Genomic DNA, 72,089 nt, shown 5'->3' on the forward strand with positions numbered 1-72,089 from the left:
ACTATGAGTTATTTTTTATGTCCAAGTTTTGCCTAGAATCCTTGTTACATAATCCTCTGATGTATTTTTTATGATGTACGTGCTTTTGATACATCTCAAACCCTTACATTCCTTGAACATGTGTGCAAAAATTGCAATCGGTATGAACCAGCTTAGATGTACATTCTTTGAGTTGGCTCTTGGCTTCATAGAATTCAATATGTCTGCTAAAATTTTTGTGCTACACATGTGCAAAATGTTGCTACTACACAATGGCCATTCTATGCTATTGAGATTTGATATGTGCATATACTCAAGGGTTCCATATTCTCGACTCCCCTTGGGTAATATGTACTTGGAGTCATAGAAAAAAACAAGGTCCTCTGCGAGTTGCTTAGTTGTACGCACCTCAAATAGCAATCTACCAATTTCGAGGTGGTAACACTTAAAAGAACCAGTGAAACTCTCAACATTTTGCCACTCACAGCAATCCGAAGGGTATACTTCTATAAATACAAGACAAGTTGTTACATAGGTATCATGAAAGTTATCATTCTCAATGAGTTGCAAATACTTACTGTTTGCAATGTTTCGTTGAAAGGGCACAGTGGGCACAATGTGTATTTATTTTTGCATGAATATATGTTGTATAAATGCCTCTATTACAAGGTGAGAGTCAACATTCCTTTGTTTGAGAGCTAAAATTTTACCCTTCCAGTGCTTTGATACAGCTGCAATTGCAGATGCTTTCACCTTGAAAGCTCCCTTCATACTTGGACGCATATGTACCCAAGACAAGCAATGATACGTATCAGTGATCCAATTTCCTTCTTCATCTTTTCTGTTACGTACATCTATCGAGAGAATGCTTGTTCTTCTCTCATGCATTATAACCTACGCATTAGATGTAAATAAGTATGTATTAACCCCTAAATAATAAGCATTTTAAGTCTGTCCAGTAATCACCAATATGCCATACAAATCAATATGGCATTAAGAGATGTTTGCACTTTTGTAAACAGATATAAACATCGATATCGAAACACATGTGGATGTATAAATCAATACAAAGTACAAGTTTTAATTTCAAGACATCACTTTAATCATACCATTTACATGAAACATAATGAAAAGAATAGCACAAGAATACTTAGAGAATTTTGCCAAAATAAATTTTATTATAATGAAGAGGAGTCTGATTTGACTCAATACATTGTATAAAATGTGGGTATTATAGAGTAGTTGTTACAAGGATAGCAGCCACATGGCATGCAAATCTTAATAGGCACATTGGATTGACACCTGAGATATTCTAAGACTCAACACATTGTATGTTATATGAATGATATGATACAAGAGTTTCATGGATCATTGCCAATTGGCATGGAGATCCAAATGGACACATAGGACCAATAAAGCAGAGGATTTTTGAACCATCAACTTCCAACAGATCCATATCATCCAACACAAAGGAATCATTCGCCACATCAAAATAGTTGATGGACAATTATATGCTTCACCTAAACCTTGTACAATACCTGCATGTACAAAAAAACACCTGCATGAATCCCTTTTAACAAAAACACTTGCATGAATCCCTTTTAGCAAAAAATATCTAGATAACTACATGAATAGAAGCAATACAAAATAGGGCCAATTTACCTATAAGCTGATTTGCTGAAGATAAGATTGAATCATTGCTAATCAAAACCCATTGCAAATGATAGACATAAGAAAACATCAATCCCATCAAATATAAAAGTCACTAATTAAATGAATAAATTTTGGCACCACAAAATATGGTAGATTTACCTGTAAATTGAGCTACAGAATCTCTGCTCTACCTTGTGTTAAGTGATGCAACAACAATTGATCCTTAAGTTAGAACTAGCATCAAACCCTATTGTAAAGATAGTAGAAAATGGATAATGCAGAGAGGAAGAAAGAGAGAGTTTGTGTGAGTATGCGGGAGAGAGAAAGAAATGAGCACCTATCCAATCTTGCCCAAATTGATCTCTGCAAAAGACAATTTTGCAAGAGTTAGTATTTACATGAAGGTATACTAAAAAAACAATAGAAAAGAGGAAACATAGACAGAGAAAGAGAGAGAGAGAGAGATAAGCACTTATGAAATGTCACCCAAAAAGATATCTGCAACAAAAAAACAAAACAACAACAAGGGTTAAAACCAAACAGAGAGAGAGATTAAGACCTTTGCCTCTTGCTCCAAATAAACCCTGCAAGAAAACAATAATTAGAACCAACATCAAATTCTATTGAAAATCCAACATAAAAGAGAAACAACACATAGAGAGAGGGGGGAAAGAAAGGAGAGAGAGATGAGCACCTCTGTCTCCTGCCCCAAACAACCTCTACAATAAAACAACAACAACAGAAAGAAACGTCATCAAATCCTATTGAAAAAATAGCAAACAAGAGAAAATGCAAAGAGAGATGGGCACCTGTGTTTTGCCCAAAATCTAGAGTTGCGTGGAGAAGAAAGTATAGAGATAAGTAGAATGCTCAAAACCCTAATTACTCTCAGTAGGGAGCTTCAATGGAGATGAAAATTCACGAGTATAGAGAAGAGAGGGAAAGTGGTATGTTGCTCAACTTTTGGGTCAAACTGATTTTGTGCGAGGGAAAAAAACCGAAATTGAAAATTCTCCAAAAAAAAGGGGAGAAATACGAGGTGAGAGAAACTCAAATTTTGTGTACTATTCATTCTCCCTTTTTTTAATCCCCCACTACCCCTTTTTTTAATAGAAAACCCAAGATTTGGAAAGAGAAGATTCACCCTCCATGGATGTCAACATCTAGCCTTCCTATTGGACAATCCAAAAAGCCCACATCTTAAACTATATTATTTTTAAGGGCCCATTTATGAGTTCATTTTTTTCCTAATGGAAGAGCTTCTTATGGCCATTCTAGATGGTTTCGTCCCCCATTCTAAGTCTTTTCCCTTTTTCCTTAAGCCGTTAATGATACATGTATATGTCAAGGTTACTTTCTTTTTGTTTGTTGGGGACCAACAATCACAGCATGAAGTCCCAGGTATAGGTTAGTATGTCTGTGGGAGGTCTAAGTAGTCATTGCCTCTTGAAAAGGCATTTTCAAGCACTAAAAGACCTGTTTTAGATGGGAGCTCTAGTGGCCCTGTTCTACTAACCTACTAGGTGGCCACTCTAGGAGTTCCTATTAGTGTGAGGCAGTTAGAGAAGCTTGCCCTTGAATATCAAGAGAAGAACAAGTTTTGAATTTATCTAACAATACATATAAAGAGGTGTGTAAAAAGGGGTTCTTACCCCTGTAAAAAAAAGGAAAGGAAAGAAAGAAAAATTCATAAGTTGTTGTCCATCGCCTTGCAAAGGCCTGGTAGATTCCTGGTGCCGAGTCAGACACGGGGCCAATGCCTTGTCTTCCTAGAGGTGGCAACTAGCTGAAAAGCAAAGAACATTAAGGAAAGTTGGAGTGAAAATAAAAGTGAGCATCAAAAAATGATAAAGTGTCACCTCGCGAGGGCTTCGTGGGTTCTTGGGTACCGAGACAAGACCTGAGGCCGATGCCGTGTTCTCCTTGGGTCATTACTCAGCTCTCTCCTTTTTACATGCCCCGAGTATGGAAAATAAAGGCCTAAAAGGAAAAATGTGCTAAAAGAAAACATTTCTTGATCACGCTTTAGGAGTCCTCACCTAGGAGGAGCTCTTGGTTGAGTTGTCCCCAGTTAGGAAGGTAGTTCAGACCACCACTAAGGGTGACCTCTTTGATAGTTCTTTTTAGCTTGGCTGTGTTGGAACAGTTTGTTAGTGACTAGATTTGGGCTTTTTGTCAGCTTATGCTGGGCCTACTCCTTATGGATCTCATGCCTTGGTTTTGATAGGGGGTAGGGTGAGAGCTGTGATGTGTTTTGTTGAGTATTTTCTGTACCAGCTTGATGCTCTTTGTGGTTGTATTGATGTGCAGATTTGTTCGTGGGATTTGACGAGCTGAGTCGCCCTATCTCGTGATTGCCAATGCGCGGTGATTTTTGATTCCTTGAAGTGCTTAAAATTTACCAAAACATACGCACTTTAGGGAAAAATAAACTTCGTCGAAGGTGGCATAGGCAATTGGGTCGATTTTAAGCAGCAATCAGCCATCAGATTCTTAAAGTGCTTTTCATAAATTTTTCGACTACCAAATTGGATCCTGAGAAGTGCCAAGTAGAGCGAGACCTCAAGATGGTCCAGCAAGAATTTACAGTGATTTTTGACTCCATGAAGTGCTTAAAATTTGCCAAAACATCCGCATTTCAAGGGAAAAATAAACTTGGTCGAAGGCAGCATAGGCAATTAGGTCGATTTTAAGTAGCAAGCAGCTGTCAGGTTCCTAAAGTGATTTAAAGATACACCAATTGAGAGGTATGGATTTTTCATAATTTTTTCGATTGACAGATTGGATCCCAAGAAGTGCTAGGTAGTGCAGGACCTCAAGATAGTCGAGGAAAAATTTACAGATCCAAAATCAAACGCCGGACACAAGAGATAGGCCGAAAAAGAGGACCAAGATCAAAAGGCCAAGTCTAAAAAGACTTAAGAGGTAAGAAAGGGTGTGACCCTTGGGGCCCCCCAAAAATTTGACGAATGGGAGGGGGGACTGTTTTTTTATTGGCATGGAGGAAAAATGGCGACGTCCTACTGTAGGCGACGAGTTTTGGAGAAGGGGGGGTATGCCACCTCAATATACCCATACCATCTAATATTGGTAGCAAAATATTGAAGTTTTTGCTCTCCATCACCATCCTTTTCTCCTCCAATGACTGCCTCGATTGATAGAACTAGATCTAGTCTTTCTCTCTCCTCCCTCTCTCTCTTCTCAAGAGGTTGTTCATGCGTATGAAATCAAGAAGAATAAGGGCTGAAGGATGCTTGTCCGGAAATGATCGGATTGCTCCAAGATCAAGAGGAGGCTGAGGGAAGGTGTTCATCACTAAATAATGATCATTGGATAGTCCATTGGCAGTCCATATCAATTATTAAAAAACTTGCAACATGCGCATAAGTAGTGTGCCTCATTTTTACAAAGGAAATTTACTTCTTTTTTATGTTTGATGTTCTAAATGAAATTCATATGGAAAAAAAAATGATTTGAATCTTTTTTGCATTATCATTGAGGGTTATGTATAAAAGAAATGTACAACCCTAATAATAAATAGTCGCAATAATTAAATTATAATCCGAAAAGCGCCTTTTTAGAGAAAAAATGAAGAGTTTGTTGGTTTCGGGTGGGGAAAGAGATGCGCATAGGATAAATTCTGATAAAAACCATTTCTTAGCTATCATCATCAGTCACTAATCATAGATAAAAAAATAACCTATTTCTATGTATAAATAAATAGTGAAAAATAGCAAAAATTGAGAAAAATAGGGTTTTGTGCTTTAAAAATTAAGGAAAAATATGATTAATGTTCGTGTATGTTTGGCAAGGTTAAGGCAAAAGGTTAAGCCTCAGCTTGCCCTTGTTTCTATGTTTTAGTGTGTCTTTTTTGCTTTTTTATATCAAAAAAGACAAAAAAAACAAAACCCTACACCTATGCAATGCACCACAACCTAAACGTTAGAGGGAAAGGGTGATGTTAAGAGATTAAGAGGGTTGAGAAGGTTTGAATCTTTGAAATATTTGAGTGTGCATTTCACTTATAATTGCGATGTTTTAGCTTAAGGGGCTAGTAGCACGAGAAATCGATGCTACTCTCCATACATCGAAGCATACGTTTAGTGAAGATCATGAAAGGGTTGTTTTTCCACATCACAAAATGCTGCTTCGATAAATATTGTTTGTGCACTAGGATCATATGCACTATGCATGAAGCATGCCATGGAATCACTCCTGGAATGCATAGCAATTCTCTTTCTAGGACATGACTTATATGTAGAGTGGAAAGGAGCCTAAGCTATAGGTTAGTTGTATGGTTTCCTTGGGACTATATACTCCTCGATTGTACAAAACAAGAAAAGAGTAGACTATGAATCGTGTGTTTTATATGTTCAGTAGCTCTTGGGGCCAATCCCCTTGATGTAGGAGAGCTGCAGTGGAGCCACGACAGTCAGCCGAGAGGTGCTTCCCTACATTTGTGCTACAAGGTATTATATTTATATGTTATGATATGTCCCTTTGGGGAGAAGGGAAGGTAAACGTTGGACTGTGTCCTATTACAAACGGAAAACCGATATTAGATTTTAGTGTAGTGTGAGTCGTAGATGCTTTGCGAGGCCGTGTGGAGTGTCTTGTGTGTCTTAGAGGTCTGGCTAGTGCAAAAGAACCAGTGTCAAGCCCATTTTAGGTCCCGACAATTATATCAATTAATATAAGCAATTCTGACACTTCTAGACATATGCTTTAGAGCATACACTATCCTAAGAATAAAAGTGGTTTGATTAAAATTACTATAATAGTGCAAAAATAGTACCACATAACTATGCTTTTACCCTTCTATTATCTTGCCTCCATGGTTGAGAGTGAATGAGAGAGAGTGAGTGAGAGATGTGTTGAGGGAGGGACTAATTGAAGCTAAAGCTCTTCGTCACCTTCTTTCTCTTCTTCTCCTTCTCTACTAGCTTCTCGACTTGTTGGTGTGATTGGTGATGAAAGTAAAAGAGTGATGGCATTGGATCGTATTCATCATGGTCATGAAACCATCTTTGAGTCTTCAAGCTTTTGAACTATAACACTAGAAGGTAAGTTGGTGAGTTCACTACATCTCAAAGCTAGTATTATATTCTTGCTTTCTTGATTTGAAGACAATGATGCATAGTAAGTTAGAGTGGATTGTTGAGACACAAGGTGAGAGATTGTCACCAAAGTGAGTTATAACTTCTAGAATAATAAAAGTCCATGTAAAATCCCAATTGTTGGTGCATTTGGCTCAACATTGATCAACTCCTTCTTTAGACCAACCAAAGCAATAGATCAATATCACCATCTAGTGATACCATTACCAACACCATAGTTGTCCCTCCTAATCCTATTTCTATATCTGTAGGGATGGCACAACCAGCCTTAATACCCCCTCAAGCAATACAAATCCTAGTAGCCATGCCAACTCTACTCACTTTAGGGTATTGGTTGCCTATCTTTAGTGGAAGTCGAAACAAAGATATAGAATTACATATCAAAGATTTCCCAAAACTTATATTTAACTATCAAGTCAATGAGGAAGCACATCATTTGATGTTCTTCAACATGACTATGAAGGAAAATGTAGCCTAGTAGTACTATGGACTTGCGGTACGTTTGATTGCTATTAGGCAAGCATTCTACATTGCATTTCATAGAGAGTTGTCTCTTGAAAAGGGGAGCCAATATTGGCTATATGTCTTAAATGAGACTTAATAATAATTCAATGAAAGTATAAAGACATATGCTCAAAAGCAATGTGACGTATTTTGGTGTTTGGGTAATACTATGCAATTAACCCGTGCCGCTTAGTTGCAAATTGTCTTAAGAGGGTTGGATTTCAAGATCCAACTGCACTTGAGTAACTTGAAACTAAATGATTTAGATGTATCTATAATAATAGTAGACGGAGTCAAGTCAAGGATTCAAGATACCTATGCAGCAAGAGATCAAGCCCTCTCAATGACAAGATGGTGCCAAATGCAATACTAACACGATATTACTCAATACTTGCACCATCCAATAATATCATGGGTCAAACTCAAGGGACTTCAAATAAATGGTTACATCAATCACTAGCATCTATAGGAATGTTTCCCAACCAAGTCCCATGATGTCTATGAGCAACAGGCAAGGTCCCACTGTAAACCAAGGGTCTATGCAACCACCAACCCATTTATAGATCATAAAGCCTAATGTGGAGATGAATCCTCTACATCAAATATTGTTGAGGAAGTTAAGGATATAATGAAACATAACATTGATGTGATTATTGAAAAATATCAATAGATCGCTATGGATGTTAATTTCCTAAAGTGGCAACAAAATCTGATGGACACTAGGAAGCCTGATGATGTAGATCCATCAAGAGTTAGCTGTAGGTTATGTGGTGGTCAACACTTCCCTTGAAACTATCCAAATATTAAATGCGACATATGTGGGAAGTCTACCACTTAACCAACACTTGCTACAGGAAGTTTAGTACCCTTCATCAAGGAAGTAGACAACCAGGTCCTATTAATCGCCAAGAATAAGAAACAAATCTTCAACAAGATGAGGGACCAAAGCAAATTTTGCAAAGAGAAAATGCTATTATGAAAGAATTTCCTAGTGGTAGTGGTGTAATTTTGATTGAAGCAGCACTAATTCTTCTAATTTATGAGCAATTATGAGAGGTCAGAAGGTCAAAGAGGGAGATAAAGATAATGTAAAACCTATTAAGGAAACCCCTAAATAAGATTATAAAGGCAAGAAAATTCTTAGAACTGATATATAAGGTGGTCCTTTGAAGGCTGATAATGGTAGGGTAGACCTAAATAAGGAGCCGACGAAGAAGAAAGTGAAGGCCAAGAAAGAGGAACACAAGCCTAGGAAGCGACCAAGAGAGCAAATGGTTTGAGGAGAGAAGAGAGATATTTTTAACTTTCAAGAATTTGATCTAGCAAGTTCTCTTTGTGAGGTCAAGCTTGATATTAATCTCCTATAGCTAATTAAACTATCATTGGGAGTGCATAAAGAGTTCAGAAGATCCTTTGCATTGGATATATTATCAAACCTAGGTATAGACCGTATTAGTGATGGCTAGTTTGAGCATGCTGAAAAACATTGCCCAAAGGTACTAGCTTATGTTAACGGTGTCAAGCATTTTCACATAAACTAAAAATCCCTAAGATATATCTTGTTGATAGGATTTTTTGTGCTTGATTGTTTGTGTGACAAATTGACTTGATGTTTTTTGGCTGAATTTTTTGTGTTTGTCTAGAGTAGAAATTATTAGTGTCATTATTTTGAATCTCTTGTGCTTGAGAACTTGATTGTTTTGGTCAAGATTGGTTTTTTTTTTGGACAAATTGGAGAAAGATTTTAGCTGTTGGATATCTTGAATCAGATATACTTTCTTGCAAATATATTTGCACATCACAAGGATTATGGACTCATGAGCATTGTTGGATACACTGCACTCAAGGATTATCTCTTGATTTTTTCAATTACTTTCAAACCATGGGTTGGGTTAGTGCACTTATTACACCAATCTTGAGCACTAGCATGGCATGATACGCACTATAGCTATATGCAATAAAACTTAGATACATGTGCACTTGAGAGAGCACCTTCCATTGTGCACACATTGTTCTTTGTAGGCACAAGAGTTGGGATTTTCATCACCAAATTAGGAACCATTGGATGAGTGGAAAAGGTGGTTGGGTGAGTTTGAGGGTCTTGAAGAAATCCTTAAATTGAGAGATGGATTGTTTATTTGGTCAACATCATGAGGACCACTATTTTCCTAAGTGATTGTGAGATTTGGGTGGGTGGAGCAAAGTGAAACATTTCTTCATTTTGTTGAGTGATGAGAGGTGAGGTTAAGGATTGTAAATTAATCAAGGAATTGTGTTTGTATTTTGCATCATGGACAAGCACTTGTAGATAAGCTAGGTCCTAATTCTTTAGTGCATTGATATCTTTCTATAATGGATTGACTGTGTGATTACATGACATGGATTTCACCTTTACACTTCTTTTCAAATCATTTGTGATTGAGCATGGAGTCTATTTTCAAGAGCATAATTTTACTAGGACACATTGCATGGAACTAAGAGCAAGAAAACAAAAGGAGAACATCACCAAAAGAGAAATTGTACATGCTATCATGAAAGCAATCAATGACAAGTTTGGAGCTATATGGAGGCCTTAGGAAGCATCAAAGTGATTATTATTACTTGAGGATAATTCTTCTCTACTGCCAGTATTCTTGAAAAAGAAAGAAGACTTATAGTACTTTGAAGCATCATTTGTGAGAGGCTTTTATCTTAGAGATCGGGATGGTCTTATTAAGAATGTCATGAAGCTTATTGGATATTGCATGTATGGAAACAAGCTTTGAAATATTTGGATGACTTGAAGACTTTTTCAAAGGTGGAAGGTGCACCTAAAGGTGAAAATATGTGCCTTTAGGATGTGGGCTACGAGAAGCAAAATACAAAAAATAATGAGAAAGAGCTAAGAGCATATTTCTCACTATCATGAGTAATTTATAACCTCTTTTGGCTTGAAAAAAGGTTTTCTATATTTTTCATAAAGGCCATCAATGGTCTTGCAACTGTTTGGCATTCAGATGTCAAATTCTTTTTTTAGGATCAAGGATTCAGCTAGAGAGAAAATTGCCTTAGATCCTTATTTAGGGCTTGTTGAAAAGAGAGGTGGTGCTTGGATGAATGAAGTCCTAGGAAGCAATCGATTAGCAATTCCCAAAGATAGTCATGCATGGCTTAGTGTGCATGGAGTGGGTGGTTGTTTTGGCCTATTGGACCCTATGCAGTAGGTTGTTAGTTGAGGGGATTATGAGAGGAGGATAAGACCTTCTCCTAGTGATTTTTTTAAAAGATTGTCATCATGTTTTGGAGGGTGTATTACTTCATGTCATGCATATGATCGTGATCAAGATTTATAGGGTGGTAGCCTAATCATGTATGGATGAAAGAGCTAGTTTATGCTATCGGCTAGCTTTACCATGATATTGTCATGATTTGTGGTTTGCAGTTGTTGTTGGAGAGTTGGCTTGATTTGCAAGGACTTGTCACTATGATTGTTAGGGTAACAATCTATTAGAAGAGGATCTTGAGCTGCTTGCTACATGATCTTATAGGTACATTTCCTGTAAGGTTGCTTGATGTATTAAAGTCTAGGGAACATTGCAAGTTAGAAGGAGGACTAAAGTATGTAATGTCATGGACTGAATAACTGACAGGGGGCAAAATGTTATTGTAGAGGAAATGGAAGGTTCATGCTACAACAATAATCCATAGTCAGTATCAATGGCAATGTTGCTACTATCCTCCTATTCATCTCCATCACACAGGCTGGGAGCATTAGGTCATCAACCATTGCATATTGTAAGCCCTTCCTGACTGCACCAATGTTATTTAAAAAGGCTAATTTTGATCATGCTAATCATGTTGATGCTGACTTTGATGTTATTGTTTGATTGAGAGAGAAGAAACATGCAGACAAAGGAATATCTAGTGCATTATTAATAAGGGAAAAGAAGCTAATATTGATCATGAAGAGTAAGTAATGATGTCGCACGGAATTTGTGCGGGGGTTCTGAAAGTCACTTGCCAGAGGGATACTTTCAGATGCGAATAATGAGACTGATGAAGAGTACTCAATTCAGGTTAAATATTTGAAGTAAAAAGAATAGCTAGAATTCACATTTTATTGAATACAAATGAGGGCATGATAAGGTGAAAAGGGAAACAAGAATTTTCATATTCACAATATATAATAATACATGTTCTCATACATAGTTTTCTTGATTGATGCATGCAAAGGATAGAATAGAAGAAGTTCAATGAATCAATTCATAAGAGAACTTCAAAGTTTGGTCACAAGAGAGAATCATATATAATGGATATGCATGAAAAGAGAAGCGAATTGAAAGTGTATTTGTCAATGTTGATGGAGCCCCAAGAGGAACACCAAGGAAAAGGGGATTCTACTGCAAGAAAAACTATCTTGTAACATCAACAAGCTTTTATTTCATTCTTTTGATGACCAAAACGAAGAAAACAACAAATCTTCATGCAGCACAAATTTGATAAAATCAACCATAATCTTCAACATCTTCATAGAATCCATCAATAGAACAAATAATATAAAAGAATACACCATTTTTTAATGGAAATCAATCACATAGTATTCATATTCAATGTCTTCATAGTTTTCTCTTTCAATCTCTCATAGAAAGATACACAGTTTTGATAGAATTGGCTATCTTTGGCTCTCTCTCTCTCTCTCTCTCAATAATACATCATCTCCTCACTACAATACTCAATAATGACCCTCAATAATCCTTCTTAGGTCGTGGATACACCTCCCAAGAGGTATGTCTGTGTCGAAGAGGCACCAAAGAGACTACAGTATCTCTTCATATCTCGCTCCTGTCTCTCTGTCACTTCAATATGCTCTTCAGTCTTCAGCAGCTGCTTTTTCTATTTGTTTTAGCTCTTTTGAACTTAGATTCATCCTTTCCAAAAGTTAGAAAACTTTTCCAAAGTCACACATACATTCTACAGAACACTTACAAAAGATCCACAGAACAGAATAAAATAGGAACATAGCAGAGATGAACAGAGATAGAGGCTCTACAGAAGATTTACAGAGGGTTATAGAAGGTCATCAGAAAACAGCATATCCTCATAACTCATACTAAAACCATTCCAAACTATCAAAAACTATTCAATAAACTTCCAAAAGATTTCAAACTCCATCAATCATCAATCCATGCTTCATACAGAAGAAAATTAGAACAAAACAGAAGCTATACAGAAGGTATCAGAACCAATTAGAACCTCAACAGAACCTATCGGAACATCACTGAGCTTCATGTTTCTACTAAGAATCATCATGGACTTCCAAAACATAATCAATATCATCCAAAACACTCTCAAACACGTCCATTAACAACCATACATCACTCTATGTCCATAAAAAATCAACCATTCAGACCTCAAAAACCATAAAAATCAGTCAAAAATTTAGTCTTTTTCCACTCTCAACATATCCCCATACTTAGAAAGGAAGTGTCCTTGCGACCTAAGGAAAAAAGAATGTAAGTTCAATAAGGAACTCAATTTGATCTTCTTTAGTATCTTCAATAATAACCCCAAACCACGACCCCAACTTATCACTTGTATCTAGAAAAGAATACTACAACAAAAGAAAAACACCTTTTGGATATTATCTCTATTTTTAGAAAATTTTATTAGCAACACAAAGTCATAAATGATATAAGAGTTTTCTTTGAATCAGCATCATCTTTTGCTAGCTGGTAGTCCAACATCTTCTTCATCAATCCATCTTCAACTTCAGCTCCATCCAACAAAGATAAACAATATATACATATCACATATACAACTCACACAGACACGACGCCATGTAATCTGAATGGCACATGCCCTAAAAAAATGGAGGACATAGAAAAAGATTTCCATTAAAGAAAAAAAATTGATACATCCAAAAAGAACTCCACTGCTAAGTAGGATGCAGACACTTCTTCTTAAACTGAAGCTAGACTTGAGACGATTCAGAGTTTTACTCTCATCTACAAAATGCAAAGGCACATTCTGAAGGAACTCTCTACAACACATCCGTTCCAGCAAAATAAGAAACATGGTAGGGAAATCTTGTGTGAAGTAATACAGAATATCCATCTGAGAAATAGTCACATCCACATTCGGATTGATGATCAAAGGGGGGATACACTTATGAGTGTTTAGATTAGACTGCTGATGCATAAAAGCAAGGTCCCAGAAAAAATGAGTTGCAAGACGTACAGAGGTATCCTCAGAATGAGCATGCACCCGAGCAAAATGAAGGTAAGAGTTTAAACATGCTGCAGAGGTATCCCAGGACCTTGGAATGAAAGGCCACTTAAACACCAATCCTGTTACAGAATCATACAGTGTCCATTGCCGTGGACGAAGTATGTCACTATCATACCTTGGTGTATCCATCACCGATTGAGGAGGAAGGTTAATAAAATCGAAAGGAGACGGGAATGGAATAAGAGGAGAGCATTGTAAAGGAGGATAGGATAGATCATAAAAAGAAGGGAAATGACGAGATAAGGAAGATGAAAAAGATGGAAAATTCAGCAAAAACTTATGAAGGGAATCTGCTGAGAAAACAGAAGGAACAGGAGGAACTACAGGAAGAGGTTCAGAAGGGGTAGGCGATAATGTCAGATCGGCAATTAAAGGACAAAAAGCAAAAACAGTAATGTGAGGGGAATTAGGAGTAAAAGACAACAGAGGAATAGTGTGTCAGGGTTGGAAGTGAGGAGGGAAATATACAACGGAAAACGATAGGACATAAGAGAATAAGACAAAAGATAAATGGGATCTAATTGATAAAAAGAGCAATGATAAGCAAGATCTTGGAAAAAAGAATCAGTGAATAATGGATGATCAGCAATATGACGCAACAATTGAGTTTGTAAAGGCTGGATATCAGATTTGTGGAATACACCCCTGAGATGATGAGGTTCCAAAGCAACATCTTCCAAAGGTAGATGCCAAGCATGTCCTCTACACCAAGACATTTGCTCATGATAATGCTTCAAGCTATCTGCAAGCAGGAGCTCAATTGAGTGCACATACATCACTGCTTATAAGATCACATCTCCCACATACAAATTCAAATCCTCCTCATTAGGAATCTGCAAATGCCCCGTAAGATACATGAAAGATAGCAACTGTACTTCATGCGAAATCAGCTCATCAACAAATATGTCAAACACAGACTTCAGCAAATCTGCAGACCACAAATTCTACCACCCATCCTCTGGAGGTTTTAAATCCACATTGCTCAAAGAGATATACAAGGCAAAATGTTACTGATTATACTTGATCCAGAAAGACGGTGGGGGTGACACTAGCTCAACATAACTAGTAAAATCATCCTGCACACAATTCATTCGTTGTTGTAGGCGTTCTACCTTAGTAGAAAAACCATTACAAAACTTCGCCTTCTGCTGTAACTAGTCAAGCTCCTCGTTGGAAGATGCTACAAAAGAAACCACAGGAGGTGGAGGAATAGAAAGAGTAACAATCTTTTGATTAAGCTCTGCAATCATCTTCTTTTGTGAATCAATAGTTTCCTGAGAAGACTGTAGCTGACCCTCACAAGTACCCAGCCTACTAGCTAAGTCAATCATCTCCTCAAGGGCAAAATTCTTCTCTTTAGTCAAATAATACGCATTCTCTGCTTCCAAGGTAACTACTTGAGCTTCTAACTTCTGAATGGTGGCCTTATGGGAATCCATCAGGGTAGTAGCTTCAGTCATTTGTTTGTGAATATCCATTAGGGCGGCTTTCGCAGATGTTAGATCCTCCAAAGCCTTACTCAATTGACTAGTCAGGGAATCAACTTTGTCCTGCAAGGAAGTATACACCCCTATTTAAATGGACAAAAGACAAGTCATCAGTGAAGTTTCCAATGTAGCCTGGACACCAGAAACTAGCTGAGGAAGCAAAGGTCCAGCTAACATTGTTTGTAAAGAAGTAGGGATTTGTTTATCCAATTGCCCATCCCTTTGTGCTACAAATAGATTAGGACATGACAAGAATGAAGGAAGGGAGCTGGTAGAAATAGGAGGAATGGAGTCATGTGCAGGAGAATCAGAAACTGAAATAGAAATAGGACTAAGGTGCCCTTTAGTACGTATTCTTTTACTACGAGAGAATCTGGCAGGGGGCTCATCCTCTGAATCAGAATTGGGCTGAAATGGAGGAGGAGTTAGAACAGAAGGTGGAGGCTGCTTCGAAAGAGGAGCAGGATCAAGAACTGGGACACCACCAGGAGGAGGTGCAAGGGAGATAATCTTTTGAAGAAAAACACTATAGGAGACATTACTGCCCTAACCTTTCCGAACTCTCTGAAAATGATGATCCATCTTCGCGAGCATGAATGCTCCCCAATTGAACTTGGCTCCCTCCAGGATCCTAAACAGAAGCAGTGAATAGCTCCTTGGAGATACATTTGGAAGCAGGCTTCCCTAACATGAACCTGTTTTGCAGAAACTAGCAAAGTTGTTTCCATACCGGGGAGGACATGTGAGCTACAGAAACCCCAGAACCGGTGATAACTTTGCTGAAGACCAAAGGAGTAGAGCTTTCTTTCTGTAGGAGAGAAAGGATCTCTTCAGCTGTTAATAATCGATTTTCACTAGGGACGAAAGACACTGAAAGAGGCAAACACAACGCATCACTGATATTGGCTATGGATAAGCAAAAGCGTCGGTTATAAACCAAGCCTGACTGGTTCTTGTAGGATGCCAGGAAGGAGTAGCAAATCGTGTTGTCCATTGGCGGAAACTTCAAAGCCACAAAAGGATGAAGACCAGCACGACGAATGCAATCCGCCTCTAGGAGAAGAGCATAGTCATGCACCGGCAACGGCACATGCTGGATGAGAATAGGAGGAATAGAGGTAGGTGCCATTTAGACTACAACAAAAAACCCACACACACAAATAAGGAAAAAGACAAAAATTTTCTTGCAAAACCTAGACAAATCAACATTGAGAAGAATATCAAAACAAAAGACAAAAGACCAGACTAGACTGAACCAGACTTCCCCAAACAATCCACATCCTACAGAAAAATTTTGATATGACCTATGCACTCGTGCAACCAAAAGCTTCATGCTATATGCAATAAGAAGGTACCCTGATCCCGCGTAATCAAGCAATCAAAAATAAAAACTCAAACACATCATACCCCAGACAATAACCAGACTAAAAAAGAATCCAAGACTTGGACCAACAAAATAAAGAGAGATGAATAAGACCGACATCTTGGACTTAACAAATCCCAACCCTCGTAAACGCATTGTGTAAACCTATGGTGCAGTGAACGTGGATGGGTGAATACTATTGAATTCATTTTAACCATGTACAAATTAGATTGCAATTCGTTATTAATTAACCATTAATGCATAGTGATTCGATTCCGCAATCCAACCCCCACTTAGACAACTGACTTGACTGACTGGGGTCTCTAAAAATGCAATTCATTGTTACAACTTACGTGATATGTGGCGCAAAACGCATGCATGCATGACGGCGAGGGTTCATTTTAATTACAAATAAATTATGTCTGTAGTGCGTGTGCGTGTGCACTGTGGATTTATTTTAGAAAATTATGTGGATTATTATGCCATGTGCTCGTGCAAGCAACGGCAGGGTTCCTTTTACAATTAACAGTTGGGTTTCTTTTAAATTAAAAATTAATGAAGTGCATTCTATTTATTTGGTGGGTGCAACAGTCGGTTGATTTTATTAGAATTACATGTGTGTTACGGTGTAACCTGAGAGAGGGAAAAAGAAAAAAAACCTGGCAATGTGTGGGGCTGTCTACAAAGTCTGATACCACCTCCTCAAAAAAAGGAAGGGTGCAATCCACAAATATTCCACACAACGGACAAAAGATCGACTAAAACTAGTCGTCCTATCGTACAGAAAAACGAAAAAAAAAAACTAACACATTGACCAAAAATAATAAAACCAATGATACGTATGACCAAAGCAAAAAGATGGATATGTTGGGATGTTGAATTGATTGGGATTAATATTATGATTTTTATTTTTTAGTTTGTTTTTTTTTCAATAATAGGTTTTGTTTTGTTTTGTTTTGTTTTTTTGTTAAAGGAGGTGAATATGAAATTTCAACAACCAATCATGAGCATCAAGTGTTAAAAAGGTAATCAGATTTAATTTACATTTTTCAATTAATTTTTGAGATTTAAAATGAATTTTACATGAATTGGGGCATCAAAATCAGGGTTTTGTCTCCAAATAATACTTTGGGCAATTAGCAAAGCATTTTCAATTGAGAAATGATTGACAAAAGGGACAAGGAAGTTTGTAGAATTTTTTAAAAATATTTGAAATTATGTCGGTATTTATATCAAATTTTAATGAATTTTTGACCAATTTTTTAATATTTTTGAAAATAATTTTTAATTTTTGATTTTTTTACAAAATTTTTCTAAGATTTCCAGTTTGAAAAATATTTCAATTATTTGTATAAATATTTGAGATTTTTCAAGATTTTTTCTGTAATTTCTTTATTTTAATTGAATTGTAATGAATATTTGAATTTTTAAATGTGTTTTTAGAGATTTCGGGATTTAAAGTACCCGTGACTGCATATGAACGGCTGCTGATGACTGTGACTGCATACGAATGGCTGCAAGACCCTACCGCACGAACAAGGCGGACACGCATCCTCGCGGGCGTGAACGCACGCGAATATCCACCGACACCAAAAGGGTGACCGCAGCACGCGCAGAGGGGTGAACAAAGGGGGAGAGGCAAAGGATAGAGGGAGGGGGGTGGGAAAGGGGGTGGGGGTGGAGGAGAAAGAGGAGGTGGAAGAGGAGGAAGGGGCGGGAGGGGCGGTGAGCAGCGCACAAGCGACGACGGTGGCGGGCGCGCTGGCGGGTGGCAACAGGCGTACTGGCGACGGTGGCAGGCATATAGGTGGGTGGCAATGAGCGTATGGGTGGGCGGCGATGGGCACATTGGTGGGTGGCAATGGGTGTACAGGCGAGCGACGACAGGCGCATTGGCGGGCGGCAGGGGAGAGCCAGGCGGCGAGAGGGAGAGTAAGGGGAGGAGGAAGGGAAGAGAAGGAGGAGGAGGAGAAGAGAAGGAGGAGGGGAAGAGAAGGAGGAGGGGAAGAGAAGAAGAAGAGAAGAGGAGGAGGAGAGAAGGAGGAGGAGGAAAAGAGAGAAGGAAAGGAGGAGAAGAGGAGGAGGAGGGGGGGAAGGGGCGGGAAGAAGCAGAAGGGGAAGAAGAAGAAGAAGCAAAGAGAGAGGAGAGAGGGGTCGGGGAGAGAGAAGAAAAAGAAGAGAGGGAGAAAGAAAAGGAGAGAGAGAGGAGAGAGGGGAGGGGTGGAAAACCATCAGGGAGGGGGGTTTTTTTAAACAATGAATTAATTTATTAAAAATAAATAAATAAATTAAGAAACATAAGGAAAAGAAGCCCACCCCCTCATCCCGCACATAAGCACGGGGCGAGGGCAAAAAAAAAAATTGTAGTGGTGGGAAGCAACGGGGCAGGATGGCGGCACGGGTGCGGGAGGACACAACGGACACATCATCATGATTAAAAATCGAAAAACAGGTGGTCGCGCGCGACGCGAGAGGCAAGATAGATGCAAATGATCCGAAATTTTTATAAAACCCAAACCGTGCACTGGAACGAAAGGCAGGAAAAAAGAAAAATGTGCAAAAAGGCATGTTGGACAGGCCTATCATGTTAGAACAGAGTTTCGATGAAGATAAGATCCGTTCACGTGGAAAAAACCCAAAAATCAAACTCGAAAAGGAAATAAACCTAGTCGCGATGATGTGCGGCAATCGTTCTTGTCAGAATTGAGTAGAGGATGCGATTGGTGACTTCAACTTGGTTGTTAGCTCTAGGGTAGTAAGAAGTGGACTTACGATGGCAGATCTTATACAGCTCAGTCAGCTCCTCCATGATTTTGTTAAGGAAATGAGTACCTCTCTCACTCACCAGGTCGAGGGGACTGCCAAAACGGGTGATAATATTCTCGCACATGAACAGCGCTACGCTGTTACCATCGTCCCGCTTCAGTGCTTTAGCTTCACACCACTTTGTGACATAATTCATATATACTAAGATGTATCTGTTCTGCTTCCGTCTGGTGGGTGGATCAATGGGACCCACGAAATCAATCCCCCACTTCTCAAATGACTTTAGGGGAAGAATGGGTTGCAGTGGCATGGCACTTGTTTTGGTGGGTTTTCCCATTCGTTGATAAGCATCACATCTCCTACAGTAATCATATGCATCCTTGTGGAGGGTCGGCCACCAGTATCATGCTAACAGAGCCTTCGTGGCTATCGCTTCTCCTGCAAAGTGTCCACCACATGGTTCGTCATGGCATGCTTTCAATACTATGCCGATTTCATCCCCTGCAATATATCTTTGCAGCACTTCATCTTTGCCTTTCTTGTATAGTGCACTGCCTAGCAAAGTGTAGGGGGTTGATTCTAATAGAAGCTTCTTCTTCTCACGGCTTGAGATGCCAGGAGGATACTGTTGAGTTGCCAAGAGGTTGGCTATGTCTACATACCAGGGAGTAACTATTTCAACTAGAAACAAGGAAGCATCAGGAAGGTCTAGATCATCCTATTCCTCTTCTTTTGGTTGAGGGATCCGTGATAGATGATTGGCTAGGACATGGGAATGGCCAGGCTTAGTGACTACTTCAAAGTCAAACTCCTGGAATAGGAGTAACCATCTCATCAGTCGTCCTTTAACATCTGCTTTGTTAATCAGGAAGGATAGGGCTTCATGATCCACATAGAACTTGAAATGCATTGACAATAGATAATGTCGAAACTTCTCCTGTGCAAACATCATTGCTAAGCACTCAAGCTCTATCACTGTATAGTTCCGTTCCCTATCAGTGACCTTTTGGCTTGTATAATATATTGGTTGATCTAATTTAGAGGGGCCCTTTTGACATAGGACAGCACCTAGCCCTTCAACTGATGCATCGATGTGCACATGGAACTCCTTCGTCCAATCAGGAGATTGTAAAATAGGTGCTTGGATAAGGCACTGTTTTAGGGTATTAAAGGCCTCTTCATATTCATCAGTCCAAAAGAAATCCGCCTCTGTCCTTAGGAGCTTATGCAAAGAGACTGCCTTCGTTGCAAAATGTGCAATAAATCTTCTATAATAGCCCACATGTCCAAGAAATCCTCTTAATTGCTTGAGGTTTGTTGGTGCTGTTAAGGCGGCAATCTTTTCAATCTTTGCCGGGTCTGTTGCAATCCCTTGCACAGAGACAATATGGCCCAGAAGAACTCCCAAGGAGATGCCAAAGACACATTTGTCGGGGTTGAGAGAAATCCCATACTCTCGGCATCTGTCAAAAAATTGCTCTAGGTGTCCCCAGTGCTCTCGGATCAAACTATAGATACAAAAGTCATCAAGATACACCTCAATAAAATCATGCAAATGATTCTGGAAGGCAGCCATCATTACTCGTTGGAAGGTGGCAGGAGCATTACAGAGCCCAAATGGCATCACTCTATAGGCATAGGTCCCCCATTCTGTGGTGAAGGTTGTTTTGGATTGGTCCTCTTCTACAATTTGGACTTGGTTATATCCGCTGAATCCATCCAAGAGGGAATACAGCTCATGGCCTGCCACTATGTCCAACAATTGGTCTGTAAAAGGGATGGGAAAATGATCCTTCTTCGTCTTTGAATTGAGCTTTCGGAAGTCGACACATATTCGAAGTTTCCCGTTCTTCTTGGGTACTACCACAATGGGCGAAACCCATTCACTGTTAGCCACAGGATAAATGAACTCTGCTTCAAGAAGTTTCAATAATTTGGCCTTCACCAGAGTAGAATAATTAGGATTCATACGCCTTTGTCTTTGCCTTACAGGTTTGGCATCAGGCTCTAGGTCAATGTGATATTGGCATACTGTGGGATCAATCCCCTTTAGGTCTTTGTATGACCAAGCAAACACATCTAAGTTTTCTTTGAGTAGGTATCGCAGGATCACTAGTTCTTCTTTTGGAAGATTGAGACCCACTTTCAAATGACGTTCGGTACCATCATTATCCAAGAACGTTACTTGCCTTTCACCTTCCACCTCGCAGATAAATGTCCCACGGATTGCTTTTGGGTAGAGGTCTGACTCTTTCAAGAGAGTAGTATCTTCGTCTGATATTCCACTAGAACTAGTGTCCTTCTTCTGAACAGATGATTCATTTATCTGTTAAGGTTTCTAAAAGGGTATCAGAGCTTTGTCTACTTCTGTGTGAGTGGTGATTTCTTCTATACTTAGGTATTCATCTTCTGAGGATGCGTCCAGGAATGTCACATAGCACGGACTTACTAGAGGCTGGGGCTCTGAGGGCTGTGGCTTCTATTGGCAGGGGGCATCATCATCATCATTTCTTTGGACTGAACGGTCAGGGTGACAAGAGCCACTGGTGAACTTAATTTTTATGCTTTTAATCCATTGCTTATACAGATTCTGCATACTTTGTGGTCCATTGATCAACCCAAACGGAACCATAGTCATTCCATCCATCAATCAGAGATCTTCGGTCTCTGAGGTCTCTGTAGGGACATCAACAAGATCATCCTCTATCAGAGGGAATTCTTCATCTGCACTTTCATAACCTGCTTCATTTTCTTCCTCATCATTTTCATCCTCTTCCTCTAGAGGCTCTGTCTCTATTTCTGTAGAGGCTCTGTAGGAGAAGAACAGATCGTCTTCCTCTGCATCTGCTTTTGCTTCTGTCACAGCTTCTGACTCTGCTTTTGGGTCTGGCTCTGGCCCTGTTACTGTCTTTGTATCCGCTCTCTCTCTGTTTTGTAGCCGCTCTGTATCTGCTCTGTCTCTGTACTGTCTCTGCTCTGTAACTATACTATCTCTGTACTGTCTCTGCTCTCTCTCTGCGACTGTCATGTAACAGGGAGAACAGTACATCCATGCTTCTATTTCATTGTCAAAGGTGATTTCAGAAGTTAATTCTAGTTGAGGCAGGAGGTATTCACCCATGGACAAGGATTTTACTTCCCTTGGCAGTTGGCTTACAGTGCCCACTGTTTGGGACCGTGCCTCTGTTTTCTTAGAAAAGATTTACTTAAAATCATCTTCATCTCCTAATGCACCATCTATTACCTCGTTAGAGGAGTCATTTATGACTTCAATGGATGTGGATCCATTGCTTTTTGCGATCCATACAACTTTAACACCACTTTGTTGGGTCCTCTACCATGGTTAGGGTTCCTTTGAACCAATCCGTCCTGGCGCTTGCTTCAAAAAGCCAAGGTCTTCCTAACAGCAGAGGGTATGAGGTCCCATAAGAATTTGGTTTGACTACCAAATATGTCAGCCAATAATCTCTTCCTGCAAGGGTTGTTTTTATGTATGGGAGGATTCCCAACGGTTTGACTCTGCTTTGGTCTGCCAATCTGATAAGCCACTGTGTGGGTTGAATTCCTTGCAACCCTAAGTCCTTCATTGTCACATCTGTCATTATGTTTACTGATGAGCCTCCATCAACCAATGCATCTAAAATAAAGCATCCTTCTATCCATACACTAATCTCTAGGGTTCTAAGATCTAGGAAGGCGTTAGCCACATCTACTTCCTTTATAGGCTCTGGGGTCTTATTGGTCTTGGTCATTGTTGAAGGAGCGATCCTTAGTCCACGTCTTCTTGTCAAGATGCTTTTGAATTTCTTTCGGTAGCTGGGAGACAACATCAACAACTACCGGAATGTTAAGTTTGGTTTAAAAGTGTCTAGGTCTTTGACCAAGTCATAATCTTTAATAGGATCCACAGGCTTCTCCAACCTGCTGGCGAATGGAGCTACACCCATTTTTATCTTTCCTCTTTCTGCTAACAATTGTTGCATCATCACTTCTTCTATTTCTGGAAGTGCTTCTGTATCTTCTATCTCCTGGGCCTCTGGTCCTGTCTTTGGGACTATCTCTGTAACTCTTTGTGATACTACAGTGCTCTGGACTGCACTGTTCTATCCTATACTGCTCTGTCCCTCTGTTGGCAGGTTGAACTTCATAGTCTTAGCAGGAGAGTTATTTTCATTCTGAACAACTGGTTCCTTCTTCTTGGTGTGTGTAACAGTGGCAACTTTCAAGTCGACCAAATTGAAAGCAAGCTCTTGTACCTTCTGTTGGCTATCAGTGGCATTGGCCTTTATAGGGGGGCTGGACTTGGACAATCCTTTGTAGTGTGTCCTTCACCTTTACATCAACTGCATAAGGGCTTGTAATCCACAGATTGTCTAGGGTTTGGACAATTCAAGGAGATATGTCCCTTTTCTCCACACCTATAACATTCCACCTCTAATCTCTGACCCCCGCCAGACAGTCGTCCTCTATAACTTTGAGAGGGAAACCTCCTTGGACCAAAATTAGGACCAAACTCCCTAGGCTTTGGTCCAATATCCTGTGTTGTCATTTTGGATTCCAGCAAGTTAAATCTTGCATTTTTATCCTTCTGTCTTCATTCATGCATCTCTTTCAGAGAGCAAATATCCTCTGCATGGTTCTTCCGCAAACAATAGGAACAGAAGGCTCCAGGAATAGTTGGTTTTCGGATACATTCAGTGGCTAAATGTCCCGCTTGATGACACTTTTCGCACCATGTATTAGAGTGCATCACAGCTCTTCCAGCTTCCACAAGAGTGGATATATTGGTGGTATTCACCTTCAGCATCTGTAGCTACTCTGTAATCACATCCAGAAGCTCTTTCTTGATACTTGCAACTGAGTTGGATAAGTAGTCCTTTAGATTTTCACCTCCTGAAGTGCTTGTTGTAGGATTTTGGGAAGCGTCTGTGATTACTACATAAACTGGTTGGGTCGATCCAGAGCTCCTGTTGAGACTTGGGGTTGTTGATTCCAGTTGGTAGGGTTCCATTTTTGTTGAGTCACCATTGGAGAAACTATTTAAGGCCACTGTTGTTGTCGTTGAACCATCATTTGAGGCACTGTCGTCTACGGTGACCACACTGAATTAGGTGCATTATACTGCGACACTGTTTGCATCTGGGGATAGGGGTAGGGAACTGTCCCTGGGACTGCATTTGGTGGGTATACCATTCCAGGCATGGAAGGAGGTAATACTCCTCTTCCTAGAGTCATTGACAGCCTTGCTTTAACTTCATAATACAATCTTGCACCTTCCACTGCAGCTTGCAGATTGATTGGTCTTCTCAATTCCACGAACTTACGAACTTATAGTTGTAGGCCCCCGAGAAACACTCCTTTTTGGATTCCTTCATCCAAATGATGGTTAGTTCATCTCTCAGGATGGATTCTATTCGCGAGACATAAGCTTCTTTTCTTTCTCCAGAGGACTGACTTAGGTTCATGAACTCCTCTTGCATCCACTCTTCAAAACCTTCACGCTTGAATTTAGTGAGGACGGCCATCGTCCCATGTGCCAAAAGTTCCTGCTGCTTGTCTCTCATACCACTGAAATGCCGCGCCCTTGAAAGTGGCGGGGAATATTGCTAACCAATGCTCAGGGGTTCTGGCATTGTTAGCCACACATGCTACTATGAACTCTGCTACATGAAGATCAGGGTCTTAATTGTACTCTCTCTTAAAAACTGGCAATGGGGCTACATTTGCTAGCCTGCCATCAATATTTCTAGGATGAATCTAACTAGGAAGGGGGCCTTGAGTCGCCATGGGGACTTCTGTAAAGAGTTCTTTTAGGGCGTCAAAGGAGGCTTCTGTGCAAGCTCGTTCTCAGCTTTGATTTTTGCCTTCTCTCTTCTCATGTACCTTTGGACTCATTCTAATGCTTGCCTCTTTATTGCGTCATTCATCACGGGGTTGGCTCCAACCAGTGGGTCTATACTCAACAGGATAGTATCAGAGAGGGCTTCAGTCTCTCTGATGGATTCTATAGCCAACATCTCTTCTACTTCCTTCTTTTCAACATATTTGAATTTAGCTTTCAAACCACTATAGAGGGGGAGATATTCCGTTCTGAAAGTATCAAAACTCATTCTTCTTAGGATCATTGTTTCATCATTATAATAATGCCAGCTTCTGAGGCTTTCAACAGTGTATATTGTGAAAAAGACTCTGTCTACCAACTTCCAGTGGGTTGCTGATTGGACAAACAGAAGATTGTCAGTGCACCAAGCATCCCACGTATCTTGCTATTGAGCATCCATGAACAAATTCCAACTCTTTTCCTTCTTGTTTTCGTGAATCTCCACAGACCACGACTCCTGAAGCTTCTTCACAATCTCCCACTTGATGATGTCTGGAAACTTCTCAATGAATGTCAAATCTCCCATAGATGGTCATTCTCTTTGTTTCTACTCTTCAGTTTGTTCCCAAACAGTTTGCCACCAAGATGCAAGTTTTTGCTGCTTCAACAGGAAGAGGAAACAGTCCACCACATAGAGCATGCATCATGATGGTGATATGTTTCCACCATTGTGGGATGAACTTCTTGTGGAGATTTGATAATGAGAATTTTCAACTCTTCAGTGGAAGAAGGAACTTTGCAAACATCCATTGAATTCTCCTCTTCTTGGCAATGCCATTTCCTTCATTTTTAGCCTCTTTTGATGCTTGTTGAAGGCAAGTTTCCCCGGTTACACACCAAAAACATGGAGCCCCAAGAGGAACACCAAGGAAAATGGAATTCTCTTGCAATAAAATCTATCTTGTAACATCAACAAGCTTTTATTTCATTCTTTTGATCATCAAAACAAAGAAAACAGCAATTCTTCACGCAGCATCATAGTAGATATCTCCCACGGATTTGATAGAATCAACCATAATCTTCAACATTTTCATAGAATCCATCAATAGAACAAAGAACATAAAATAATACACCATCTTTGAATGGAAATCAATCACATATTATCCTTCTTCAATGTCTTCATAGTTCTCTCTCTCAATCTCTCATATACAGTTACATTGTTTTGATAGAATTGACTATCTTTGGCTCTCTCTCTCTTTCTCTCTATCAATAATACATCATCTCCTCACTACAATGCTCTCATAATAACTCTTAATAATCCTTCTTAGGTCATGGATGCACCTCCTAAGAGGTATGTCTGATATGAAGAGTCACCAGAGCCACTAGAGTGTCTTTTCATAGCTCACTACTGTCATTGTCACTTGATCTTCTCTTCAGTCTTTAGCAACTGCTTCTTCTACTTGTTTTAGCTCTTTTGAACTTAGATTCATCCTTTCCAAAGGTTAGAAAAATTTCTCAAAGTCACACATACATTCTACAGAACACTTATAGAAGGTCTATAGAACAATTACAGTACAGTACCAGCGCAGCTATAGTACAGTTACAGTACAGAGACAGAGCAGAGACAGAGGCTCTACAGAGGGTTACACAAGGTCATCAAAACCCCATAACTCATACTCAAACCATTCCATACTATCAAAAACTATTCAATAGCCTTCCAAAAGATCTCAATCTTCATTAATCATCAATCCATGCTTCATACAAAAGAAAATCAGAACAAAACAGAAGCTATACAGAAGGTATACACAACCAATCAGAATCTATCAGAACATCATAGAGCTTCATATATCTATTAAGAATCATCATGAACTTCCAAAACATAATCAATATCATCCAAAACACTCCTGAATACTTCCATTAACAATCATACATCACTCTAAATCAATCAAAAATCAATCATTCAATCCTAAAAAACAACAAAAATCAGTCAAAAATTCAGTCTTTTTCCACTCTCAACGTACTCCACTGTTTGTTTCCAAAACAATTTGCCACCAAGATGCATGTTTCTACTGCTTCAACAGTAAGAGGAAATAGTCCACCACACAGAGCTTGCATCATGATGGTAATATGCTTCCGCCATTGTGGGATGAACTTCTTGTAGAAAGTGGCTTTGGTAATGAGAATCTCCAACTCTTTAGTAGAAAAAGGAACTTTGCAAGCATCCATTGAATTCTTCTCTTCTTGGCAATGCCATTTCCTTCATTTTCAACCTATTCTGATGCTTGTTGATGGTAAGTTTCCCCGGCTGTGCACCAAAAACATGGATTCCCAAGAGAAACACCAAGGAAAAGGGGTTTCTATTGCAAGAAAATCTATCTTGTAATATCAACAAAATTTTGTTTCATTCTTTTGACAACCACAACAAGGAAAAGAACAAATCTTCACATGGCATCATAGTAGATATCTCCCACGGATTTGATAGAATCAACCATAATCTTCAACTTCTTCATAAAATCCATCATAACAAACAAGAACACAAAGGAAGACACCACTTTTGAATGGAAATCAATCACATATTTGTCAAGATTGTGGGAGAGAAGGAAGGAGTCTCGCTTGAAGCTTTCTTGCTTGCACAATGGGGGAAGACACAAGGGTGGAGGCTGAAAACTGTTTTTCTCTTCTTAGTTGTGGAAGCCAAAAGAACTCTCGTACAAAGAAATAGAAGAACCCTATATATGGGTCTCAAACCAAACTCAACTAACTAAGGTGGCATACTAACTGAGCCACAAACTAGAGTAGATAAGGATAGCTATCATGTAGCTATTATTCATGGGCGGTGTACCAACCGCGTCTGCAACTGACAAGTCGGTGACATAAATACACAACGGTCACCCTGGCGTATCACGAGTGGAGCTCGATATCTCAACACTCCCCCTCGAGCTCAATCCCAATTCCTGCACACCAAGCAGGTCTCTGAACTTGCGCAGCTTCTCTGCGCCCAATGCCTTCGTGAATATGTCAGCTACCTGATCCTCTGTGCTGACATAAACTAGATCAATAAGACCTAGTAAAACCCTCTCTCGCACATAGTGATAATGCACCTCAATGTGCTTTGTTCTAGCATGATAGACTGGGTTATTTGCCAAGTGTATACTACTCATGTTGTCACAATAAATGACAACTGGCCCATCTCTAGACTGATGCATATCATAAAGTAGCTTATGCAACCAAGCTACCTCACATGCAGCCATTGCTGCACCCCTGTACTCAGCCTCTGTGCTCGACAAGGCAACTGTAGGCTGTTTCTTGCTGCTCCAAGTGACTGCAGCACTCCCAAAAGAGAACACATATCCACTGGTAGATCGTCTATCAGAAATACTACCAGCCCAATCAGCATCAGTGTATCCATGCAACTGTATCTGAACCCCAGTCTCATAAAATAGTCCATACTGCAATGTGGACTTCACATACCTGAGTATGCGTCTAGCCGCATCCAAATGTGATTTCCTTGGAGTCTGCATAAACTGACTTACCAATCCAATAGCATAGCTCAAATCTGGCCTGGTAATAGTCATATAAATCAAACTTCCTACTATGCGTCTGTACATAGTAGGGTCTTCTAGAAGCTCACATGTATCTGTGCTCAGCTTCACATTCTGCTCCAAAGGAACTGAAATAGGCTTACAGCCTGTCATCCCATATTTGGACAGCATGTCCAATCCATACTGCCTTTGCAAGAGCTGTATCCCACTTGGTGATCTAATCACCTCAATGCCCAAGAAATAACGCAGCTCTCCCAAATCCTTCATCTCAAACTTCTGCTTCAATAGCATTTTCACATGAAGGATATCTTCATCACTGTCACCTGTCATAATCAAATCATCAACATAAATGACAAGTAGCATAATACCTTTATCTGTTTTTCTCACATAAAGTGAGAAATATGCCTTGGAAATCTGAAAGCCAATAGTGACAAGATACTGTCCTATCTTGTCAGACCATGCTCTAGGTGCTTGCTTCAAGCCATACAAGGCTTTCTTCAACCTGCAAACAAACTCAGGATGAACAGCATGCACATAACCTGGTGGCTGCTCCATATAGACCTCTTCTTGCAAATCACCATGCAAGAAGGCATTCTTTACATCCATCTGATGTAAAGACCATCCCTTTGATGCAGCCATAGCAATGACTGCTCTTACGGTTGCCATCCTTGCAACCGGACTGAATGTTTCTTCATAGTCAATGCCATATGTTTGTGCATACCCCTTGACTACTAATCTTGCCTTGTATCTGTTCACAGAACCATCTGCATTGTGCTTCACCTTATAAACCCACTTACAGCCAATTGCATTTTTACCTTTAGGCAAAGGTACCAATTCCCATGTAGCATTTGCTTCCAAGGCATCCATTTCTTCATCCATGGCTTTCTCCCATTTTTCTTTTCCCATGGCTTGCTCAAAAGAAGTGGGTTCTGGTTCCTGTATCACTTTGACCATATATGCATAGTGAATGGCTGTAAATCCATCATATTTCAGCCTATCCACAGGATACCTAGCTCTCGTAGACCTGCGCAAAGTAGGTTCACTCCCAGATGCTCTCAAAACATCCCTGGTCTTCCTTACTCCAGGTGTAACAATAGAAGGAATACCCAACTCATCATCAATGCTTTGTTCTGAGCCACTGGATTCACCATCCACATAAGAGTGACCTGCATTCACATCAAACATGGGCTGATCAACCTTCTCTTTTCCTTTTCGTGATACCTGCATACCACTATCTGCATTACTTTGAGAAGATTCTCCTGATCTCAATCTGCCTGTCCATGGCGAAGAATGTGAACCACTGCTAGAGGACGCTCCAGCTCCACTAATATTTTGTGACTGCTGCTGTGAATTTTGTGCAGCATTACCATTTTGTGCATCTACATCATCAATCACATTTACTGGTTTATACCAGCTACTCATCTCATCAAAAACAACATCTCTGCTCACTGTAAACTTACGAGTAGAAGGGTTATAGCATCTATACCCTTTTTGCTGCAGAGAATAACCAATAAAGATGCACTTCTCAGCTTTTGGATCCAACTTGGATCTCAGCTCATCTGGCACATGTACATAGGCAATGCAACCAAAGATTTTCAAATGAGAAATATCTGGTTTCCTACCAGTATACCTCTCCTCTGGAGTCATCCCATGTATTGCTGCAGTGGGAGTCCTGTTCATTATGTAGACTGCTGTAGCAACTGCTTCAGCCCAATAAAAATCTGGCAAGTCTTTTTCATTGAGCATGGCACGAGATACCTCTCCAATATGCCTGTTTTTCCTTTCTGCAATTCCATTTTGTTGTGGGGTATAACTGCATGAATATTGCTGCTTTATGCCATGCTCCTGCAAGAACTTTGCAAACTCATTTGAGAGGTACTCTCCCCCTCCATCTGACCTTAGGCATTTTATTTGCAGACCTGTTTCTTTTTCAGCCATAGCTTTAAGGGTTTTGAAATGCCCAAAAACTTCACTTTTCTTTTTCATAAAATACACCCAAACTTTTCTGCTATAGTCATCAATAAAAGTGACAAAATAATGACAACCTCCAAGAGATGCAGCTTTAGTAGTCCACACATCAGAGTGGATTAATTCCAATGGCTTTTCACTCTCTTGAACATGTCTAGGAAATGGTTTCCTTGCCTGTTTTCCAAACTGACAGGCTTCACGTACCTTATGCATTTCTGCAACCTTGAATTTCGGCAAACCTGCAACAATATTTTGGGCCTGCATTGATTTAAGTCGCTGTACATTAACATGACCAATGCGTTTATGCCAGATATCAATATCTGCAACTACACCGGTCCCATGTGCAAACATTGCTGCACTCAATTCAGACATGTCTGCATCCAATGTAAACATTCTGCCCTTCTTCTTTCCTTTTGCTATCAAGCGACCTTTATTTTTCATATCCTCAACAAAGCATCCATGAGGATTAAATCTGACCTACAAGCCCTGTTCAACCATTTGACCAACAGAAACCAGATTCTTGGTGATATTCGGGACATGAAATACATCGGACAGGTATTTCTTTTTCCCATCCTGCATAGACAAGGGAATTTTTCCAATCTGCACAATAGGATGTGCAGTTTCATCACCAGTCTCCACAAATCCTGGTTTTTCCATTTTCCTTGCATCCTCCATCCATTCTGCATGACCTGTCATGTGGTTTGATGCACCTGAGTCAACATACCATACATCATTGCTTTCTTCTGCACTTGTCACAGAATTGTTCATGTACTGCACCATGAACAAATGCTCATTTCTGTCATCACCCTGTCTGCTAGAAGATGCATAATTCCCTTGTTGCAGTTTTCCATTCATGATGTCATTCTGCTTTTTATAGCAGTCTTTAGCCATATGACCCATTTTACCACAGTAGTAGCATTCAACATTACTGTTTGCATTTTGACCTCTTTGCCATCCACCACGACCTCTTTGGCTCCCCTTGCCTCTAGAGTTACCACGTCCTCCTCCATAGGACTGGTTTTCTTGAGTTTGCTGCATATTTTGATTTCTGCCACGGCCTCCAAATCGGCCTCCTCTACCTTTGCCTCTACCTCTTCCAGCATTTGAGTAGAAGACAGCTTCTTTTGAAGTTCCTCCTAAAGAAGATGCACCACCATTTCTTTGCTCCTCAGAAATTAGAAGAGCAATCAGCTCCTCAAAATCAGGAAATCTTTCACGAACTGAAATGGATGTCCGAAACTGTGCATAATCCTTTCCTAGACCATTCAAGGTCACAGAAACTAAATCATCATCTTCCACTGGTGACCCAATGGAAGCAAGTGCATCTGCAATCTTCTTCACCTTCATGTGGTAGTCGTTGATGCTCATACTTTCTCTTTGCACATTATGCAACTCTTGCTTGAGCTGCATTTTCCTGGCTTGCGTATTTGTGCTATACATTTTTGACAAAGTATCCCATGCCTCCTTTGGCGCACTTGCATCCTGAATATGCACAATCATAGAGTCTGAAATAATGATAGACAACCAATACATAACTTTCCTGGCTCTCTCATGCCATGTTTTGAATGCCTGCATTTGTTGTTGATTGGGAACATCAGGAAGAACTGGTTCTTCTTCATTTCCTGCAACAAATTCCCAATATCCTTTTCCCATAAGGAAATTCGTCATTCTAAACTTCCATGCGTGGAAGTTGTTCTTGTCAAGCTTTTCAGTGACAATCTGTGAAAGAGAATCAGACGCCATTACAGAATACTGCAAAAAATTCTGTCACTGCAAAAAACACAGCTTCACCCTCACAAGGGCAAATTTGCAAAACTGGCGAAAGTGGTATTTGACCACACATTCACTTCCTAGTGACGATTTTGCATAAACAGGAACCAAGGATGATTCTGAAACTCCCAATGTCTCTACGCACAAGCATACGATGCAATTTCTACAGTAACTTTTCACCGACCTGTAGAACAGTGGCTGCACAGTATAAAACTGAGCCTTTTCTTGAGTGCATGTAGAAAACTTCCGTCTGCAAAACAGGCCCCAAAATGGCCTCAAATCAAAAAAACAAGGTCGCCGAGGGCTAAAGCCCTCGCCCACAGCATATACTGCCCTCTTGCTTCACCGCGAAGGGCGTCTCAACCTGAGACAATGCACTCCTGCACTTTCCAGCTGTGCTACCTGCAGAGATCTGCTCCCAAAACAGAAAATGAAAGCAACACTGCTCCTCTTACCAGACCACCGCGAGCTTGGCTTGCTTTCTTGAGCTCCTTACCACGAACAAGGCTCTGATACCATGTCAAGATTGTGGGAGAGAAGGAAGGAGTCTCGCTTGAAGCTTTCTTGCTTGCACAATGGGGGAAGACACAAGGGTGGAGGCTGAAAACTGTTTTTCTCTTCTTAGTTGTGGAAGCCAAAAGAACTCTCGTACAAAGAAATAGAAGAACCCTATATATGGGTCTCAAACCAAACTCAACTAACTAAGGTGGCATACTAACTGAGCCACAAACTAGAGTAGATAAGGATAGCTATCATGTAGCTATTATTCATGGGCGGTGTACCAACCGCGTCTGCAACTGACAAGTCGGTGACATAAATACACAACGGTCACCCTGGCGTATCACGAGTGGAGCTCGATATCTCAACAATATTATTCATATTCAATGTCTTCATAGTTCTCTCTCTGTTAACCTCAATTCGAGATGGCAAAAAAATGAAGAAAAAAGTGGAAAAAGAATGAAAAATGAGCAAAGATGTAGAGGTAGCCCCTAAAGCTAAGCTGAGGAAAAAAGCGCAATTTTAAATGAAAGGCACCTCAAAAAACTCTAAAAACTCTTGTAAAAGAGCGGCAAGCTCCCTCCTATGCCATTTGTAAAAGAATAGATGGGTATAGGCTTAGGGCATGAAGCAAGAAGAGGAAATTAGAAAAAGGGACGTTGCCACAATGGCCAATCATGTAAAAAGGGATGGGTGCCCATGGGACTTTAGAGCTTGTATATAAAGTTCAAAAAGTAAATGGAAGCTCATTCTTTGGTGTGTGGCTAACAAGAGTCTTCTCTTCTTCTCTTCACCTTGCTTGTGTGTGTGCTCTTGAGAGAGGGAGTGTGAGAGTGTGAGTGAGTGAGTGTGTGTGTGTGTGGGAGTGAGGGATCAAGAGGGTGCAGCTCTTCACCATCTCCTCTTCTCTCTTTTTCTCTCTTCTCTTCTCTTCTCTTTTCTCGCGCGCACGACTATGGTGGATGGATCTTGGAGATGGAGGAGGCTTGAGGATACTTGAGCTAGCATCTAGGATCGTGGAGCTACCAGCATGCGCGAGAGAGGAGGCAACTCATTTTGGCATCAAGGTAAGTTCACTACACCCTGAGAGGATCGACAGTGCGTCAACTAGGTGAGAGATAGCCATGAAAGCTCGCTTAAAACACTTGAAACAATAAGCGGTTCGTGGGTCTTGGCGGTTGAGCGTGATCTCCCACTACATTTTAGTTCCGTTGCCAGGACCAACGCATTCAAGCTTGAGCACTTGTGCACCTCATATCGAGCATTGAAGTAAGGGATTCATCCTCGAAATGAAGCTTGAGATAGGTAGGAAGTTTGGGTTTTTTTATTTTCGAAAAAAGTAAGTATTTTGGGTTATTTTGTTGGTTTAATGATTGGAAAAGATGGAGAAATCATTTCAGTTTTTTGCCTTTAATCTTTGTTGAATTTAGCATAGGTTAGGATTAGGAAATCGGATTAGAAATGTGTATGGTTTGCTGTTGTAAAACAGGGTAAAACAGGGCACAAATCATGCAAAAATGGGAAAAAAGAGTTCTTGGGATGTTTAGTGTCAGCAAGTGAGTGGTTGGGGACATCAAAACCTTACCCAGGAAGGGGTTTAAGAGCCAAGAGGTCAAGGAAGAGCTCATTTCATACCTTGACATTGAGAGACAGGGAGAGAGAGAGAGAGAGAGAGAGCTCTTGGAGATTCGATTCGATCTTGTCGCCAGGGAGTCTATCGTGAGTTCCAGGTATATCAAGCCCTTCCCCTTATGCCTTGGTAGTAATTTGGAAGCTCTTGTGTGATATGATTGCATGTGTCACAAGATTTGAGCAAATTAGTGCCTCACTACCATCGTCACGCACCATTTGGCCCATCCGAGTGGCCGGCTCTTTGGCCGAGTCCCAGAATCAGTCCTCAGCCCACTTACTCTCGGTCGACTTGGCCCACTAGTCAATTCGGCTCGTCCGAGCATATCACTCGGCCCACTCGCAACTCGGCCCTTGGCCAATCTACCCCATTCAGCCCTCGGCCCGCCATTCGAACGAACCAACTCAGCCAAAAGTTCACTCACCCATATCGAAACTCGGCCCTTGGCCCGCGTGCCTTGGCCAGTCTGAATAGACCCCCTCGGCTCATCCGAGTAAATCTCCTCGGTCCATCCGAATCACCCCATCCGAGTCACCCTGTCCAAGCTTCCCATTTGGCCCTCGGCCACAAAAACTCGACCTATCTGAGTGACACACTCGGCCCACAATTTCCATTCGGCCCTTGGCCCATCCAAATCCATCACTTGGCCCCTGTAATTCGGACGAGTTGGGCAGAGTCAGGATTTTTCCAAATTTTTAGAAAATTAGACCAGACCCGGCTAGAGTTCGGCTGCATAAACCTTTGTGAGTTCTCGGCTGCGTAAACCTTTGTGAGTCCTCCCGATGCGCAAAACTCGATTTTGGCGCAAGGAATAGGCAAATTTGTAGGATGTAGCCACTTAGCAACTCGAGTAGGCTTTTGTGAGACCCAGAGTCCTAGCGACATCTAGCTGAGCCAAATACCCTGAACAAACCTAAAATGGGTAAGAAAACGCAGTGAGAAACCCTAAAACTTGACAAGATGGCCAGAAGTGGGTCAACAAGCGTATCAGGCCTAAAACAAAGCGAGAGTGCGTAAGCCACTTAGATACTTGTTTTTTGCACTCACCCTGAATTTTCGCACTTGAAGTATATTTAAGGACAGTTGAAAGCCTGATTGAGCACAAATGCACGAGAAAGAACACACACACACACTGAGTAGAGATAAATTGAGGATTAGATGTAATAAGTCAAGGAACTCACTCAGATAAACACCTCAAGGAACCCACCAATAGGAGAAGATCCCAAGACATAGACGGATGACCAAAGCACAGAGTAGGACCAAGCAAGCGACGCTGGAGAAGTGGACCTAACCAACTTACTCAACCTGATCAACAGCTTGGTGGATCATGATAGAGGAAAGCTCAGACCGCAGGCCGAACGAGGGACTCGACTTAGAAGTTTTTCCAGAGGAAATTCAGTAGCTAGTGAGTAGCTACAATGTGCACGCTCAATATGAACACCGCGGCAGAACGGCAAAGGCCATCATAACAGACCTCGAAGAGGAATGGAAGCTAGCCCACAAGGCGCTGCAAGGCTTAGTGAAATACAACCAAGACTAGCGTACTAGGAGCTTAAAGCAGAACACAGAATTGTGTGAGGTACAACGGGTGCTGAACCAAGCAAGTGGGAATCAGACCGATCATGAGAGAGCCTTGGAAGGAGACTTGACATTGAGTTAGCTTCTCATGAAGTGATTGCTCGACAACACAGCAGCGGAGCAGAGTACTGCAGCACTAGCGACATCATTACTAGCAGGATTAGGAGCAAACCAAGGCTCTAAGAGACAGTCTAAAATCCCAATTGTTGCAAAGCAACTCAACAAGCACCAACCCCACGACAATCCATACATCTTTGTAGAGCAATTCGAGCAAGTCTGTGAGACCAACGGTCTCATTGACTTAACTCAATGCTCTCAAGCATTCGGGCTTTGGTGACAAGGGTAGGACTTAGTACACGAGTCTAGATGCTAGAGAACAAGCGGACTTTAATGGCCTCAAAAACCTCTTCATCAAGAGATTCTTCGAGCCTGGATACTCTAATAATCTGCTAGTAAGACTGATGAATGTCAAGTAGAAAGAGAAAGAGGACATCAGCGACTATGTCACCCACGTGAGGAGCCTCTTCAAGAGAATCCCCATGGGCAAATGACCTACCGAAAGAGCGGTGTTCACCATGTTTATCAGTGGAATACAGAGTGAGGAGCTGTATAAGTCCGTGGCAGGCAACTCGAGCTTGCAACAAGACTCGCTATAGCTAGGGTGTTTGACTAGCTGAAAGAGCGGAGCTCCAAGAGCTCAAATTCAGAAGAGACCAACTCGCAGAGTTCAGAGAGAGTGTTAGCCTCCACTGAATGATCAGTTCCAACGACCCAGGACAAAGGGAAAGCCATTGAGACAAATCAAGACTTGGCTGAGGCAAAAATGGAGATAGCCAAACTGCAGGATATGTTGAGATGACCAATGCGCCCACACATCTAATGCGTGTACTATGGCGAAAACCACTTGTCGATTGAGTGTCAAGACTCTAGATCATGACCTTGTGCTAATTGCAGTAGATTCGATCACGACATCGCGCATTGTAGATTACCGAGAAGACTTTTGTACTCACAACCATACGGCTAGCCATATCCAGCGAGCAGACCCCAAAAATTCTTCGGAAGGGGAGCCCCATTGGCCCTTCTTGCTCCTAACAATGTTAAACTGGTTGTTCCTAGAATGGACATAAACCCTATAGGCATACTTAGACTTCCTGGTCCCTACATGACCCATCCACCGAGTGACGCTCCAATCCACTACATGGAGGAGCCAAATGAGGAAAAGACTTATGTATACACATATGTCTAGCATGACGACGAGGGCAACACATTCCTTATGGATTATTCACCAGTACCGGTGATGGCATTAGGAAGAGGCCGAGGTAGAGTCCTAGGAGGGCAGATGCAGGATCCAATCATATGTTGGACTTGCGGTCATCCAGGGCACGTCTCATCATGTTGTCCTGAAAGGGAGAAACCAAATAGAGACAAGGCAGACCTAAGGTGCCCTGAGTGTGGAATTGCTCATCTCTTCATTGATTGTTCCAAGCGAAAACCATCCTCAAGTTCAAATGTGCCATCTGTCCCATTGGGGCTGTTCGGTGTCGAGAACCTCGATGGGGAGACCACACCTATCCCATTGCGTATCATGACCCGAGCACAGACGAAGCATGCCTACATATCATTGCTAGGTCCTAGCAACCAGCCTCGATTGGGAAGAAGAGCCATGGACGGAGAAAGAAGAAACCCGAAGCTAAGATCATGCTAAAAACTGAGAGTGCCACGACTCTACCTGCTGGAAAGAAGGTCACTGACGTAGAGGCAGAAACCTCAGCTCCTAATACAGCCAAAAAGGGAAGTGCTAAGGTAGGGGAATACCCGCATTTGAAGCGCCAAATAGAGGCTATCGAGAAAGTGAAGGAATGGGTAAAAGAGGCCCAAGAGCACCTAAAAGATGTTGAGCCCATCCTAGAGGACAAGATTGAAGATCTGTCCAGTATAATCACGCCAGTCTCACCTCCTCGAACAAAATCGACAGATGCGACTGCACCGCAAGCGGTATCGCTTAGGCAAAGCCTTGACAATATAGGCCAGCAAATCAGTCACTCACGGCCATTGGCTAGAACAATCTAGAATAGGAGAAAGACAAGCAGCTAATGACCTCCTTACCACGCTAGTGACCACCCCTGTGACACTGAGCTTGGGACACCTGCTTAGGTAGCATTCCACCCTATGGCAAGACTTGAAGCAGTGGGTTGAAGGATCACGCCACTACAAACATGCACGACCATGATGAAGATGACAAGCTCAACACATGCGGACATTGATGATGGACCGCCTGGTTAGATGGGTCCACACGTTTACACTTAGCACGTCGGTAGTCATTATGACTCACACATGGCCACTGACTCGTTACTTATTATATTCAGGTTATTACACCTATTTACAGCTGGCATAGTTATAGCGCCAGTCGACTAGTGTAGTCGGTTATGCATTGTTTGACTTAGTAGGCCACTTTTCTTTATGTTGTATCTTATCTATACTTTGTGTACATTGTAAAGTGTGTGGAAGAAGAAGAAGAAACCAACAAGAAAACGTTTTGGCCTCCATCTCTCTTCTTGTCTCTTGAGTGAGCTTCTCCTTGTGCATCCTGTGTGTGTTCGGCGTAGCACTTGAGCAACTACCCCCATCATGCGATTCTTGACATGGTATCAGAGCCGCACCACTGAGAGAGGCTGATTTCGAAGGTTGAAGCGAAGGAGAAGAAGCAAGGTTCGAGGAAGCAAGCCACGGGTAAGAAGCTCTCCCATTCTTCCACTCTCTCTCTTGGATAGTGCGTGTGGAGGCACCGGAAGTAGGGTAGAGCAAAAATCTCAGATTGCAGTGAGATTTGGTGTGCGCAGTTATTTTGGGCATCTGAGGCCATTTCAGGGCCCGTTTTAGAGCCGCAAGGTTGCGGACAGCAGTTTCAAGGTACACTGTGACTTCGACTGTATTGACCGAAAGTGGGTGCGCAGGTTACAGATTTCAGATCTGTAAGTTCAAAGGTGTTTACAGTGAGTAAACACAAGGTTTATCTACAAACAGGTTGCATATTGCATGTATTGTTGAGCAGATAGTGAAAAAGGCTGCCTGGTGTATTGCTGTGCACTACAGGTCGAGGGTTGCAGAAGATTTGCTTGCTGTTTAGTATTAATTTTGTGATAATGGCAGAGAACAGTGGAAGCCCCATCATTGAGAAGCTCGACAAGAACAACTACCCTTCATGGAAGTTCCATGTCACGAACTTTCTTATTGAAAAAGGCCTCTACGAGTTTGTTTCAGGTGAAGAAAAAGAGCCGGAGGTGAGTGATCCTCCAACTGCAGAAGAGACAAAGGCACGGAAAGAATGGAATGCAAAAGATAAAAAGGTCATGTATTGGTTGTCTGCAATAATTGACAATAATATGCTGGGACATATTAGAAATGCAGAGAATTCATATGTAGCTTGGACCATACTTGAAAGTATGTTTTCTGTAAATACAAAGGCACGAAAGATTCAACTCAAGCAAGAGTTGAATACATTGAAGAAAGGGAAGATGTCTATCAATGAGTATGCACTAAAGGTGAGAAGCATTGCAGATGCCTTGGCAACAATTGATGCAATGCCCGATGATGATGATTTAGTGTTGTCTACCTTGGGTGGACTTAACAATGAAAAGGCTTGGAAGTCTTTTGTAACTTCCGTATATGTCAAAAAGCCATTTCCAGATTTCGATGAGTTGGTCTCTCTTATGATGATCACTGAAGAGATCAACATGCAGAGTGAGGCATTTGAAAAAAGTGGTGAACAGGTCCAAACTTTCTACTCCAGTTCAGGAAGGGGACGTGCCAGGTTCTCTTCAAGAGGCCGTGGTACAGCACGTGGTAGTAGCAACCAGCAAAACAGATTGAATCAGCAATTTGGTGATATGCAGGTTTCAGGAGGTCGTGGTAACTTTAGAGGCAGGGGGAGCTTTAGAGGAAGAGGTGGATGGCAGAACATAGGTTCTAACAACTCTGGTATTGTGTGTCACTACTGTGGCAAAATAGGTCATATTGCAGCCCAATGTTATGCTAAGAAAGATGATATTCGCAGTGGTAAGTTGCAGCAAGGAAACTATGCATCATCTTCACGACAGAATGAAGACAAAAATGAATGTCTGTTTGTTATGCAGCATATGTTGAATGCTATTATAGGAAAGGGAATGCATGACGATGTTTGGTATGTTGATTTAGGTGCATCCAATCATATGACCAGCCATGTAGAATGTTGAGAATCAGCAATCACACTCACTAAACAGCCTCTTTGTATGGAGCTTCAGGCTCAAGGATATGCAGGCTAACCTATCCCATATGCACAATGGTGCCTACTGCAGTTTCCTACTTTCCTATAAAGCATTGTACTTGCTTCCTTTTCTTAATGCAATGATAGTACTCTTTTCTTTTTAGTGAAGTTTCAATGTCATTGTCCACATACACAAGATTGTGTTTATGAGTCCAAGTCTCAATCTTGGAACCTAATTCACTTGTGTAACAAACAGTGTCTTTGTCTTCTCCATCATGAGTCCACACTTCTCCTTCCATCCACCATAAATCACTACCATGCTCTAGATCCCACATTTCTCACATGGTATCAGAGCCCAGTCGGGCATGGTTCAGCTCAGCTTAGCTCTCCTCTGCTCTCTCTAAGCTCATATTAATCTTTGGTCAGCTTAGTTCCATCTTATGACTTCATCTCCCAACTCTATCCTCACTGAAGCTTCCATGGCAGCCATAGCCAGTAGCACCCTGTCAGATTGAGCTGCTTATATCTCACTCCACAGGTCAAATCTCTTGGAGCTTCCTTCTGGAAAAGTATTCTCCAACTCACAAAGCTTCCCTGTATCACATCAATCCAGGACATTTGACCATCTGGAGCTCAACATTGTGAAAATTCCCAGTCACTGTCGTAGTCTTCAATTGTGACCTGCAGGACATACCCTCCATGGAGCCTTCATATCTCTCTCTGTAGAGCATATCTTCAGAAACTTCCTTCTATACATATCTTCCTTCAATCAGGGCACTCCCTCCTGGCACAACAAACAACCACATTGGTGATCTACAGCCCTGGCATTGCACAAATTCGTCATCGTTGTCTTGAACTGCGTCGAATCTGATCGAGCTGCCTGCGCGCGCCATACTGCCTGCAATCTAATCGATTATCATGGGGCTTTGATAGCCCATGAAGTAAGCTTCCTAGGCATGTAAAATTTTTTGAAAATGATCAAGTATAGCTCCTGCAATCTGAGAAAAACCAGGCCCCTGTCTCAGAAACCCTAATTCCACCATAGCCAAAATTTCTCAAGCTTTTTTTTCCTCAGTTTTTCTCACTCCTGACACTAAACCAAGCTAAATCCCACTCTAATCCATTAACCCAGCATCAAATCAAGGAGGGGAAGGACCTAAGAAGATTGAAGAACGACCGAACAATCCCCAACAAGAAGAATCAAGCTCAACATCAACACTGACATAGTGTGTTTTCACACTGTCACTAACTGTGTGTCTTGACACACTGCATTCTGCTCTTCTACTAATAAAATCTCAGAATTTTGGTGTTGATTTGCTACTGATCTTGCAACCTCAACATGGGAAAAGACTCTCCAAATGCTCGATTCAAAGGAGTCAGGTTTCACACCTGGCAAACCCGCATCAAGCTCATCTTGATGAAAAAGGGTCTCTGGGCCATCACAAATGGCAAAGAGAAGAAATCTCGGGACGCGGACCTTGCAACTACTTGGCAAAAGAATGATGATAGAGCCCAGGCCATTATCAAACTGGAGCTAGACGACAGTTATATCCACCATGTGGATAATTGTGAGACCTCACAGGATACATGGAAAAGACTTGACGCTCTGTTCAGTGCACAATCTAAATCATCAAAGTATGGTCTCCTGATTGAGTTCTTCAGGCTTGAAATGAAGTCCAGCACATCACTTGCCACACATCTCAATTACATGAAAGGACTCCTAACCCAACTTGCAGGAATCAACATTAAAATGGATGAAGATGTTTGCATCGGTGTTCTACTTAAGAGTTTGCCTCCTAAATATAATAATGTATCAACAACTTTAATCAACATGCCAAATCCTGAACTTGTTGATATCCAGGCATCACTGTTAGAAGAAGAAGAGAAGCTAAAAACTAAGGAAGAACCAAGTACCTCTAGAGATGAGCATGCATTATATGTTGGCAACAGGTACAAAGGCAAGAAGGATCAGCTCTTCTGTGACTTCTACAAAAGGACCGGACACACCGAGAAGTTCTACCACACAAGAAAGAGATCCCAAAAGGCCTATCTAGTCGCAATCAAAGAAGAAGAAGAAAATGGAGCAAATGAAGAAGAAGACCACCAGGATTGGAAGGACAAGACTCATCAGTCCTTCTACTCTCATAACTCTGATAGACTGTTTTAAAAGCCTTGTACCTCCTTGCCCTAATGCTTCCTGCTATAAGCTTTGTAAACTCCTTATGTAACTTGGCATTATAGTCCCTGTACACTTTGTGAGGCCCCTGTTACAGCCTCTGGATGTCCATCATGTTTTGGTGCCCACACTTAGCCTTTTCTGCAACAGCCTCTGGTGTCTACCATGTTTGTGGTGTGCCCACACTTTGCAGGTGGTTCTCATTACAGCCTCTACACACTTTGTGCCTTTCTAGTTGTGATTGAGGAGGGGTGTTGAGAATCAGCAATCACACTCACTAAACAGCCTATTTGTATGGAGCTTCAGGGTCAAGGATATGCAGGCTATCCTATCCCATATGCACAATGGTACCTACTGCAGTTTCCTACTTTCCTATAAAGCATTGTACTTGCTTCCTTTTCTTAATGCAATGATAGTACTCTTTTCTTTTCAGTGAAGTGTCAATGTCATTGTCCACATACACAAGATTGTGTTTATGAGTCCAAGTCTCAATCTTGGAACCTAATTCACTTGTGTAACAAACAGTGTCTTTGTCTTCTCCATCATGAGTCCACACTTCTCCTTCCATCCACCATAAATCACTACCATGCTCTAGATCCCGTATTTCTCACACAGAATGGTTTGGAGAGATGCAAGATTTGCAAAATGCAGGTTATGTGCAATCGGGTGATGATTCATGCCACCCAATTTCACACATTGGAAAAGTTTCCTTGTCCTTGCATGATGGTAAGACAAAGAGTCTTTCAGATGTATTACATGTGCCATCTATTACAAAGAACTTGGTGTCAGTCGGTCAAATGGTAGAGCAAGGGCTGCAAGTCAAATTTAATGCAAAAGGCTGCTTTGTAGAAGACTTCAATGACAAGTGCAGGTTAGTTGCAAAGGGAAGTTAGAGTTGGACGTATGTTTACTCTGGATGCTGGAATTCCTATTATGAATGCTGCTATGTATGCTAAAGGAAAAGATGTTGTTGCAGACATTGAAATTTGGCACAAACGCATTGGACATGCAAATGTACAAAGGCTGAAATTAATGCAGTCCAAAGGGCTGGTTACAGGTTTGCCTACATTTAGAGTTGCAGAATTTCATAAGGTATGCAAAGCATGTCAGTTTGATAAGCAGGCAAGACAACCCTTTTCACATGACAGAGATGTAAGTAGAATTATCCTTGATGTTGTGCATACAGACATTTGGGGGCCTACACAAAATGTATCTCTTGGAGGCAGTTCATACTTTGTCACGTTCATTGATGATTGTTCTAGAAAGCTATGGGTATATTTTATGAAGGAAAAGAGTGAAGTGTTTGAGCACTTTAGAACTTTCAAGGCTGCACTTGAAAGAGAAACATACTTGAAAGTAAAGTGCTTGAGGTCAGATGGAGGGGGAGAGTACCTCTCGAATGAGTTCAGTGATTTTCTGAGGTCTCATGGGATAAAGAGACAGTTCACATGCAGGCATACCCCACAACAGAATGGGGTTGTAGAAAGGAAAAACAGGCATATTGCAGAAGTTGCATGCGCCTTGATGGCTGAAAAGAATATGCCTAAGCATTTTTTGTCTGAGGCTATTCATACTACTGTTTATATTATGAACAGAACTCCCATAGCTGCAGTTCATGGTATGACTCTCAAATAATGTTTTATAGGTAAGAAGCTTGATGTTTCACACTTGAAAGTGTTTGACTGCATTGCGTATGTTCATGTGCCAGATGAGTTGCGGAAGAAACTGGATCCAAAGGCTGAAAAGTGTGTCTTTATTGGATACTCTTTAGAGCAGAAAGGGTATCGCTGTTACAACCCTGTCATATGGAAGTTTAGAGTGAGCAGGGATGTCATCTTTGATGAAATGAGCAGTTGGTATGCATCTAGTGGTGATGCATTGGATGATGATGATGATCATGACACTCATGTGCAGGCTGAAAAGCAAGAATCACGGACTCTTAGTGGACCAGAGACATCATCTGGTAGTCCTTGGTCTGGGAGACTAAGGAGCAGCTATACATCTTCATGTTGAAATACCAAGCTCCACTCGTGATATGCCAGGGTGACCGTTGTGCATTTATGTCACCGACTTGTCAGTTGGTTGCAGATGCGGTTGGTACACCGCCCATGAATAATAGCTAGATGACAGCTATCCTTATCTACTCTAGTTCATGGCTCAGTTAGTATGCCACCTTAGTTAGTTGAGTTTGGTTTGAGACCCATATGTAGGGTTCTTCTATTTCTATGTACTAGAGTTATTTTGGCTTACACAACTAAGAAGAGGAAAACCGTTTTCAGCCTCCACCCTTGTGTGTATTCCCCCATTATGCAAGCAAGAAAGCTATAAGTGAGACTCCTTTCTTCTCTCCCATAATCTTGACATGGTATCAGAACCTTGTTCGTAGTAAGGAGCTTAAGAAAGCAAGCCAAGATCGCGGTGTTCTGGTAAGAGGAGCAGTGTTGCTTTCATTTTCTGTTTTGGGAGCAGATCTCTGCAGGTAGCACAGCCGGAAATTGCAAGAGTGCATTGTCTCAGGTTGAGACGCCCTTCGCGGTGAAGCAAGAGGGTAGTATATGTTGCGGGAGAGGGCTTTAGGCCTTGGCGACCCTGTTTTTTTTATTTAAGGCCATTCCGGGGCTTGTTTTGGAGGCAGAAGTTTTCTGCACGCACTCAGGAAAAGACCCAGTTTTATGCTGTGCGACCACTGTTCTATAGGTCGGTGAAAAGTTACTGTAGAAATTGCATCGTATGCCTGTGCGTAGAGACATTGGAAGTTACAGAATTATCCTTGTTGCCCGTTGATGCAAAATCGTCACTAGGAAGTGACTGTGTGGTCAAATACCACTTTCGTCAGTTTTGCAGATTTGCCCTTGTGAGGCTGAAGCTGTGTTCTTTGCAGTGACAGAATTTTTTTGCAGTGTTCTGTAATGGCGTGTGACTCTCTTTCATAGATTGTCACTGAGAAGCTTGACAAGAATAACTTCCAAGCATGGAAGTTTAGAATGACGAATTTCCTTATGGAAAAAGGATATTGGGAATTTGTTGTAGGAAATGAAGAAGAACCAGTTCTTCCTGATGTTCCCAATCAACAGCAAATGCAAGCATTTAAAGCATGGCATGAGAGAGCCAGGAAAGTTATGTACTGGCTGTCTATCAGCATTTCAGACTCTATGATTGTGCATATTCAAGATGCAAGTACGCCAAAGGAGGTATGGGATACTTTGTCAAAAATGTATAGCACAAATACGCAATCCAGGAAAATGCAACTCAAGCAAGAGTTGCATAATGTGCAAAGAGAAAATATTAGCATCAATGACTACCACATGAAGGTGAAGAAGATTGCAGATGCACTTGCTTCCATTGGGTCGCCAGTGGAAGATGATGATTTAGTTTCTGTGACCTTGAATGGTCTAGGAAAGGATTATACACAGTTCCGAACATCCATTTCCGTCCGTGAAAGATTTCCTGATTTTGAGGAGTTGATTACTCTTCTAATTTCTGAGGAGCAGAGAAATGGTGGTGCATCTTCTTCAGGAGGAACTTCAAAAGAAGTTGTTTTCTACTCAAATATTGGAAGAGGTAGAGGCAGAGGTAGAGGAGGCCGATTTGGAGGCCGTGGTAGAAATCAGAATATGCAGCAAACTCAAGAAAACCAGTCCTATGGAGGAGGACGTGGTAACTCTAGAGGCAGGGGGAGCCAAAGAGGTCGTGGTGGATGGCAAAGAGGCCAAAATGCAAACAGCAATGTTGAATGCTACTACTGTGGTAAAATGGGTCATATGGCTAAGGACTGCTATAAACAGTAGAATGACATCATGAATGGAAAATTGCAACAAGGGAATTATGCATCTTCTAGTAGACAGGGTGATGACAGAAATGAGCATTTGTTTATGGTGCAGCACTTAAACAATTATGTGACAAGTGCAGAAGAAAGTAACGATGTATGGTATGTTGACTCAGGTGCATCAAACCACATGACAGGTCATGCAGAATGGATGGAGGATGTAAGGAAAATGGAAAAACCAGGATTTGTGGAGGCTGCTGATGATACTGCACATCCTATTGTGCAGCTTGGAAAATTTCCTTTGACTATGCAGGATGGGAAAAAGAAATACATGTCCGATGTATTTCATGTCCCAAATATCACCAAGAATCTGGTTTCTCTTGGTCAAATGGTTGAGCAGGGCTTGTAGGTCAGATTTAATCCTCATGGATGCTTTGTTGAGGATATGAAAAATAAAGGTCACTTGATAGCAAAAGGAAAGAAGAAGGACAGAATGTTTACGTTGGATGCAGACATGCCTGAATTGAGTGCAGCAATGTTTACACATGTGACCGGTGTAGTTGCAGATATTAATGTCTGGCATAAACGCATTGGTCATGTTAATGTACAGCGACTTAAATCAATGCAAGCCCAAAATATTGTTGCATGATTGTCTAAATTCAAGGTTGCAGAAATGCATAAGGTATGTGAAGCCTGTCAGTTTGGAAAATAGGCAAGGAAACCATTTCCTAGACATGTTCAAGAGAGTAAGAAGCCATTGGAATTAATCCACTCTGATGTGTGGACTACTAAAGCTGCATCTCTTGGAGGCTGTCATTATTTTGTCACTTTTATTGATGACTATAGCAAAAAAAATTGGGTGTATTTTATGAAAAAGAAAAGTGAAGTTTTTGGGCATTTCAAAACTCTTAAACCTATGGTTGAAAAAGAAACAGGCCTGCAAATAAAATGCCTAAGGTCAGATGGAGGGGGAGAGTACCTCTCAAATGAGTTTGCAAGGTTCCTGCAGGAGCATGGCATAAAGCAGCAATATTCATGTAGTCATAACCCACAACAAAATGGAATTGCAGAAAGGAAAAACAGGCATATTGGAGAGGTATCTCGTGCCATGCTCAACGAAAAAGACTTGCCAGATTTTTACTGGGCTGAAGCAGTTGCTACGGTAGTCTATATAATGAACAGGACTCCCACTGCAGCAATACATGGGATGACTCCAGAGGAGAGGTATACTAGTAGGAAACTAGATATTTCTCATTTGAAAATTTTTGGTTGCATTGCCTATGTACATGTGCCAGATGAGTTGAGATCCAAGTTGGATCCAAAAGCTGAGAAGTGCATCTTTATTGGTTACTCTCCGTAGCAAAAAGGGTATAGATGCTATAACCCTTCTACTCGTAAGTTTACAGTGAGCAGAGATGTTGTTTTTGATGAGATGAGTAGCTGGTATAAACCAGTAAATGTGATTGATGATGTAGATGCACAAAATGGAAATGTTGCACAGAATTCACAGCAACAGTCACAAAATATTAGTGGACCTGGAGCGTCCTCTAGTAGTGGTTCACATTCTTTGCCATGGATAGGTAGATTGAGATCAGGAGAGTCTTCTCAAAGCAATGCAGATAGTGGTATTCAGGTATCACGAAAAGGAAAAGAGAAGGTAGATCAGCCCATGTTTGATGTGAATGCAAGTCACTCTTATGTGGATGGTGAATCAGTGGCTCAGAACAGAGCATTGATGATGAGTTGGGCATTCCTTCTATTGTTACACCTGGAGTAAGGAAGACCAGGGATGCTTTGAGAGCACTTGGGAGTGAACGTACTTTGCACAGGTCTACCAGAGCTAGGTATCCTATGGATAGGCTGAAATATGATGGATTTACAGCCACTCACTATGCATATATGGTCAAAGTGATACAGGAAACAGAACCCACTTCTTTTGAGCAAGCCATGGGAAAAGAAAAATGGGAGAAAGCCATGGATGAAGAAATGGATGCCTTGGAAGCAAATGCTACATAGGAATTTGTACCTTTGCCTAAAGGTAAGAATGCAATTGGCTGTAAGTGGGTTTATAAGGTGAAGCACAATGCAGATGCTTCTGTGAACAGATACAAGGCAAGATTAGTAGTCAAGGGGTATGCACAAACATATGGCATTGATTATGAAGAAACATTCAGTCCGGTTGCAAGGATGGCAACCGTAAGAGCAGTCATTGCTATGGCTGCATCAAAGGAATGGTCTTTACATCAGATGGATGTAAAGAATGCCTTCTTGCATGGTGATTTGCAAGAAGAGGTATATATGGAGCAGCCACCAGGTTATGTGTATGCTGTTCATCCTGAGTTTGTTTGCAGGTTGAAGAAAGCATTGTATGGCTTGAAGCAACCACCTAGAGCATGGTCTGACAAGATAGGACAGTATCTTGTCACTATTGGCTTTCAGATTTCCAAGGCAGATTTCTCACTTTATGTGAGAAAAACAGAGAAAGGTATCATGCTACTTGTCATTTATGTTGATGATTTGATTATAACAGGTGACAGTGATGAAGATATCCTTCATGTGAAAATGCTATTGAAGCAGAAGTTTGAGATGAAGGATTTGGGAGAGTTGCGTTATTTCTTGGGCATTGAGGTGATTAGATCACCAAGTGGGATATGGCTCTTGCAGAGGTAGTATGGATTGGACATGCTATCCAAATATGGGATGACAAGCTGTAAGCCTATTTCAGTTCCTTTGGAGCAGAATGTGAAGCTGAGCGCAGATGCAGGTGAGCTTATAGAAGACCCTACTATGTACAAACGCACAGTAGGAAGTTTGATTTATATGACTATTACCAGGCCATATTTGAGCTATGCTGTTGGATTGGTAAGTCAGTTTATGCAGGCTCCAAGGAAACAGCATTTGGATGCAGCTAGATGCATACTCAGGTATGTGAAGTCCACATTGCAGTATGGACTATTTTATGAGACTGGGGTTCAGATACAGCTGCATGGATACACTGATGCTGATTGGGCTGGTAGTATTTCTGATAGACGATCTACTAGTGGATATGTGTTCTCTTTTGGGAGTGCTGTAGTCACTTGGAGCAGCAAGAAACAGCCTACAGTTGCCTTGTCGAGCATGGAGGCTGAGTACAGGGGTGCAGCAATGGCTGCATGTGAGGTAGCTTGGTTGCATAAGCTACTTTATGATATGCATCAGCCTACATATGGGCCAGTTGTCATTTATTGTGGCAACATGAGTAGTATACACTTGGCAAATAACCCAGTCTATCATGCTAGAACAAAGCACATTGAGGTGCATTATCACTATGTGCGGGAGAGGGTTTTACTAGGTTTTATTGATCTAGTTTATGTCAGCACAGAGGATCAGGTAGCTGACATATTTACGAAGGCATTGGGCGCAGAGAAGCTGCGCAAGTTCAGAGACCTGCTTGGTGTGCAGAAATTGGGATTGAGCTTGAGGGGGAGTGTTGAGATACCGAGCTCCACTCGTGATATGCCAGGGTGACCATTGTGCATTTATGTCACCGACTTGTTAGTTGGAGATGCGGTTGGTACACCACCCATGAATAATAGCTAGATGACAGCTATCCTTATCTACTCTAGTTCGTGGCTCAGTTAGTATGCCATCTTAGTTAGTTGAGTTTGGTTTGAGACCCATATATAGGGTTCTTCTATTTCTATGTACTAGAGTTCTTTTGGCTTACACAACTAAGAAGAGGAAAACTATTTTTAGCCTCCACCCTTGTGTGTATTCCCCCATTGTGCAAGCAAGAAAGCTACAAGTGAGATTCCTTCCTTCTCTCCCACAATCTTGACACTTCAGGTGCATCTAGTAGCACTACAGGTAAAGACAAAGGAAAGAGTAAAGTGTCAGAAGGCATTGATGCAGTTCTTGATGGAGACTCTAGTGGCTCAAAGAGCTTGGATGATGAGCTTGGCATTCCTTCAGTGAGGACTCCAGGTGTGCAGAGAGCATGCATTAATGCAAAGACTCCATTGAGTGATCCAGTGGTATGCAGGTCTAGCAGGGTGAGATATCCTGTTAAAAGATTTGGTTTTGAAGGTTATGCAGCTCACCATTATGCTTATATGGTGAAACTAGTTGAGGATGTTGAGCCCACATGTTTTGAGGAGGCTGTTGGTCATGCTCATTGGGATGCAGCAATGGATGAGGAGATGGCTACATTAGAGGCCAATAAGACTTGGGATCTAGTATCATTGCCAAAGGGAAAGAAAGCTATTGGATGTAAGCGGGTTTACAAGATTAAGCACAATGCAGATGGTTCTATTAGTAGGTACAAAGCTAGGCTGGTTGCAAAAGGCTATGCCCAGACATATGGCATAGATTATGATGAAACCTTCAGTCCAGTTGCTAGGATGGCAACTGTCAGATGTGTGATTGCTTTGGCAGTAGCCAAAGGTTGGAGATTGCAGCAAATGGATGTGAAGAATGCCTTCTTGCATGGTGATTTGCAGAAAGAAGTGTATATGGATCAGCCAACAGGTTATGAGGATTTAAAGCATCCCACGTATGTGTGCAGGTTGAAGAAGGCACTCTATGGGCTCAAGCAAGCACCTAGAGCATGGTCTGACAAGATCAGAGAGTATCTTGTCAATATTGGCTTTTATGTTTTTGATGCTGATCACTCACTTTATGTGAGAAAGGGAGATGCAGGTTTGGTCATCATGTTGAGATATCAAGCTCCACTCGTGATACGCCAGGGTGACCGTTGTGCATTTATGTCACCGACTTGTCAGTTGTTCCAGATGCGGTTGGTACACCGCCCATGAATAATAGCTAGATGACAGCTATCCTTATCTACTCTAATTCGTGGCTCAGTTAGTATGCCACCTTAGTTAGTTGAGTTTGGTTTGAGACCCATATATAGGGTTCTTCTATTTCTATGTACTAGAGTTCTTTTTGGCTTACACAACTAAGAAGAGGAAAACTGTTTTCAGCCTCTACTTTTGTGTGTATTCCCCCATTGTGCAAGCAAGAAAGCTACAAGTGAGACTCCTTCATTCTCTCCCACAATCTTGACATGGTATCAGAGCCTTGTTTGTGGTAAGGAGCTCAAGAAAGCAAGCCAAGTTCACGGTGTTCTGGTAAGAGGACTAGTGTTGCTTTCATTCTTCTGTTTTGGGAGCAAGTCTCTGCAGCAAGTAGCACAGCCGAAAAGTACAAGAGTGCATTGTCTCAGGTTGAGACACCCTTCGCGGTGAAGCAAGAGGGCAGTATATGCTGTGGGAAAGAACTTTAGCCCCGGGTGACCCTATTTTTTTGATTTGAGGCCATTTCAGGGCCTGTTTTGGAGGCAGAAATTTTCTGCACGCACTCAAGAAAAGGCCCAATTTTATGCTGTGCGACCACTGTTCTACAGGTCGGTGAAACGTTACTGTAGAAATTGCATCGTATGCTTGTGCGCAGAGACATTGGGAGATAGAGAATCATCCTTGTTGCCTGTTGATGCAAAATCGTCACTAGGAAGTAATTGTGTGGTCAAATACCACTTTCGTCAGTTTTGCAGATTTGCCCTTGTGAGGCTGAAGCTGTGTTCTTTGCAGTGACAGAATTTTTTGCAGTGTTCTGTAATGGCATCTGATTCTCTTTCACAGATTGTCACTGAAAAACTTGACAAGAACAACTTCCAAGCATGGAAGTTTAGAATGACGAATTTCCTTATGGGAAAAGGATATTGGGAATTTGTTGCAGGAAATGAAGAAGAACCAGTTCTTCCTGATGTTCCCAATCAACAGCAAATGCAGGCATTTAAAGCATGGCATGAGAGATCCAGGAAAGTTATGTACTGGCTGTCTATCAGCATTTCAAACTCTATGATTGTGCATATTCAAGATGCAAGTACGCCAAAGGAGGCATGGGATACTTTGTCAAAAATGTATAGCATAAATATGCAAGCCAGGAAAATGCAGCTCAAGCAAGAGTTGCATAATGTGCAAAGAGAAAATATGAGCATTAATGACTACCACATGAAGGTGAAGAAGATTGCAGATGCACTTGCTTCCATTGGGTCACTAGTGGAAGATGATGATTTAGTTTCTGTGACCTTGAATGGTCTAGGAAAGGATTATGCACAGTTTCAAACATCCATTTTCGTCCGTGAAAGATTTCCTGATTTTGAGGAATTGATTGCTCTTCTAATTTCTGAGGAGCAGAGAAATGGTGGTGCATCTTCTTCAGGAGGAACTTCAAAAGAAGCTGTCTTCTACTCAAATGCTGGAAGAGGTAGAGGCAGATGTAGAGAAGGCCGATCTAGAGGCCGTGGTAGAAATCAGAATATGCAGCAAACTCAAGAAAACCAGTCCTATGGAGGAGGATGTGGTAACTCTAGAGGCAAGGGGAGCCAAAGAGGTCGTGGTAGATGGCAAAGAGGCCAAAATGCAAACAGCAATGTTGAATGCTACTACTGTGGTAAAATGGGTCATATGGCTAAGGACTACTATAAAAAGCAGAATGACATCATGAATGGAAACTTGCAACAAGGGAATTATGCATCTTTTAGTAGACAGGGTGATGACAAAAATGAGCATTTGTTTATGGTGCAGCACATGACCAATACTGTGACAAGTGCACAAGAAAGAAACGATGTGTGGTATGTTGACTCAGGTGCATCAAACCACAAGACAGGTCATGCAGAATGGATGCAGGATGCAAGGAAAATGGAAAAACCAGGATTTGTGGAGACTGGTGATGATATTGCACATCCTATTGTGCAGCTTGGAAAATTTCCTTTGTCTATGCAGGGTGGGAAAAAGAAATACCTATCGGATGTATTTCATGTCCCGAATATCACCAATAACCTAGTTTCTGTTGGTCAAATGGTTGAGCAGGGCTTGCACGTCAGATTTAACTCTCATGGATGCTTTGTTGAGGATATGAAAAATAAAGGTCGCTTGATAGCAAAAGGAAAGAAGAAGGGCAGAATGTTTACGTTGGATGTAGACATGTTTGAATTGAGTGTAGCAATGTTTGCACATGGGACAGGTGTAGTTGCAGATATTGATATCTGGCATAAACGCATTGGTCATGTTAATGTATAGCGACTTAAATCAATGCAGGCCCAAAATATTGTTTCATGATTGCCTAAATTCAAGGTTGCAGAAATGCATAAGGTATGTGAAGCCTGTCAGTTTGGAAAACAGGCAAGGAAACCATTTCCTAGACATGTTCAAGAGAGTAAGAAGCCATTGGAATTAATCCACTCTGATGTATGGACTACTAAAGCTGCATCTCTTGGAGGCTGTCATTATTTTGTCACTTTTATTGATGACTATAGCAAAAAAGTTTGGGTGTATTTTATGAAAAAGAAAAGTGAAGTTTTTGGGCATTTCAAAACTCTTAAACCTATGGTTGAAAAAGAAACAGGCCTACAAATAAAATGCCTAAGGTCAGATGGAGGGGGAGAGTACCTCTCAAATGAGTTTGCAAGGTTTCTGCAGGAGCATGGCATAAAGCAGCAATATTCATGCAGTCATACCCCACAACAAAATGGAATTGCAGAAAGGAAAAACAGACATATTGGAGAGGTATCTCATGCCATGCTCAATTGAAAAGACGTGCCTGATTTTTATTGGGCTAAGGTAGTTGCTACAGCAGTCTACATAATGAACAGGACTCCCACTGCAGCAATACATGGGATGACTCCACAGGAGAGGTATACTGGTAGGAAACCAGATATTTCTCATTTGAAAATTTTTTGTTGCATTGCCTATGTTCATGTGCCAGATGAGTTGAGATCCAAGTTGGATCCAAAAGCTGAGAAGTGCATCTTTATTGGTTACTCTCTGCAGCAGAAAGGGTATAGATGCTATAACCCTTCTACTCGTAAGTTTACAATGAGCAGAGATGTTGTTTTTGATGAGATGAGTAGCTGGTATAAACCAGTAAATGTGATTGATGATGTAGATGCACAAAATGGAAATGTTGCACAGAATTCACAGCAACAGTCACAAAATATTAGTGGACCTGGAGCGTCCTCTAGTAGTGGTTCACATTCTTTGCCATGGATAGGTAGATTGAGATCAGGAGAGTCTTCTCAAAGCAATGCAGATAGTGGTATTCAGGTATCACGAAAAGGAAAAGAGAAGGTAGATCAGCCCATGTTTGATGTGAATGCAAGTCACTCTTATGTGGATGGTGAATCAGTGGCTCAGAACAGAGCATTGATGATGAGTTGGGCATTCCTTCTATTGTTACACCTGGAGTAAGGAAGACCAGGGATGCTTTGAGAGCACTTGGGAGTGAACGTACTTTGCACAGGTCTACCAGAGCTAGGTATCCTATGGATAGGCTGAAATATGATGGATTTACAGCCACTCACTATGCATATATGGTCAAAGTGATACAGGAAACAGAACCCACTTCTTTTGAGCAAGCCATGGGAAAAGAAAAATGGGAGAAAGCCATGGATGAAGAAATGGATGCCTTGAAAGCAAATGCTACATGGGAATTTGTACCTTGCCTAAAGGTAAGAATGCAATTGGCTGTAAGTGGGTTTATAAGGTGAAGCACAATGCAGATGCTTCTGTGAACAGATACAAGGCAAGATTAGTAGTCAAGGGGTATGCACAAACATATGGCATTGATTATGAAGAAACATTCAGTCCGGTTGCAAGGATGGCAACCGTAAGAGCAGTCATTGCTATGGCTGCATCAAAGGAATGGTCTTTACATCAGATGGATGTAAAGAATGCCTTCTTGCATGGTGATTTGCAAGAAGAGGTATATATGGAGCAGCCACCAGGTTATGTGTATGCTGTTCATCCTGAGTTTGTTTGCAGGTTGAAGAAAGCATTGTATGGCTTGAAGCAACCACCTAGAGCATGGTCTGACAAGATAGGACAGTATCTTGTCACTATTGGCTTTCAGATTTCCAAGGCAGATTTCTCACTTTATGTGAGAAAAACAGAGAAAGGTATCATGCTACTTGTCATTTATGTTGATGATTTGATTATAACAGGTGACAGTGATGAAGATATCCTTCATGTGAAAATGCTATTGAAGCAGAAGTTTGAGATGAAGGATTTGGGAGAGTTGCGTTATTTCTTGGGCATTGAGGTGATTAGATCACCAAGTGGGATATGGCTCTTGCAGAGGTAGTATGGATTGGACATGCTATCCAAATATGGGATGACAAGCTGTAAGCCTATTTCAGTTCCTTTGGAGCAGAATGTGAAGCTGAGCGCAGATGCAGGTGAGCTTATAGAAGACCCTACTATGTACAAACGCACAGTAGGAAGTTTGATTTATATGACTATTACCAGGCCATATTTGAGCTATGCTGTTGGATTGGTAAGTCAGTTTATGCAGGCTCCAAGGAAACAGCATTTGGATGCAGCTAGATGCATACTCAGGTATGTGAAGTCCACATTGCAGTATGGACTATTTTATGAGACTGGGGTTCAGATACAGCTGCATGGATACACTGATGCTGATTGGGCTGGTAGTATTTCTGATAGACGATCTACTAGTGGATATGTGTTCTCTTTTGGGAGTGCTGTAGTCACTTGGAGCAGCAAGAAACAGCCTACAGTTGCCTTGTCGAGCATGGAGGCTGAGTACAGGGGTGCAGCAATGGCTGCATGTGAGGTAGCTTGGTTGCATAAGCTACTTTATGATATGCATCAGCCTACATATGGGCCAGTTGTCATTTATTGTGGCAACATGAGTAGTATACACTTGGCAAATAACCCAGTCTATCATGCTAGAACAAAGCACATTGAGGTGCATTATCACTATGTGCGGGAGAGGGTTTTACTAGGTTTTATTGATCTAGTTTATGTCAGCACAGAGGATCAGGTAGCTGACATATTTACGAAGGCATTGGGCGCAGAGAAGCTGCGCAAGTTCAGAGACCTGCTTGGTGTGCAGAAATTGGGATTGAGCTTGAGGGGGAGTGTTGAGATACCGAGCTCCACTCGTGATATGCCAGGGTGACCATTGTGCATTTATGTCACCGACTTGTTAGTTGGAGATGCGGTTGGTACACCACCCATGAATAATAGCTAGATGACAGCTATCCTTATCTACTCTAGTTCGTGGCTCAGTTAGTATGCCATCTTAGTTAGTTGAGTTTGGTTTGAGACCCATATATAGGGTTCTTCTATTTCTATGTACTAGAGTTCTTTTGGCTTACACAACTAAGAAGAGGAAAACTATTTTTAGCCTCCACCCTTGTGTGTATTCCCCCATTGTGCAAGCAAGAAAGCTACAAGTGAGATTCCTTCCTTCTCTCCCACAATCTTGACACTTCAGGTGCATCTAGTAGCACTACAGGTAAAGACAAAGGAAAGAGTAAAGTGTCAGAAGGCATTGATGCAGTTCTTGATGGAGACTCTAGTGGCTCAAAGAGCTTGGATGATGAGCTTGGCATTCCTTCAGTGAGGACTCCAGGTGTGCAGAGAGCATGCATTAATGCAAAGACTCCATTGAGTGATCCAGTGGTATGCAGGTCTAGCAGGGTGAGATATCCTGTTAAAAGATTTGGTTTTGAAGGTTATGCAGCTCACCATTATGCTTATATGGTGAAACTAGTTGAGGATGTTGAGCCCACATGTTTTGAGGAGGCTGTTGGTCATGCTCATTGGGATGCAGCAATGGATGAGGAGATGGCTACATTAGAGGCCAATAAGACTTGGGATCTAGTATCATTGCCAAAGGGAAAGAAAGCTATTGGATGTAAGCGGGTTTACAAGATTAAGCACAATGCAGATGGTTCTATTAGTAGGTACAAAGCTAGGCTGGTTGCAAAAGGCTATGCCCAGACATATGGCATAGATTATGATGAAACCTTCAGTCCAGTTGCTAGGATGGCAACTGTCAGATGTGTGATTGCTTTGGCAGTAGCCAAAGGTTGGAGATTGCAGCAAATGGATGTGAAGAATGCCTTCTTGCATGGTGATTTGCAGAAAGAAGTGTATATGGATCAGCCAACAGGTTATGAGGATTTAAAGCATCCCACGTATGTGTGCAGGTTGAAGAAGGCACTCTATGGGCTCAAGCAAGCACCTAGAGCATGGTCTGACAAGATCAGAGAGTATCTTGTCAATATTGGCTTTTATGTTTTTGATGCTGATCACTCACTTTATGTGAGAAAGGGAGATGCAGGTTTGGTCATCATGTTGAGATATCAAGCTCCACTCGTGATACGCCAGGGTGACCGTTGTGCATTTATGTCACCGACTTGTCAGTTGTTCCAGATGCGGTTGGTACACCGCCCATGAATAATAGCTAGATGACAGCTATCCTTATCTACTCTAATTCGTGGCTCAGTTAGTATGCCACCTTAGTTAGTTGAGTTTGGTTTGAGACCCATATATAGGGTTCTTCTATTTCTATGTACTAGAGTTCTTTTTGGCTTACACAACTAAGAAGAGGAAAACTGTTTTCAGCCTCTACTTTTGTGTGTATTCCCCCATTGTGCAAGCAAGAAAGCTACAAGTGAGACTCCTTCATTCTCTCCCACAATCTTGACATGGTATCAGAGCCTTGTTTGTGGTAAGGAGCTCAAGAAAGCAAGCCAAGTTCACGGTGTTCTGGTAAGAGGACTAGTGTTGCTTTCATTCTTCTGTTTTGGGAGCAAGTCTCTGCAGCAAGTAGCACAGCCGAAAAGTACAAGAGTGCATTGTCTCAGGTTGAGACACCCTTCGCGGTGAAGCAAGAGGGCAGTATATGCTGTGGGAAAGAACTTTAGCCCCGGGTGACCCTATTTTTTTGATTTGAGGCCATTTCAGGGCCTGTTTTGGAGGCAGAAATTTTCTGCACGCACTCAAGAAAAGGCCCAATTTTATGCTGTGCGACCACTGTTCTACAGGTCGGTGAAACGTTACTGTAGAAATTGCATCGTATGCTTGTGCGCAGAGACATTGGGAGATAGAGAATCATCCTTGTTGCCTGTTGATGCAAAATCGTCACTAGGAAGTAATTGTGTGGTCAAATACCACTTTCGTCAGTTTTGCAGATTTGCCCTTGTGAGGCTGAAGCTGTGTTCTTTGCAGTGACAGAATTTTTTGCAGTGTTCTGTAATGGCATCTGATTCTCTTTCACAGATTGTCACTGAAAAACTTGACAAGAACAACTTCCAAGCATGGAAGTTTAGAATGACGAATTTCCTTATGGGAAAAGGATATTGGGAATTTGTTGCAGGAAATGAAGAAGAACCAGTTCTTCCTGATGTTCCCAATCAACAGCAAATGCAGGCATTTAAAGCATGGCATGAGAGATCCAGGAAAGTTATGTACTGGCTGTCTATCAGCATTTCAAACTCTATGATTGTGCATATTCAAGATGCAAGTACGCCAAAGGAGGCATGGGATACTTTGTCAAAAATGTATAGCATAAATATGCAAGCCAGGAAAATGCAGCTCAAGCAAGAGTTGCATAATGTGCAAAGAGAAAATATGAGCATTAATGACTACCACATGAAGGTGAAGAAGATTGCAGATGCACTTGCTTCCATTGGGTCACTAGTGGAAGATGATGATTTAGTTTCTGTGACCTTGAATGGTCTAGGAAAGGATTATGCACAGTTTCAAACATCCATTTTCGTCCGTGAAAGATTTCCTGATTTTGAGGAATTGATTGCTCTTCTAATTTCTGAGGAGCAGAGAAATGGTGGTGCATCTTCTTCAGGAGGAACTTCAAAAGAAGCTGTCTTCTACTCAAATGCTGGAAGAGGTAGAGGCAGATGTAGAGAAGGCCGATCTAGAGGCCGTGGTAGAAATCAGAATATGCAGCAAACTCAAGAAAACCAGTCCTATGGAGGAGGATGTGGTAACTCTAGAGGCAAGGGGAGCCAAAGAGGTCGTGGTAGATGGCAAAGAGGCCAAAATGCAAACAGCAATGTTGAATGCTACTACTGTGGTAAAATGGGTCATATGGCTAAGGACTACTATAAAAAGCAGAATGACATCATGAATGGAAACTTGCAACAAGGGAATTATGCATCTTTTAGTAGACAGGGTGATGACAAAAATGAGCATTTGTTTATGGTGCAGCACATGACCAATACTGTGACAAGTGCACAAGAAAGAAACGATGTGTGGTATGTTGACTCAGGTGCATCAAACCACAAGACAGGTCATGCAGAATGGATGCAGGATGCAAGGAAAATGGAAAAACCAGGATTTGTGGAGACTGGTGATGATATTGCACATCCTATTGTGCAGCTTGGAAAATTTCCTTTGTCTATGCAGGGTGGGAAAAAGAAATACCTATCGGATGTATTTCATGTCCCGAATATCACCAATAACCTAGTTTCTGTTGGTCAAATGGTTGAGCAGGGCTTGCACGTCAGATTTAACTCTCATGGATGCTTTGTTGAGGATATGAAAAATAAAGGTCGCTTGATAGCAAAAGGAAAGAAGAAGGGCAGAATGTTTACGTTGGATGTAGACATGTTTGAATTGAGTGTAGCAATGTTTGCACATGGGACAGGTGTAGTTGCAGATATTGATATCTGGCATAAACGCATTGGTCATGTTAATGTATAGCGACTTAAATCAATGCAGGCCCAAAATATTGTTTCATGATTGCCTAAATTCAAGGTTGCAGAAATGCATAAGGTATGTGAAGCCTGTCAGTTTGGAAAACAGGCAAGGAAACCATTTCCTAGACATGTTCAAGAGAGTAAGAAGCCATTGGAATTAATCCACTCTGATGTATGGACTACTAAAGCTGCATCTCTTGGAGGCTGTCATTATTTTGTCACTTTTATTGATGACTATAGCAAAAAAGTTTGGGTGTATTTTATGAAAAAGAAAAGTGAAGTTTTTGGGCATTTCAAAACTCTTAAACCTATGGTTGAAAAAGAAACAGGCCTACAAATAAAATGCCTAAGGTCAGATGGAGGGGGAGAGTACCTCTCAAATGAGTTTGCAAGGTTTCTGCAGGAGCATGGCATAAAGCAGCAATATTCATGCAGTCATACCCCACAACAAAATGGAATTGCAGAAAGGAAAAACAGACATATTGGAGAGGTATCTCATGCCATGCTCAATTGAAAAGACGTGCCTGATTTTTATTGGGCTAAGGTAGTTGCTACAGCAGTCTACATAATGAACAGGACTCCCACTGCAGCAATACATGGGATGACTCCACAGGAGAGGTATACTGGTAGGAAACCAGATATTTCTCATTTGAAAATTTTTTGTTGCATTGCCTATGTTCATGTGCCAGATGAGTTGAGATCCAAGTTGGATCCAAAAGCTGAGAAGTGCATCTTTATTGGTTACTCTCTGCAGCAGAAAGGGTATAGATGCTATAACCCTTCTACTCGTAAGTTTACAATGAGCAGAGATGTTGTTTTTGATGAGATGAGTAGCTGGTATAAACCAGTAAATGTGATTGATGATGTAGATGCACAAAATGGAAATGTTGCACAGAATTCACAGCAACAGTCACAAAATATTAGTGGACCTGGAGCGTCCTCTAGTAGTGGTTCACATTCTTTGCCATGGATAGGTAGATTGAGATCAGGAGAGTCTTCTCAAAGCAATGCAGATAGTGGTATTCAGGTATCACGAAAAGGAAAAGAGAAGGTAGATCAGCCCATGTTTGATGTGAATGCAAGTCACTCTTATGTGGATGGTGAATCAGTGGCTCAGAACAGAGCATTGATGATGAGTTGGGCATTCCTTCTATTGTTACACCTGGAGTAAGGAAGACCAGGGATGCTTTGAGAGCACTTGGGAGTGAACGTACTTTGCACAGGTCTACCAGAGCTAGGTATCCTATGGATAGGCTGAAATATGATGGATTTACAGCCACTCACTATGCATATATGGTCAAAGTGATACAGGAAACAGAACCCACTTCTTTTGAGCAAGCCATGGGAAAAGAAAAATGGGAGAAAGCCATGGATGAAGAAATGGATGCCTTGAAAGCAAATGCTACATGGGAATTTGTACCTTGCCTAAAGGTAAGAATGCAATTGGCTGTAAGTGGGTTTATAAGGTGAAGCACAATGCAGATGCTTCTGTGAACAGATACAAAGCAAGATTAGTAGTCAAGGGGTATGCACAAACATATGGCATTGATTATGAAGAAACATTCAGTCCGGTTGCAAGGATGGCAACCGTAAGAGCAGTCATTGCTATGGCTGCATCAAAGGAATGGTCTTTACATCAAATGGATGTAAAGAATGCCTTCTTGCATGGTGATTTGCAAGAAGAGGTATATATGGAGCAGCCACCAGGTTATGTCCATGCTATTCATCCTGAGTTTGTTTGCAGGTTGAAGAAAGCATTGTATGGCTTGAAGCAAGCACCTAGAGCATGGTCTGACAAGATAGGACAGTATCTTGTCACTATTGGCTTTCAGATTTCCAAGGCAGATTTCTCACTTTATGTGAGAAAAACAGAGAAAGGTATCATGCTACTTATCATTTATGTTGATGATTTGATTATGACAGGTGACAGTGATGAAGATATCCTTCATGTGAAAATGCTATTAAAGCAGAAGTTTGAGATGAAGGATTTGGGAGAGCTGCGTTATTTCTTGGGCATTGAAGTGATTAGATCACCAAGTGGGATATGGCTCTTACAGAGGCAGTATGGATTGGACGTGCTGTCCAAATATGGGATGACAGGCTGTAAGCCTATTTCAGTTCCTTTGGAGCAAAATGTGAAGCTGAGCCCAGATGCAGGTGAGCTTCTGGAAGACCCTACTATGTACAGACGCATAGTAGAAAGTTTGATTTATATGACTATTACCAGGCCAGATTTGAGCTATGTTGTTGGATTGGTAAGTCAGTTTATGCATGCTCCAAGGAAACCGCATTTAGATGCGGCTCGACGCATACTCAGGTATGTGAAGTCCACATTGCAGTATGGACTACTTTATGAGACTGGGGTTCAGATACAGTTGTATGGACACACTGATGCTGATTGGGCTGGTAATATTTCTGATAGACGATCTACCAGTGGATATGTGTTCTCTTTTGGGAGTGCTGCAATCACTTGGAGTAGCAAGAAACAGCCTACAGTTGCCTTGTCGAGCACGGAGGCTAAGTACAGGGGTGCAGCAATGGCTGCATATAAGGTAGCTTGGTTGCATAAGCTACTTTATGATATGCATCAGCCTACAGATGGGCCAATTGTCATTTATTGTGACAACATGAGCAGTATACACTTGGCAAATAACTCAGCCTATCATGCTAGAACAAAGCACATTGAGGTGCATTATCACTATGTGCGGGAGAGGGTTTTACTAGGTCTTATTGATCTAGTTTATGTCAGCATAGAGGATCAGGTAGCTGACATATTTACGAAGGCATTGGGCGCAGAGAAGCTGCGCAAGTTCAGAGACCTGCTTGGTGTGCAGGAATTGGGATTGAGCTCAAGGGGGAGTGTTGAGATATCGAGCTCCACTCGTGATATGCCAGGGTGACCGTTTTGCATTTATGTCACCGGCTTGTCAGTTGCAGATGCGGTTGGTACACCGCCCATGAATAATAGCTAGATGATAGCTATCCTTATCTACTCTAGTTCGTGGCTTAGTTAGTATGCCACCTTAGTTAGTTGAGTTTGGTTTGAGACCCATATATAGGGTTCTTCTATTTCTAGGTACTAGAGTTCTTTTTGGCTTACACAACTAAGAAGAGGAAAACTGTTTTCAGCCTCCACCTTTGTGTGTATTCCCCCATTGTGCAAGCAAGAAAGCTACAAGTGAGACTCCTTCCTTCTCTCCCACAATCTTGACATGCCGTGCTTGGTTGGAACACATAGGAGCCATAGATTTTGAACAAGCAGGCCTAACCCGACCAGGTACGACACCAGTGCTTAGAACAGAGTCACCCTCTAAGCTGCAACCACTAGGAGAAACCACCTCTTCTAGCAAAAATGGCGAGTTTGATTCTGAGTCGGAACTAAGCTCAGATAGCGACCCAGAAATACCTAGACCATCCGAGACCAGACGTACCAAGGGAGACCTACCCGTCCACCTGAGGCACAGACAATTGAAGGAAAAAAGGGCAAAATAGCCTAGGGACACACAAACAGAAGAGCAAAGAAAGCCGTAGGATCTCTCGAAGAGATTTACAAAATTGAAGAAGGGTGACAGGGTAGTTATCCTGTTGGGTGCCAAATGCCAAGGGCAAACAAGTGAACCCATCAAGGGACCAGCCAAGGTTAAGGAGGTGAACCTAGCACAAGTAGGGAAGACACCCCAACCGGTCTTTATTGCCGATGACTTGACTGAGGAAGAGGAGACGAGTCTTGTTGCTCTCTTGTGAGAGTATATAGACGTGTTTGCTTGGTCCTTAGAAGAGCTTAAGGGGGTAGATCGGAGTCTAGTGACTCATAACATACCCATGATGCTAGATGCAACGCCAGTCAAGCAGTGACCATATTCGATGAATCCAAAACACGCTCATACAGTCAAAGAGGAGATTGACAAGCTGATGAGAGTATGATTCATTTACGAAATTGAGCACACAGAATGGGTGTCGCCCATAGTCATAGTGATGAAGGAAAACGGAAAGGTTAGAGTGTGTGTCAATTACAAGAAGGTGAATGCTTCCACTAAGAGAGACAACTACCCATTTTTGTACACCGAGCACATGCTCGAAAGAGTGGCGGGCAAAGAGGCCTACAACTTCCTAGACGGCTTCTTTGGATACAATCAGGTGCAAGTGCATCCTACTGATAGGTTTTCCTTCGCCACTGCGTGGGGCATCTTTGCTTACATATAGTCATGCCCTTTGGGTTGACTAATGCCCTAGCCACCTTTCAACGCCTCATGTGCACCATATTTAAAGACATGCTTCGCAAGGAATTTGAAGTCTTCATTGATGACTTGTGTGTTCACTCGACTTGGAGAGAACACTTAGACAAACTCCGAGCAGTCTTTGAGTGGTGTCACCTATATCGTCTCTCCCTGAACCCCTTAAAGTGCTAGTTCTGGGTGAAACATAGATGCATCCTATGGCACGTGGTATCGAAGAACAACATTGCCACTGACTTCTCAAAAGTCAGGGTTATTGTTGATCTTCTGCCCCCAATCAACTATAAGGGAGTTCAATGTTTCTTAGGCCATACGGGATACTATCAACGGTTTGTGTTGAACTATGCATTGATTGCCAAACCTTCGTACAAGTTGTCGATAGTCTTTGAGTGGATTGAATGATGAATTGAAAAAGGCTCTGACTAGTGCACCGATTCTACGAGCCCTAGATTGACCATTACCTTCCACGAGCATATTGATGCTTCGAAATTCGTCGTGGGGGCAGTTTTATGCCAAGCTAGAGAACACAACCTCGACTATCTAGTGAGATTTGCTAGCTGAGACTGAAATGAATTACTCGACGATTGAGAGAGAGGGTTTAGCCATGGTATTTGTTGTAAAGAAGTTTCAGTATTATCTATTGGCTATGCCTTTTACTTTCTTTTTGGACCACCAAGGCTTGCTATATCTAGTAATCAAACCCTGCACTACAGGAGGCATAATTCAATCGCTCCTTATGCTTTTAGAATTCGACTTTTTCGTGGTTGTACGGAAGGGAAAACAACACTACATGGTTGACCACATATCATGCATTTCCACGGGAGAGGCTTCTGGACAAGGCATTGCCGATGAATTGTTAGATGCCCATCTATTTAACCTTTCCAGCGAGAGAGATTTATTCAAGGCTGATCTAACATTGTATTGGGTAAATTACATCGTCCAAGTGCTGGAGCACGGACTGCCTGAGCGATCGATAGAAAAAGCCCAACTTAGGCAACTTATCCTCAAAATCCAACCCTAGTAGTTGATAGCATGTCAAGTATATAGGCTAGGGCAAGACCGGTTGTTGCATACATGCATATGCGAGCATGAGATGCACGATGTGCTTGCAGAGGTACACATCGGAATTGCTGGAGGGCACTTTAGCAGAGACACGATAGCCTGTAAGGTGCTGTAGTCTCAACTGTGGTGGCCCATGCTTTTTTGCGATGTAGCATTATTCTTCAAGAGTTATGATGAGTGTTAGCGGACAAAGGTCCCAATTCGCAAGGATCAAATGGAGTTGACCCCAATCATTGCATGACAACCCTTCGAAAAATGGGGGATTAACTTCATAGGACCCATTAGTCTTGTGGCATAGTATTCGTAGGCCAAATATATCATTGTGGCCACAAACTACCTAACGAAATGGGCAGAAGTGAGAGTGAAACGAAAGAATGATGCTAGAATGATTGCCGAGTTCTTGTGGGAGCAGGTGATCTCACGATTCAGCTGCCCCATTGAACTAGTTAGTGGCCAAGGCACACACTTCATCAATGAAGTGATAGCGCATCTTCTATCCACCTTTCTAATTATCCATCGAAAATCCTCTCCATACTACCCTCAGGCAAATGGGCAGGAAGAATCCACAAATAAGATCATTGTAAACGTCTTGACCAAAGTATTCTCTACTTTGCGCAGCGACTGGGATAACAAGTTGATGGCAGCCTTGTGGGCTTATCGTACAACTTATAAAATGGTTGTCGGCCAGACTCCCTTTAGGTTGACCTATGGGACTGAGGCAATTCTACCAGTATATTTCTTTGTTCCTAGCCTAAGAATAGCGCTTCAAGAATGATGGGAAGGGAAGGAGGCATAGACACAACACCTGGTTGAACTTGAACGCCTCTCGAAAACTTGCCTTCTAGCCACTCATGCGCTCATATGCGAGAAGGCATGACGCAAGAGCTGGTTTAACAAGCATGTTAAGCAACGTGACTTTGAACAGGGCGAACTAGTGCTCTTGTACTCAATTAAAGGACATAAGAAAAAAAGGAAGTTTAGAGGTCTTGGGCCTTTCAAAGTTCGTGCAATCAACCGAACTAGCAATGTTGAGCTCGAGACTCTAGACGATGAGGGCATAGGCTTCTTTAATGGCAGTCGCATTAAGAAGTACTACCCTCCCATGCATCTACTGCATGAGCCACCAATGTTAGAACTCGTTGTCAAAGTACAAGTCACCACAATCATGGAAATTGATGATGAGGATGAGGAAGCCGTAGAACCCGCATACCTCTACATCACAGTTACCGCCAAGCAAACATGCTCTTTCAATGCCTTGATCGACGAGGGAGAAGACTTCAATGTCTTAACTCACGATCATTGGACCCAACTTGGTAAACCACCACTACAGCCCACTAATGCCAAATTAAGCCCATATGGGGGCCACTCAGATACACTTCTTGGCAAGTACAGGGCTGTTGTTTCTATCGAGTTTGCGACTGTACCAATGATCTTTTATGTGTTGCCAAACACTAAAGATGCAAGCACGAAGTCACTGCTAGGGCGAACTTTCAAGAAGCAAACTCACTACAATGTCGATTATGAGTCGCAGTGCATCCACCTCGCCATAGGCAATGCCCGCATTGTTATAGCCTTCAGCAAGGGTTGCGCAACCTCATCAAAGTCTGTAAGGCCACTGGTAGAAATACTTGCAGCCAAGTCTATGGAGGGGGTTAGTGCTCGACCACCATCCACCGAATCTCACCAGTTGCCACTCACAACAGTAAAAGCTAAGGCCCAACAGCCTAAGTTTCAATGGAGGCCTAAACAACCACAACCATCGCCTAGGAGTAGACGCTCACGTCCTCGTAACACAAGAAACTCTAAACCTAGGAGGCTGAGACGCAGTTACAAAAATCAAAGCATGATCAAGCCAAGATGGGTTCCTAAATCCCTCTTGCACGCACAAGGCTACTATGAGAGAAATGGGTGGATACGGATCCCTAAGGCCCGAATGGCCCAAGGCACTACTCACATGCCGCCCTTAAGCTTGATCACCCCGAGCCCCATAGAACCTCAGAACCAGAAGCCACAGTGCTTCGAGGACTCACCTCCTACAATCTCACCCACGCATAAGCCCAAAAGAGTTGAGCAAGCCTATCGGCCCAAACCACAAACGCCTTTACACACTTCAACCCCTGCTAGTGTCGATAAGACTTGGCAAACCTAATCTGAGTGTATTAGCCCATCTATAGCAACTACTACTCTGATGCTCATCCACGAGACTCAACCACCGCTTCATGGGCAATTGCCACCATTTGCCACCAAGCCTTCTAGCCCCATCAAACCCCAGCCACCTGCAAGCCTTAAACCCTCCTACGAGTAGAAATCATTCTTAACTCTGGCCCCAGATACCTAGCCAAAGACACATGGGATGATGTTATTGCTTGTCTTAGATGCTTAGACACCACGCTCATGTCACTGGCTCTAAGTTATGACCACTTGGACTTAGGCTTGTTGCAAGAGCCTTTAGCAGCTGAAGTTTGCATGATGCTTTGTTCTTGGGAAACATTCGAATTCGCATTTGTCAAAACACCCCACTAAGCTGCTGAGTTGCTATGCACTAAGATATCAAGAGAACAAGCCATCAAATAGCGCCTCATTACGTCCTACGATAAGCCATCAAATGACACCGGCTCCTCATTCTTACGAAACTGGTACACTTTGAGATTGCAGTAGGAACTCGAAGGATATCAAATCATGACCAATGCTGAGCAACGCCGTGCAATCAAGACATCGGAGTATGACCCAACCTATGTTAGACCCACCTCATATAGAGTGTTAACCACTCTTTGTGGTGGACCCATGGAAGAGCACATCAAAGGACACCCATATCTTGATCGTCTCTTGACCGAAGAAGAGCTACACATCGCTAGCCATGTCGATTCCGGTGATTTTCTAATGGATGTCCTCACGTACATCACACACATAAGTATCCAACCCTCTGATCTGGACCGCGAGGCTCAGCTGGAGTACAACCCAGAATTCTATATTTGGCTCATGTGCAAGTAACACTTATATCTAAATGCTAAATGCCCTTGACCTCCTAACCTTCAATCCTAGGAAGGATTCTTCTCAATCTGGAAGGGGAGGGGGTAAGGTGAATCAAATTAAAACCAATCAAGATCAAACAAACGCATAAACACATAAGAAACTGGTGATGTAGGAGGAATGTCACAAAAGCTTTGAAATAAAAGGCAAAAAGTCTGAAGGGAAGAATCTGTGTTGGATCTTAATGCTTTCATTCAACAAATATAAAGTCTTTCTTTTCAGCAAATTATTATTTTTAAAAGCACTAATGAGAATTATGGTTCATGACAGGAATGAAAGATGTCACAACAAGACCATGCCCACCACCGACTCCCCTTCACAGAAGAGGAGAGGACCCAGTACGCCATCTCCTTGGAAAGCTATGCCTACAACCAACTAAAATTTCAAACCATCCATAACATTGAGGAAGTAGTGGCCAAGGAGGAAGCAGCCAAGAGGGTCGTAGAGCAATGCAACCTCGCTACGTACCTCAAGAAGTTTGCACAAGAGCCTCACCACGCAAAGTGTGTGGAATTTCTCAGAACTTACAACCTAGATCAGGAATGTGGAACTGTAATAGTGGGAAGTGGGGAGAAGGCCAAACATGTACATGTACCCTTGAACCTAGCCTTGGTGGAGAAGGCACTAGGGTTAGAGCCTAAGGTGGAGAAGAAGCAAAAAAGAGACGTCTATGCCATGCTTAAGATGAAGAGGGAAGAGGTGCTGACCAACGATGACATTAGCATCATCCAGGATATCCCTAATGCTTAAGAATGGCTAAGTACGCAAGACCATAGACCAGGTAGCAAAAGTACTAGCCTTGGGGAGCAAGCTAGCAGGTGGGGAGTCCCCAGCCTCCAAAAGCAGTAAGAGGAAGAAAGCCTCATCCAAAGCCTCTTTCATTGGCTATGGAAGTGTTTTGACTACCCTCATCTAGGTGGCAGTAAAAGAGGCACAGGATGCAGAGGAAGGAGAAGGAGAAACACCCGATAGATCACCCCCTCACCAGGCCCAAGAGTTGTCTAGTGACAGGATCAAAAGTGACAAAGAAGGGGGAGAACATAAGAAACAGTCAAGCAAAAAGCAAGCAAAGAAACCTAAGAAGAGGACAACACAAAAGAAGAAGTAGGACAAAGGCCGCAAAAAGGAGGAGGACTTAGAGAGAGCAAAAAGTGAATCCCTCAAAGAGGCCGAAGAGAGGGAGAAGAAGAAGAAATAGGAAGCACAAAAGTCAAAGGAAGAAGCCAAGAAAGTCAAGAAGGTGTTAAAACAAGAGGCCGAAGAGAGAAATAAGAAAGAAAAAGAAGAAGTAGATAAATTGGAGGAAGAATCTAGGAAATCAGAAGAAGAGAGGGAGAGAAGGGCTGCTGAGGAAGAGGAGGTGAGAAGGAAGGAGGAGGAAGACATGGCTGAAGCCACACGTCGGTCTATAGAGCAACAAAGCAGGGCAGATGACCTAGGAGCTCTAAGCCCGCCTAGGATGGAGGGGCCAAGCTCAAGCACTCAGGTGCTGGAGATCATACCGCTAGCCGTCACTGAAGGAAAAGGTAAAGCCCCCATCCATCCTATCCCAACCCTCCTGGTACCTACCACTGAAGCAACCACCCTCACCCCAAGCATCCCCACTAGTGCCTACATCTCAAACTTTGTGGCCTGGATGCAATATTTCATCAATAAAGAATTAGCCCAAGGGAAGAGCATAGAAACCACAGCCATGGGGTAGAAGAGGCTGGACATAGATGCCGAATCTAGACAAGATCCAAAATGCTAGAAAAAGTGGAGGCCTCAACCACTACGATCCACATGACGATGATGCCACCAGCTAACTATGATGAATATGTTGCTGAATTGCTCTCTCAACTAGAGAAACTAAAGAGGAGAGGAAGATAGTTGTGACTGAGTTAGCTACGGAAAGAGAGTCGATAGATTCTTTTCAGCTTGAAAAGACCCGACATATAGCCATGCAACAAAATGAGATCTTTGATCTCAAACAGGAGCTGAAGGATAAGGACAATAGAGAGGAAAGCTGGAGGCAGTGGTGGCTAGAAGATGAGAATCAGGAGTTGATAAAAATGTAGAGAGAGTATAAACTCTTGATCATGCAACATGAAGAGCTAACTGCAAAGACTGATCAAATCGAACGAGGCATGGAGCAGTTTGCCGCCAAAGAAGAGGAAAGGAAACAAGAGGAAAAACAACATCACAAGGAGATGGAGACCATGACTGAGAAGCTGAACTTTAGAAAGAAAAGAGCAGGAGAGAATGAGCAAAGAATTGAAAGACCAGGAGTAAAGACTCATAGCTCTAGTACAAAGGCAGGGAAAAGGCATGGAGGAAATGAAGAAGAGAGCCAAAGAATGGGTGGGACAGAATGAACGGAGGATGAAGACCTTGGTTGGTTGCCTGGCTCTCGTGGAAAAAGAGAAAATCCTTGCAGAGAGCAGAGTAGAGGCCGTGGAAGTAGCCTTCAATACTCAACAAAAAGCCTTTTTAAATACACTAATGGATACCACCCACTCAGAGGAAGGGGAGTCCCTTGAGGTGGCAAAGAAGAAACTAAGCATAGCCCATAGGGCCCTACAAGCAGGACTGCACATGCCACACCAACCCAATGTCATGGAGCTGAGCCTTGATGATCAACGAAAGTACTTATTGATGGCTGGCCTAACCCCCCAGGAGGTTGATGCACTAGGCTTTGAAGAGAAAACACATCAAGCAGACTGACAGAGAGATGAAGCTAAACTCCAATTTGATATGGGCAAATTTAAAGAAGAGGTGATCCCACAATCCCCCTCGCCACATTCCCAAGAGCAGCCATCAATTGACACATCTGTGGAAAGACAAACCCCCCTTAGGGAAAGGAGAAAGAAACTGGTGGAAGAAAACATGAAACAAATGAGAGCCAATCCAGTCGTGCAACCATCCGCACCCCTACCACCATGCCTAGATGACCTCCCAGCAGGTTTCCATGATGAAATAATAGTTTGGGAGCGATAGGAAAGGGACAAAAAACCCTTCTCCTTTAGCTTCCTTCTGCCCAATAGCCTGAGGAGAGTCATGCCACTTAAAGTAGTGGAGGAAGTGATTGCAATTGGAAGCTGACTAGGCCAAAAATGGTTGGAAGAGAGAGAAAAGAATCCCACTCTTTGGGGCATTGAAGAGGCAAACGTTTGGCAGATAAGGTCTTTGAAGTGCTACATTTTGTACAAGGCTATAATTGCCAGCCCATGTGGAGGAGACGGGTGTGCGACATTAGCATACTTGCCTAGATGGCATTTTGCAACACCTTACCCTACGAGAGGAACAACTCTACGTTTATGGTGTACCCTCATAGGGTAGGAGTGGATTTTGACACTACCCTCCATGGACTCTATGACTTTCCCATTATCTATAATCCTAATTGTGTCTCTTTTGAACAAGCTCTCACCTTCACCTTTGAAAGCCTAGATGTTTCCATGACCCGTTTCCTCTCCGACTTTTCCTCTTGCCCCGATCTAGCCTTCATAACCACTTGTAACTACCTTAGGCTTCTTAAACTCTTACTTAAGTAGGACCCTATTGCACAAGAACGTGGCCTTCCACCCCTCTTTTTTTATCCTAACGCCATCGATAGCTATGCCAAGATGCACTTGATGATGAGAGCTAGCCTTCTACCTTCTTTTTTCCTAGCTCTTCTTGAAGATATAAATGATAGCCAGTTCACCCGATGTAACCACCCCTTCCTCCACCACTTCACTCCATGTTTGCATGAATCTCAAGGAATATGTGCAGAGCTGGCAATTTTTCAGCAAATCTATCTAGCCCCCTTCTCCACCTTACTCTGATGACGATGAAAGTTAGAAACTGGCTATTATCCTAGCTTAATAAAAAAATTTAAAAAAGAGAGAAAATAAAAGAAAATAAAAGGAAAATAAAAGAAAGAAAGGAAGGCAAGAAAACACATCATAAAAAGAAAAAGACATGGAAAACAAGACTCACATGAAGACACAACCAGGACCACACATGACATGATCACTACACCTAGGGGTCCTGAAGTTAGGCATGTCCAATGGCTTCGGTTAGCCAACTCCACTCCTAATCCCCTAGCCCCTTTTTGACCCCCCACTTCACACTTAGGTCACATCAAGGGCAGGACATACCTAGGGAAG

This window comes from Lygodium microphyllum, chromosome 14, assembly GCF_053477565.2.
Source record: "Lygodium microphyllum isolate KBCC chromosome 14, Lygodium_microphyllum_v1.1.10, whole genome shotgun sequence".
Lineage (NCBI taxonomy): Eukaryota > Viridiplantae > Streptophyta > Polypodiopsida > Schizaeales > Lygodiaceae > Lygodium > Lygodium microphyllum.